Genomic DNA, 72,089 nt, shown 5'->3' with positions numbered 1-72,089 from the left:
TCTTATATGGGATATATTTGGTTTCTAGAAAATTGCTAATATCATAACAAAAATTAAGTAATGAATGTTAGGCAACAGCATCTTTTTTTCTATGCACACATGTTTAAATTCATGTAATTTCCTTTCAGAAACCAGTGGATATAACCAAACGAAAGATTTGAATAAAAGTAGGAAAAATTGGAATAGATATAACGTAAGAATACAGTAAGCACAGGTAAAGAGGCAAATATGTATTTACTTGATGGAATATTTATAAAGGGTATCAGGGTGTATGTCAATATCAATATGAAAAGAATTTCAGTGATCATGGGCAGGGGTTTATGGGGCATCTTACATAGGCCAACGCTGTTCCATGTCCCTTTAGACATTGTGTAGGTATCATTTGTTATCCAGCTCAGATTTTCTTTTTGAGGAATATTTTTTATCTGCTATATCTCTTTTCCTTTATTTTCTCTGGAGCACAGTATTTCTGTAAGGGAAGTAGCTAAGCTATGTCTGTGGTGAGCAAGGCAGTAGCCCTTAGTACCAAGTGGTTAGAGGAGCACTTGCAATGAGACTATGTCATACTTCTGTAAATGGGACTACATACTGAATTTTAAAAACAATATAAAAATGCAAAGCAGCATTAGCAATTTCTTATGTTGACTTCATTTTGACATATTGTAAAAATTTTATAACAAACTTATCATGAAGAAAATTTTACATAACTAATATGTTATTACAGCTAAATTTTGACAGCTGTAAATCTCTCATTTGCAGCTGGTATTATAATCTCCAAGACAGTACTGTGTTAAGTGAATGTGGGGGGGGGCTTGTCTTTGTACCATAAGAAATACATTTTGCTAAATAAAAGGGGTCAGTCTCAGAAAGGGCTTGGGCCTTGTGGCCAAAGTAGACAATGGAAAAGGTGTTGTAAAATTTTCGATTTTTTAAACAATGACAAAATTTCACATATTTGTTGAGGCATGTAGAAGGAAGTTTCTGTCCTGCCTGGAACTACAGCCATTCAGTCCTAAGGAATCACAAAGAGGCTTATATTAATTATAAACTGTTCTGCCTCTTGCCCAGGATTATTATTAACAAGTTTTTACAACTTAAATTAACACATAATTCTATGTTTAGCCAAGTGGTTTGGTACCTTTTATCAGTGCAGCATTCTCATCTTGCTTCCTCTGTGTCTGGCTGACAACTCCATCTCTGCATTTCTCTTCCCAGAATTCTCCTAGTCTTGTTGCCCCACCTATACTTTCTGCCTGGCTACTGGCCAAGCAGCATTTTTATTAAAACACTATGAGTGAAAATTCTTTATAGTGTAAAAGAGCATTATCTGACAGCAGAAGAAGGTCCATGTGTACTGCAGTGGTGAACAGCCTTGGATGAGTTTCCACATCCTCTAACTTGTTTCTACAGTTATTCTTTCCCACAAATGAGGTCTCATGGGACTCTCAAAGTTCTTCTTTTAAGAAAAAACAATCTCATGTCAATTATGTGTGTGTATTATGAATGTAAGTGTTGACATGTGTGCACATGCACATATACACACACACATGTGAAGAGGCCATAGGTTCCTGCTGGGTTCTTTCCTCTGTCATTGCAATCTCACTTTTTAAGATAGAGTCCCTCACTGGACCTGAAACTCCTTGATTCAGTTAGACTGCCTAACCAATGAATTCCAGAGATCCTCCTGTCTCTGTTCCCGGGCACTCAGGATACAGATGTGTGCTGCTATACCTGGATATTGTGTGGCTGCAGGAGAGCTGAACCATGGTCTTCATGCTTGCATGATGAATATTTCACTTCTTGATCCATATACCCATACTTATAAATTTTAACATTACATTTGTGTCTATAATGACATTTCACGTCTCTTTCTCCAGCTGGAGTCTGCTCTATCACCGACTGTGTTCTTTTTCTCTACAGTGTTCTATTAACCAGTGACATTGTGCCTCGCAAGAGACACAGGACAGGATGAGGTCCAGAGAAGAAAATTCTAGGTACTGCCTTGCTAATACAGCTGTCATATCATGACTTTGGGACCTAACTAATACAGTTGGCATGTCATGGCTTGGGACTGTTTGGGAAGAAAGCTGCTCTTTCTCCCCAAGACAGTTAGATCATTCTAAAGTCCTCACAGACCCGATTTGGCTTCTGTAAGCTGTTTGCATAATTTTATGCTGATTGCTCATTCACCTTATTGGAGGTGTGAGTTAAGAATCCCCATTAAGATAGATACTGGTTGGCTTTATTTATATTCTCACTTATTCATATTCTCTGGTCCCTCCCTCTGCCCAAAACTTGCCATCATTGTCATCAAGAGTGTCTCAAGTTTGAGAGACTCACCCATTGATGCTTTTAAGTGTCAGAAAGCATAAAAGAAATGTTTCTTGGTCAGGACATGATCAATCTCTTAATTTTCTTTTTTTCTGCAAAAGAGAAATGCCTTTGTATTCCAATAACTCTTTACCAGAGAATTTAGACTTTGTATATAAAGCAAAACATGCCACAAAATGACAACAAATAGATAATGGTAATGAGTGAAGTTTAAATTAGTGGTTTCCTTCCATCCAGGTGCCCATTCAGTCTTTTTATCTTTATCTGAACTAGCCCACTTCTTCATCTACATCCACTCAGAAAATATGAGACAGACACATCTGCTTTCTTGACAACCTAACCTATACGTGGCATACACAGCAGCCTTTCACCTTCGACTGGCCATAAAATCCCTCAGGAGAGGCTGAGGAAGGCATTCTAGTTGTGTGCCCAGTTATAACTTCTATGAAGAGAACAGATTTTATTTTACAATAGACTGTTACACTAGCGTTTTACACTGAAGAAAAGAAACTAAAAGATAAAACATTTATTACTGTTCATGATTTCTGAGATTTCAGGCTGTGGTCGCTTAGCTCTGTTGCTTCTGGGCCTGCACAGTAAGGCAGGGCATCAGTGTAAGGGGTTTGTGCCTGGGTATAATGGATCTTCTCAGAAGTAGTGTGAAGTAGAGAGGCTGTGGGACTGACCTTGAACAAATATAGATCCTGAAATATGTACCTAGTGACCTACTTCCTCCAACTACATTCCACCTCAAGAAGTGCATTCTATGTCCCAATAATAATATCAAGTTGTTGGACGGTGGTGGTTCACGTGGCATTTGGGAGGCAAGCAGATCTCTGTGAATTTGAGGCCAGTCTAGTCTACAAGAGCTAGTTCTGGTACAGGTTCTAAGCTACAGAGAAACCCTGTTTGGAAAAAAAAACAAAAAATAAAATAATAATATCAAATTATAAATCCATTGATGAACTAGTACTGATTACATCACAGCCTTCATTATTCAGTTATCACTCAACAGCTGGACCAAGCTTTCAACATTTGATGACTTCAAGGATCAGGTCACATCCAAAATATAATAGTGGTCTCTGCCTCAATCTTTAATATTCCTAATCTTTCTGTGTGTCTTTTCTTCCTTTTTACGCAGTATGGAAAAACAGTGGTTATGGTCTAGAGGTGGAACTAGTAACTAACTGTGTGCTGAAGAAGAAGGTGCCTCGTTGTAAAGTGTACCTTATTGGTCCTGTTGTTGACTCTCTCAACATATTGACAACTCAACAGAAGTTGTGACGCTGTGTATCCTGCATCATTTATACATCACGGAGTACATTCTATAACATCCACTTTATATCTGACACTTCATTTATCCTTAAGTTTTTGACATAGTATGACACTGATATAATTTAACTTATTTTAACTTAATTAAAATAGCCAATAGAAAGAAGAGCTGAAATTTAGGTCCAAATCGTCTGGCTCTTATAGATAACAGCCTCCAGTTATAATTGAAGACAGAGAGAAATAGTCACTTCAGTTTTAAAAATTAAATTAATATTTCATAGGAAAAATATTTCTTCGAAATTAGTATTCACAGGATATGTCCTAAAATTATTGCAGAAAAAGAAACATACAAAAGGGGAAGAATTATTTGGAAAATAATAACTTACATATCAAATGTTAAATAAATATGAAGACAGTTAACCATATCATTTCCAATAGACTCAAACATTTATAAAGTTTTGGGAGAAGAGAAACCACTAACTTATTGATTGCAATTGTTAAGGCTGTACTAGTCAGAGTACGTTCAATGACAAAAAAGTTGGAGAGGCTGGGGAAACAGATTCTGGAAGGACCCTGAGGAGCCCTTTCTATTACACTCCTCAATCAGCTAGAGAAGAGCTCAATCTCTTTCACAGGCTAGATGCAGGGAGTCACCGAGTGACTACCACACCTCTGACAAGGCAGCATGGTATCCTGTGATCTCTAAAGCAGCAGAATGGGTGCCCTGGCCCAGAATAATGTCACTCATTGATTTAAAGGAAGGGGTCCTGGATCTCAGCCATGGCTTCTTCTAAATACCTTCACAGAGTCATTAATCAGAAGAAGCAAGCAGAAGATGAGTTCAAAGGTTTCCATACATCAATATTGGCTTTCATGTTTTACCTAAGCTTAGATTTTAGTTCCTGAAATTTTCATTTAACATGTTTTGATCATTTTTAGCTCTTTCTCCCAACTCTTCCAAGATCTACTCACATTTTTTTCTCCACCCAACTTTATGTACTCTTTTGTTGTTGTTTGAAACAATCAAGGCTAATTTGTACTACTCAAATATTCTTGGATGTGTGGCTTTCCATTTGAGCATGGTAGATTTACCAGAAGTCTCTTAGAAGACCACCCTTCCCCATCTCCTAGAAGAAGTTAATTGCCAATAACTCCTTGGCTAGGAGTGGATGCCCTGCCTGGCCAGCTTCCCTCTCTACACTGGGATCTGGCTGGCTTGCACCTGCAGAGCTTACATATGCTGTCATGCCTCTATGTGTTCATGGGATCAGCTGCCCCATTTTGTCCAGACACTGTTTTCATAGAGTCATCCACAGCTTCTTCCTCTTGCACTCTTTCCTCCCTCTCTTCCATCATGGTCTGGTGTAGATGTTCCACTTAGAGCTAAGCATTCTCCAGCCTCTAATTCTCTGCACCTTAGCCAGTTATAGGTCATAGTATTAATCACCATCTAGTTTAAGTAGAAGTTTATCTGATAAGAGTTGGGAACTGCATTAATACATGAGTATAGTGGTCAACCATTAGGAGTCTATTTAACAGTATGCCCATCTAGCAGAAACACTAGCTACTAGCATCTAGTAGGAAACACTAGAAATGTTTTAGAGCTAAGAAATTTGAGCTCAGAAAAGTTATATGTATTTTTTTCTCAATGAAAATATTGGTCAGAATTTAAACCAGCTTATCTTAACCATTGGTTTTCCATACTCCCAATGTTTTTTTGAAGGTTTCATGTACTTAGTATTAATCTGTGTTTTCAGTAACTGCGCATGCATTTTCTTTATGCTCGTGTACCTTGCCAGTCTTTCACATGGGCAGAGTTACTTTCAACTGTTTCAGTGAGGGGGAAACAAAAGGCAAATTGCTGCCCACATCATTGAATAAGCAGTGCTAGAGGGAAACATGAAAACACTGGATCAATGATTACAGTGGACCTCACAAATATTTTGTTTGGATTTCATCCCAGAACACTGCAATAACACAAACGTTTCAGAGAACTGAGTCACAATGCTTTGGTTTCTTAGTGCATACTTTAGTTAAACGTGGAGCTGAAGAGGCAGCTCAGTGCTTAAGATCAGAGCTTGGGTCTCAGCATCTATGCCAGGTGGTTCTCAACAGTCCAGGTGATCTGATGCCCTCTTCTGGACTGCTTAAGTACCAGCACACATTCATGTCATCCATATATAAAAATGTTATGTCTATTAAATGTTCCATAACATTATACCTAACAAATATGCATATCTTAATTACAAATACTTTATTGCTACAAAGTGCTAAGTACCTTAAAAACCCGTTTAACAATGGGGTTCATAGACTTGCCTGACAGAGTTCCCATAAACCTCCAACTTGGTCTGAATGGATACCCTGAATTTAGAGTGTGAAGTAGGCCTGGTGTAGGAGTACTTCAAGAGGGGAAAGTCTTTAAGAAATGACTGAGCTGTTAAGACACATTAATGGTTAGTCTCAAGAGACTTTACTATTTACTCAAACAGAAGGTAAACCTAAGAGGCTGGTTCTCATGCTGTGTCTTTCCCTATGTCTGCTTGTTTTTCACTGTGGTATGACACAGCAGGAGGCCTTACGAGCTGCAGCAAACTCCAGAACTAGATGAACTAGATGGGTTTATTTAATTTATAAGTTATCTAACCCCAGCTGTTCTGTTAGAGGAGAGGTTCTCAACCTTCCTAATGCTGTGACCTTTAACACAGTTCCTCATACTGTGGTGACCTCCAACCATAAAATCATTTTGTTTCTAATTCATAGCTGCAATTTTTCTACTATTATGAAATGTGGTGTAAATATCTAATATGCAGGATATGTGTCTAAAATACACAGGGGGCCACAACCCACAGGTTGAGAACCATTGGGTTGTAGGATGAGAAAATGGGCCAAGACAAATGACCCTGGTTGGATATTTGCCAAACAGAAAAAGAAAGCTTTTTTAACCATGGGTTTGGATCCATAGAGACTTAAAATAAACTGTCCAGTTAGTAGTCACTTCTGAAGCTGCACAAAGAACTACAGTTTTAAGAAAATATGTGTTATGTCATGTAAAGCTCCGTAAAAATGATTTGATTTGGGCAATGTGAATAACTGTATCCTATGTAGGCACAAGTCGGCTGTCTTTAGGGCCACTTAGGTAAAGCCCAGATTCAGAGTAATAAATGTCAAGGACATAAACACATGAAAGCGTTTTATAGTTATAGATATATAGATGTGTAATTTTGGCAAAATTAAGGGTTTAATCTTTCCATGTTTATGTCTTGGAATCGTGACAACCATGCAATTAGGGGAACTGTTTACCAGATATTGTTAATGTACTTGAATTAATTACCTTTGTGGTTTTTTACTCATTTATCTGAGAGATATTTATTAGTGGCTTTATGTGAGTCATTACTAAATCAGTCAAAATAATCCAGTCTAAAGCACATGCAGATCTGATTACTGATTTACATTAAAGAAAAAATGTCCATGAACTCAGGTTTTACAACATACTTGCGTATATGTGCATCAAGAAATGAGAGCTGTATACCAGTGTGTCGGTATAAATTGCTCTTCCCAAAAACACATCATTTTTTCACATTCAATATTCCAAAGACTGCTCCCAGTTAGCAGGCTTTGATCATTTTGGCCTTTGTATTTTTGGTCAGTATTAATATAAACCTCAAGAGTTCAAACTTCAGGCTACGTTAACCTCGTAAGTAGTACAATTGAAGTGAATTTTATAATACATATAACATAGTCTTGCTATGTTGATCAGCCCAGTATTGAATTCTTAATTTTGAGTGATCCTTGGTCTCCAGAGTATCAGAAACTATAGTTACACACTATCCCACCCACTTCATCTGTGAATTTATCTATTAGCTCATTTCTCTTTTGTTTAGATAATTACTGTGGTTAAAATCAATGTGGGTAGGGAAGGTATCATGTCATTCAGTACTTTGCAATCCATCATCAAAGTAGAGACCATGTAAAAATGCTGCTTATTGATTTGATTCCCCTGGCTTTCTCAGATACATTTCATATATAATTCAGGTACACCTTTAGGGGTAACACCACCCACAGTGGGCCAGTCCCTCTTATATCAATCAACAGTAAACAGAATGCCCCCAGAGTCAAACACACATGCAAAAATCCTGGAAGTAGTTCTCTAGGTCTAAGACTAGGTTGAGAAAAATTAAGTACAAACACATTGTGTCCATTTTACTACAATAGGTGACTCATTTAAAAGGTATTTCATGACAATAATGATTATTTATTTTTAAGAAATCAATGTAACGTATTTACAATACTGCTTCATTTTAAGTAATGAGTAATAGCAAGTGATATTCATCTGTTTGGAATCTATCATCACTACTGATGGCAGAATAATCTCTTTTTTACCGTTAGCTTTTATTCATAATTATTATATTTGCAGTCCAGCTAGACTTTGGGGAAAATGAGAAAATATGGAATCTAAAGAGCTGTCATATGTATTGCAAACCACTTGAACTCAGGAGCTCTCCTGAAGTACAGACAAGATCTGATAGTTGAGATACACAAAGTCAAATCATTTAGAATTGTCCACTGTCAGTGAAGGTGATATTTGACTGGTCTTGTCATCGTCAGACCCGGAGAGTTCTAGTGAGTCCACGATACTCATACCATGGCCTTCACAAACAGTCCATGCTTGCCGTCTGACCACTCAGTCTTGGCAAGGGAAAGCACTGTGTGTGGTTTATTAGGGTGTGTGGACAAGATGCCAAGACCCCTGTGTTTCAGGATGAAGTTCACATCATCTAATTTTCTTCTATAGATTAACTTGTTATCAGTGTTACTACAATGTGTGAAGTCAACAAGAACCCTCAGGACCAAATCCTTTTTCTCCAGTATCTAAAGTATAAAACTTTTCTCTGTTTGGAACTTTGTGATAACAATTAACAGCAGGAATCCACAGAGGCCAAAAACATCTGAAAAGTGTCAAACTTTTATTTTTGTGATGTGCTTTTTACTACATGCCTAATTTTGTTAGTCATAAAACAAAGAATAATATAAAGTTATTTTAACGTAGTCTTCTCTATTAGAGAAATGTAGTCTTTTTCTATTAGAGAAAAAGAGTGAGCCCAAGAGGTTGTAGACCTACAAGTTTCCGGTTATGACTAACTGAAGCAAGACATCATCTGACACGCCATGGTTAGTGGCTCTGTCTGTGGGGTGTTATTACTGCAGCCTCAAGGTCTCAACTGTGTGAACACAAGCATCTTTCCAAGCCATAATGAGGTTCAGTGCAAATCTCTTTAGGACCGTGTCCATTGTTCTATGCCTATGAAAATCATAAGATTATCTGCAACACTGCTCCATTTCTGTTTCCAGCTCAGTTGATTCTCTTCTATTTCGCACATGAGCATCTGAGTGATTTCTGCAAAAATAAATATTATGATCCAAACTCTGAGAAGCTAACTTTAACTTTTGTGAAACTTAGAAGAAAAAGCAGAATATGTTAACCATAAGTGTTAAATTCATCAGATACTTTTAAAACTAAAAACTAGCTTAGTATTTTTGTAAGTCTTATATACAACAACAACCCAACAATATTCTTATGAATATGAAGGTTTACATCCAGAGAGTACTACAATGCCTCTATTCACATCATATTAAGTACAAGCTGAGCTGGCCCCACCTCTCACCAGCCACTGTATTCTGGAAAGTGGTCCCCATCCTTGCTGATCTACAGTGCCAGCAATGTTGTAAATGTTGGGTACAGGAGGGCTGGACCTGCCCCTTGATGGCTGCCACACACACCGGAGAGATGGCCCTGTCCCTCGTCAGCAGCCACGTGGAAGAATAGGCAGTGGTGTGGGAACTGGTGAACTGGCCTTTGTAGCACAAGCATGGGAGAGCTGGGCATGCCCCTCCCTGGAGTAGAGTTTGGGGTGGAAGAGGAAGCCTGGTGGAGACCCAGACAGACCTACTCAGTTGGTGCAGGACAATTCTGTATTCTGTCAATTATGTTTTAAATAAACGCTGATTGCCCAGAAACCAGACAGGAAGTAGAGGCAGGGCAATGAGAACAGGAGTATTCTGAGAAGAAGAAAGCTCTTCCTGCAGTCCTGCCCAGATCACAGAAGAAGCAAGATGTGACCTACCCCGCTGAAAAGGTACTGAGCCATGTGGCTAACAGAGATAGGAATATTGGGTTAATATAAGTTATAAGAGCTAATACAAAGCCTGAGCTAATGGGCCAATCAGTTTATATCTAATGTAGACTCCGTGTGATTTTCTCTGGGACTAAATGGCTGGAGAACCAGGTAGACAGAAACCCCCACAAGCAGGTCCTCATGTTATACTAAGCTACCACCCAGGGCCAGATCCAGGACCCTGAGCTGGTCCACCTGAACATCTACCCCATCTGTGAACTGCTGGAGCATGTGAAAGAGCCAGCCCTGAGGAACCATAGCCATAGGATCTCCTTGACTCTGTGCAACAGCAGGATATCTGAAAGAAGACTTGGTGAGGATCCAGTATTGATGATATGGCAGAAACCAGAGGACTTGAACCAAACTAACTACTCTGAACATTTGCAAATACATCTGTTCGGGCAGAAGGTTGTACTGCGGATCACACGGCAGCTTCCAGTGCCACTACAATGGATGAGCATGTGATGGAGAGGGCAGAAAGACAGAAACAAAGTCTTCCAAGTATGGCAGAGCTGCAGACATGACGGTTGTGAGCAGATCATTGTCCAGAGGGTCAGGAAGATGTGTTTGTTTCTTTTTTTGTTTTAAATATAAAATTTGCTATTTTATTTGGGTGGCAGATTACAAGGGTGAAAAGAGGATACGCAAGGGTTGGAAAACGAGTGAGTTTGGAGTGCATGACGTGAAATTCCCAAAGAATCAATAAAAAAAAAATACCATTAGGAAAAAAGAGAGAGAGGATTCAGTGTTCTTGCAGAAGACCCAAATTCATTTCCTATCACCCAGATTGGTGGCTCACAACTGCCTGTAACTCTAACTCTGGGCCATCTAGCCTCTGTGGACACCTTCACACATGCTTAAGTGCATCACTACATAAAAATGTGTATTTGAATGTCAAATAATTCTTTATAAAAGCAAAAAGGTATGGAGAGAGAAGTACACAAAAATGGACAGAATCTAGGTCTATATGCTTCACTTATCACCAGACTTATACCTTATTGGGAAGCCATGGCACAAGGAGGTAGAATTAGCTGAGTAAGTAGACTGAATAATAGAGCATGCTCCAGAAAAATCAGCACACGCCTTATACAGTTATGTAAGAAAAACAGGAATTGTACCAATAGATGGACTGCATTATGACACTGTCTGAATAAGAGAAACTATCAACGAAACAACAACTGCATAATAAATATGTATTAGAATTCATTTTGTAGTCACTGACAAATTCCTTGAATAAATACCAAAATAAGCTGTTTGATAAACAGGCAGAAATTTGTTTGTATTTCATGTCACTTATGGACATATGATTCTGTATAGACAAAATGGAGATTTAAGTAACTTACCAAAACTCAGGTCAGAGTTCATTGGCCACACGATCTACGGCTGAAGTCAGGCCACACTACTGCCCATTCCTGCAAGACTAAACCCAGACCTGCCAACCATTTCTCAGAAGATACTCTGAGAATAGAGAAAAGAAATGTTCTCTAAATGTTAATAGAATAAATCTATACTAATTGTTCTATTCTCATAGCTATAATCAACTTAGCAAGGACTAATGGTTTTATTTTAGATTTTCTTTTTATTTTTAATATAATGTCTTAATTCTGTTTCAGAATGTTTTAGCTATGTTTGGATGAGCTTTTGACTTTTTCCTAACCCACTAACACTTCTGACCCATTGCATTTAGAGAAAGGGTTTTGGAGAATGAAGGGACCCAGGGCCCATCTTCCACTTGATTCACACTCTGACGTCATTGACATAATGGTAAGCAGGTTGTAAGTCTGCCAGAGTTATTTCTTCTGCCTGCAAAGCGGGGGTGGCACAACTACCTCGTGAAGTATTGTGAAGCAACTCCTTCATGAACATATAAATCCTGCTGCATTATGTAAAGAAGTTGCAGTGGGAGGAACACCGGCATCATTCAGCCAGTAACCGCTATCCAAAAATGTAGGCAGGCATTTGAACTTTCTGTCTGAAAAGCTATTTAATAACATTCATACCTGTCATGGACCACTTGGAAGGCAACTATTTTTTTCTCACTTTTTCATTAACCCTGTGAAAAATACTGTCTTAAAAACTCTATGATAGAAATAGTAATTCAAAAGAAAAAGGTAAATGAATGCAAAATGCATTACAATTTCAAGGAACAGGTTATATACATGTGAAGTCTTCATCTGGGATAGTATCCTAGTCCACCCAGTTACATATGAATATGGCATCATGCTCAAAGGTAGTCATCAGAACAATCAGCAAACAGAAAAATTACTGCATCGCTTGGGAATCTATAAAATTCCTGAGGGACTAATATCACACACACACACACACACACACACACACCACACACTGTTTCTCCCTTTACAGTTCCTGGAAAGAAACAAGTAGGAAAATATAGACCAAATAAATTCTGTCTAAACTGACAATAGTCAGCCTGACAATGATGGCTCCAAATAATCCTCTGCTCCAGTCCTGTGCTCAGTCCTGGTTCCAGCATCATAAGAAGTTTTCAACATGTGTCTACATGTTCAACCTCCACATGGACGGTCCCCATCCTACATATGCCCATCTTCTCCACATCTCCACTCTCCACAGGTACTCAACCTTATATGTGCCCATCCTCCACATCATAGGCCCATTTTCTTCACATATATGTTCTCCACACATATTGTTGGAGCCCAAGACTATACAGTAAATGCAGAGCCAACAGATTTATAAAGGCAGGACCACAAGTGTGCAACTTATGGGGCACCCATTTTACAGAGCTGTCGGAACACCTACCTGTCTTTTGGAAAAGTCACTGTTATATCTGTAAAAACCTGTGAAGCCATAATTCTTTCCTGCAAAATGGGATTCGTTCCCAGAACACCTCAACAGGGTAACCTCTGCAGGAGCAATGGAGTGACCTTTCCATCCCCACACACCATGAGGCCTTAGAGCAAATAACATTCACTCTTTGTTCTAGCAGTCAAATTTACAGAGAGTCAATCCCCCAAAGTTACCTGCTAAAGACCACAGAGAAATGTCTATAGAAGACAGGCACTGAGCAGGAAGGCAGCATGCCCCACCTTTGCTAACCAACAAATCTGGGCATCCCCAAAGCTGGTTATCACCAAAGAGATTAGATGAGGAGAATGGGTATATCCAGGATTCAGGGATGTTTAGTAACTTTGTCTAATGGTTTGGAATGTCAGCTACTTGTCCTTGAATGCTGGCTCTCTCCTGGGTCAGGCCCCCTGCACCAGAGTACTGCTTTGTTGGGTTCTACCTACCCCTTTTTCTGAGTTTGATATGCATATTATCATTGTCCTTGCCTATGGAATTTTACAACTATGTCAGTAAAAATCTAGAAACCTCATGGAGATCACCCCTTATTCTTCTCCTTACTCTTCCTCTTCTTGCTATTTCTACTTTATTCCCTTACTCTCTTTCTTCTTTCTTCTTATTCTTCCCCTTATTTTTCATCTTCTCCCTGCCCCTTTATTTTGCTTTTTCCCCTCACACAAAAAATAAAGAACACGAAGAGGTAACGTACTTGAGTTAATTTTTTACCCTCAGATCCTTACCTGCCATAGACATCTAAATATGAGCCCTGAGAGGGTACTTAGGATGGTACTCAAGCCCCCAATAATTTGTATTCCCTCCACATGTATCTATTCTCCATAGGGCCCCATCCTTCACATATCTCTCCTCCTCTGCTTGTGCCAGTTTTCCACACGGGCCCCTCATCTATATATCCCTATCCTTCTCCAGGTGTCTATTCTCCTCTTGTGTCTACCATCTCTTTAATGTCTATGAGTCCAACTTCTGTAGGGAACAAAGGAATTCCTGAGTGAATATGTGGGGTGTGATAGAACTGATCACCCCTCCTCTCTTGGTGTATTTCCTACTTATTCCCAATGTACTTTCACTTATGTATGTGAGGCTATTTGAAATTATATCCTCACATTTCATGGGCCAATCCTTGAAAGAAAAACACTCAATCTGAACATGAATAGGCTATCAGGCATAATTTTTATAGCAGAGTGAAGCCAGAGCTTGCCTTATCCTTATCTCTTGGCCTGTCTGCATTTTTCCCTTTTTCTCCCTCCTTTGTATCTAAGAATAAGTAAAATAAAGTTTGCACACTTATATACACATCTTTGATTGGACAGATGAGAGTCTAAACAAGGTGCATAATGAAATGCCTTCTTGTCTAATCCAGTCACATTATACATATGGCAGGAGTAGTCTAACCTGACAAGATAATAATCCAACTCCTTGATGTTTACTATTGGGACAAGGGCATGAACCTAGGGAATTTCTTTGGTGTTAAGATATTGGGCACCCTCATTAAAGGCTCTCCCAGCTTAAATGGTAATGTATCATAAAACAATAAGATAAAACAAAATCTCATGCCTTTAAGGACAGGATCACCTAAGGAACAAATTTTCTATTTCTAGGCTCATTCTGTTTTGTTCTACTGCTGGTTTTTAGGATGACATACAGGTTGCTATAGTAGCAGAAAACTGACATAAGGATGTATTTTCCAAAATGGGTCAATGAAGAGAAAGTCCTCAATCCCATAAAATTCTCATAAAAAGTATACTCATTTGAATATTGCTTATGCCTTTTGGCAAATATCTGAATACCCCAGACCACCCTAAGGGTTTCCAAGACAAACACACACAAGCTGGTTTAGGTCCCCAAAGGTCTTCCCTTCATTCACAGCCATCCTGTGAAATGTGTGTTAGGTCGTGCTTATTTTACACATGGAAAAATGAGGTAATTAGAAACTCCTGAGGATTACCCAGCTCACTGGATTATCAAAAGAACCACGGCTTTAAGATAGATGTTGGAACTCTGTCTTCTTTTGCATATTTTTAAATCGTTCTATCCACAATAGTGCATTGTGCTATATCATCTATATTACACTCAATTATTTGCTCCAGGAGCATAATTCTTAATGTCATAGGGAGTTCTTACTTTTATGGAAAACTTTTATCTAGTGTGAGTTATACATAAAAGATAAGGACAACAAAGCATTATAAAAACCGTGCAAATGGAAAAAAATATTGGTTGGTAAGGTAGAAGGTAAAGTGTACAGATCCCTAATCCAGATGCCTGAATAGGGGAAATTGCTACAGAGAACTGTTAGATAAGCCTGGACCCCAAAGCGGAAAAGTCAAAACAGGGAAATAATATCTCAAGTCACTGTCTGAAACAAACTTGCATGCAAGGCTTTGTCTCATTATCTGTTTCTACAGAAAAATAAATAAATAAAGCAAGAACACCATGCTTCAAGGCCACAGGTGGCAATCACTCCCTTGTCCAGATATTCTATTAACTTTTAATGTCCATTTAATGAGGGGTACAGCCCCTTTTCATTTTTGTACACCCTGCAATTAGAGGCATGTTGGGCATCCATGGGAGTGTAACAAAAGCTGCATAATCCAAGAGGATTTATTCAGAGCTCGTTCTAATTAGTTAGTGGATGTTCACAAACCATTCCAGAAGAGGTCCAGCCATTCAGAAGGAGAAAGAGTCTAGCAGTTGGGGGCGTGGACACTGGAGTCTGACTGCCTTGGATAGCTGCTCTGCTACTCTGGAGGCCGGTTTAGACTGTTCCAGGGGCTCCTCCTACTAAAGTGTGAATGGTAACAGCAGCACACGTGCCCCAAAGTGGTGCTGGGGAGAGTCCTGAGTCAATGTTTCCAAGATGCTAGACTAGTGCCTGATAAACACCTGTGTGTTTTTGAAAAGTGGAACAAAAAGTTGTTCTCAGAGATGGATTTAGACCAGTAGCAACTGTCACCAAAAGCTATATCCTAAGACCCACAGAGACCTCTCTAAAATAAATACCAGGGACACAGGATGGTGGTTTTGTTCATTTACCAAGTCTTTTTGATGATTCTGAACATAACCAAGATAGATACAAGTTGACTAACCACCAATGTAATTAGTTTATGCAAGAAACTATGGTAGCAGGTACATGTTATATACATTTGTAGCAGCAGGACCTTTGTTTGTCCTGGCCGCCCAGAACTGAAATAATCAAACAGAAACCAAAATAATTAAATAACTGATTGGCCCATTAGCTCTAGCTTCTTAGTGCCTAACTCTTACATATTAATTTAACCAATTTCTATTCATCTGTGTATCGCCACATGGCTGTGGCTTACCAGGTAAAAATCTGTCTGGCTCCAGCGGGGCTATATGGCTTCTCCCTGACTCTACCTCCTTTCTCCCAGCATTTAGCTTAGTTTTCCCCACCTACTAAGTTCTGTCCTGCTATAGGTCCAAAGCAGTTTCTTTATTCATTAATGGTAATCACAGCATACAGAGTGGAATCCTATATCACACATTGAAATTAAAATGTGAATTCGTTTGTTTGTTTGTTTGTTTTTAATCAATCTATCAGGGCTGGAGAAATGGTCAGGACTGCATATTGCTCATGCACAGGTCCTGAGTTCAGTTCCTAGCCCCCATGACCAGAGGTTTGTGACTACCTATAACTCCAGCTCCAGGGGTGGGACATATCATCCTCCAAAGGCAGCTACCCCAGTAAGTGTGCACTTACTGTGTTGGTTAGTTATTGTCCAGCTGGTACAAGCATCATCTGGGAAGAGGAAACCTCAGTTGTGAAAGTGCTTTTATCAGATTGCCTGTTGGCAAGTCTCCAGGGCATTTTCCTGACTAAGGATTAGTATACTAAGGCCTAGCTGATTATGGGTGATACCACCTCTGGAAAGGCAGCCTTGGGTCACATAAGAAAGCCACTGAACAAGCCATGGGAAGCAACCCAGTAAGCAGCATTTCCCCATGTCCTCTGCTTGAGTTTTCTATCTCCATGGTATTTGCCTTGCTTGAGTTTTAGCCATGGCCTCTTTTCATAATAACCTGTGATCAAGACACATAAGCCAAATAAGTCCTTTCCCCTCAAAAGGCCATCGTGTCTCTTTGTAGCAACAGAAACCTAACAAGACCCCCACACACGACCACACGATTGGAAATAAATAAATTAGCCATCATTTTCCATTTCAGTCATCTGCTCTTTCACTTAGTATTTCAGAGACATTTGTTGAGCCTTCATTATTTCTCCTTGGCATTTGTTCCTTATTACTAGTCAATGCATAAGTTAATGTAATTGTTCTCAAGGAATTGCTATGGATTCTGGCTGAAAAGCGATGTAGCAAATAACTTTCATTTTATTGGGTCATAGGGCAGTCTGTGACCAGAGAAGTCAATGAACTTTCTCACAGCCACACAGTCTCTAAAGTGGAAGTATGGAAGCAGAGTGATGGAAATTCTGATCTCACCCCGACCCCTGATCAATTCTGCTTCATGTCACACTGTTGGTTCCTCATTTAAGAAAACAACAAGCACGGGTTTTCTCTGCTCCAATTCCTAATGAGCAAAGTTAGGATTTTAAAATTCTTCTTCATACAGTAATGAGAGCTGTTAGCTTTTTAAGGTAGTCCTTGATGTGAACCAGAATATAGACTACAAACCTAGGTTGGATATGCAAACACAGGTTCATTTTTCAACAGCTAATAATGGCCTGCAATCGAACTACTAGGAGTTAGATAAATAAACAATTTTCTTGTTTTCTGGAAGTTTAAACACAAACTAACTCATTGATTTGTACTATATTTCCCTGTTTCTAAACACACCTAGTGTCTTTGACCTGCATTGTGTTTGTGCAAGTGCAGGATCAGGGCAGTTGGAGCCTTTGCCAGACTGTGGGCATGGCAAGATCGAGTCTGCACCGTGCATCATCCCTCCACACAGTGGGCTCTAGGAACAGAGGAGAGGCTGTGGCCTGGTTCAGGATCCTACAAAAAGGATGTGAATGAGAAGAAATCCCTGCTAACTTGATCCTTTAATGGCCGAGACTTTTCTTTAACAGTAAACATCTTCGCTTTGAGCTGCACTGTGTTTTCTTTTACCAAATTAAACATGGCAGTCAGTCCTCTGGAGGCCACTCTGTTGTTACATCCTTACCATTCACCCATCAGAGCAATAGGTTCCTATCACTATAAAGACCAACATTAATTCCATGACGCACCTGAAGACTGATACGTGAACTAAAACCCAGGAGTAACACTCAGCTGAAACTGTCTCTCATGATTTCCAAAATGAAAGGCTGACAGCATGGGAAAGAAGTGTTTAGGCTTCTCTCCGCAAGATTTTCTAACTGTTTCCAAGAAGACAATGATGTCAGTGTGCAAGAGCTGTACATAGGCATCAAGAAGACAATGACAGCAATGTATATGACCTGCACAGGAGTATCAAGAAGACTAGGAGGTCAGTGTGTAAGAGCAGTTCAAAGGTATCAGGACTTCTTCATTGCACACTCATGGCTGCATATCAAGTTTAAGAAAAATTTTACTTTTTGGCATTTCCAAAAAAAGATAAAAAAAAAAAAAACTTTCTTAAAACTAGCATGAGAGCAAGATCATTAAAACCGAATGACTGGGAAAGCAAGCCAGGCGAGCACAGCTTTTTCGGGAAGTGTCCTTGGCTTGCTATTACCCCAAGTATATATGAATATACAAGTATCCCAAATATATATGAATAGTGTATATGAATAGTCACTTTCAGTTTCTGTACCTCTCAGGGTCCCCTTCCTTGCTCAGTGTCTATCCACGGCCTCAGCCTCGCTTACCGCAGAGAGCAGCCGCCCTGAGACGGTCGACACAGAAATGAGGAGAATTAATGACACAGCAACTCTGCTGGGAAGTTACAGTGACTGTACTGTGAAGGAACGGCATTCTCATGTTATATTGTCTCACACTCCTTAGTTTAAAGGAGTTTCCTGCTTTGTATAGTTACTCTTTCTGCGTGCCTGAAGTGGTACCAAGTAACCTGTTTATGGCGCAAAGCATTGCTCTGTTATTTGAAAAGGGCTGTTTTTATCTATTAAAACGGTCCTTACATTTTTTAATGTAAAATAACGCCACTGCTCTGCTCTTGCAAACTCAACTCCCACGAGCTTCTTTATGGGCCTATGAACTCATAGTCAAGGAGCAAAACCCATTTGGTAGGAGGCACTGACATTTTGGTTATAGGAAGACGAAAATGGCAGTAATTTCCCAGAAGCCAAGCAGATTATAAAAGATATGGACTCTTTGACCCAGGTTGATACTATCACCCTCTAAACCACAGATGCTTGGCAGTACTCTGATAAGGTAGACCCTACCAAGGAGAATAAATCAAGTGTCCATCATTATGAAGCGGCAGGCCCAGGGCATACTTCCTATCCCTGTTGCCTGTTGTCTGCACACGGTCTGCAGACCTCAGGCCAGGTAAAGGAACTAAGTGTGAGAGCTCTGCCACCAGCTCCAGTCAGTGCTTCATGGCCTTCAGTCCCTCGTCCACACCCCTGACTACTCTGACTACAGCTCACGTGCCCTATGTCCCAACTCTGACTTTCTAGATGGACTCCTGACATTAAGCACAATTGCTAAACGTCCCCACTTCATCACCACATCAGGTGTCCTCAAGGAAGCGCTAGAGCACAGGCCACAGATGGATGTATGCATTCCTCTTTAAAAGACGAGATGACCCACAGCAGTGTGTCGAGACATTTGGCGGACAGCTCCAGGCTGTTGCCATCTTTGAGATAGTCTGGGAAAAGCCTTCATTTTGTGCTTGCAGTGTCTTCAGAATGTAGCCTTCTCGGTGCTGTGTGCTCTGTTGGAGCTCTGATGTCAGAGTTGCTGTTACAGATAAGAACAAACTTCAATTATAATACATCACTGGGTCCAAATCCCCACACAGCGCTGCTACGTAGGGTGTAGAAGTAAGCCAGCTGAAGGACATTTCAAGGTTTCATTTCCAATAAAGGGTAAATAATCTGAGTGCCCACTACATGCATCTCTTATGAAGATGAAATTCAACACAGACAATAAAATGTAGCATTTAAGAAACACACTTTGCCCTCCGAAGATGTTGGTGATAATAACTATATTACCAACATATACTGACTGAATTCTTCCGGTTATAAACAGTAAATGTTACAAAACACAGTGGACTTTACCAGCACAACCTTGGTGTGGAAGAATGGAATATTCTCGTTATAGAGCTATTGCTCCACTGTGCATGACACAAGAAATTCAACAGGGATCTCTAGGTGAATGCCAGTATGGTTGCAGAAATTACATTCAAAAGAAATTTAGAACCAAAGGCCCTGGAAATAACGACAGTATTTCAGATCATATGGGAGCTTCCCTTAGAGTGTAACTGCTAAGAAAAGACAGAGCAAATGCCTTCTTGGGGACTAGAGGAGAATGAATATACATGCCATAGGTATGTGGGACCTTACTAGCATATTAGAATCTCATCAGGTCACAGTCAGTAGAAGCCCAGAAAAAGAAACCTGTGGCTGAGACCGGCCTTATAAAAAGGGAATAAGTAGTTACCTGGGAGTAATACTGTAGAATTCAGAAAATTTAAAGTTTCGACAATTTGTAACAATTGTACTACCTACCTACCTAAGGAACCACTAGAAAATTTTGAACAGATGATGATGAGGAAATAAAGATACTGGCTATCAATGCTCTTTATGTTTCTTGTTGCTAATACATCACTGCAGTAGGAAATAGAAGCCCATACACACGACACCACCATAACTCCTCATGGGAAAAATCAGACCCTGTGCTGGCTTCTAAGCAGGTCCACACTCTCTTGCTGCCCCTCCTACTCACCATAGTATGTGCTATGTGTCTGCTCTTTATCCTAGTGAAGATCTCAAAATCTTTATAATGTTGTGTAAGACAGCAGAACAGGTTTTATCACACTACTGCTGTCCCTCATGTTGGGCCTCTCCATAACTTCAGAATGAGAGCAGATCCCCTGAGAGATTAATGTCATGACAACAGACTCCAACGTTTTCATTAGTCTGACCTCCAAGGAGAGAGGGGACTTTGGAGTCCACTGTCTTTTAGGTGACCAGTGACCGCCTGAATGATTCTCACATAGTGAAATCCCAACAGACTCAGTGCAGTGAAGCTCAATGGCCAGGAGGATGATGTGCCTTGTTCCTTCACAGAGAGAGCAGAAATACTCTGTCTGCATTGTCCTCCATACCTGACAAATGTGTAGTCGGTACAATAAACACCAACATAAATGTGTATAAATCCCAAATTTTGCTCATCATTCTTGTGTGTTTTAGAGCCTGAGAGATCATGTGAGCTTGAAATGTGTGATTGGTTAGTTCAACATGGATATGAGCTGGACTTACTCTGAGGGGTTTTGCCTGCTTCTAGGTGATAAAAATCTGGTGGAGGATTTTGCCCTTAGCTCATGGGGTCTATACTAATTCTAAGGCTATATCAGAACTGATTATTGAAAGCCACCTTTGGAGATAAAAAAGAGTAAATAAATATTTTAGTAAGATTAAATCTCCAAAAGTTGTAAAGAAAAATAATTATAAAAAAGAAAACCATGGAAAGAGTGTGTCAATTACAAGAACTAAAACCATCTTGAAATTGGAATTTATGTCACATTTTTCCTCTCTAAGAAGTTGCCCAAATCTACAAAAGAAATAGATTAGATACCAAATTTTGTAAGACTATGAAGATTTAAACTTCATTAAGGTAGAAAAAGTAAATACTTCTGAAAGCAATGTTAAACAATAAACCATGTGATAAACGCAGGCCCAAAAGTATTATGGACAAACTTTCCTTAAAGGATGAAGGATAAGAGACAAGAACATAGCATGAACTTGGTGCTAGGAAGTCTCATTTGTGCCATGCAGGATTCTAAAACCTGGGAATGTTCACTGTGCTACAGTAAATATACACACGTACACACATAAATTTGCACAGGCCATTTGATGTTCTGGTTAGCAATATTCACTAAACAATTTGTTGTTTAACTTCTTAAAAGGAGTTTGAATATGTTTCTTTTGTTTCTATTGTGTGAAATAGTTTGTGGAGTATTTAGAATTATACATTGAAACCTGCTGCTGTCCCTGGGCTTTTTTTTCTTTCTTTCTTTCTTTCTTTCTTTCTTTCTTTCTTTCTTTCTTTCTTTCTTTCTTTTTTTTTTTGGTGGGTGGGAGCTTTTGATGACTGATTCTATTTCCTTAATGGTTATATGTCTATTTAAATTGTTCATCTGTTCTTGATTTAATTTAATTTTGGGATATTCTACCTATCAAGAAAATTGTTTATTTCTTCTAAATTTTTCAACTTTGTGGAGTACAGATTTTGAAGTATGACCTGATTTCCTCTGTGTCTGTTGTTATGTCCCCCTTTCTATTGCTGATTTTGTTAATTTGGATATTCTCTCTCTGCCTTTTGGTTAGTGTGGAAATGGGTGTGTCTATCTTGCTGATTTTCTCAAAGAACCAACTCTTTCTCATTGAGTCTTTGTATTGCTTTCATTGTTTCTATTTTTTATTGATTTCAGCCTTCAATTTGATTGTTTCCTGGTGTCTACTCCTGGGTATGGCTGTTCCTTTTTGTTCTAGAGCTTTCAGGTGTGTTGTTAAGTAACCAGTATGAGATTTCTCCACTTTCTTTATATAGGTACTTAGGGCTATAAACTTTTCATTTAGCATTGCTTTCAAAGTTTTCCATAGGTTTGGGTATGTTGTGCATTCATTTTCATTAAATTCTAGGAAGTCTTTAATTTCTTTTTTATTTCTTCCTTTACCCAGGGATGATTCAGTTGAGCCTTGTTCAATTTCCATGCATTTGTGGGCTTTCTGCAGTTAGCCTTCTTGTTGAATTCTAACGTTAAGTCATGGTGACTGACCCGACTTTTTGTATCTGTTGAGGTTTGTTCTGTTACCGAGTATGTGGTCAGTTTCTGAGATGATTTTATGAGGTGCTGGAAAGAAGGGATATTTATTTGTGTTTTGGTGAATTGTTCTGTAGATGTCTGTTAAGTTCATTTGAGTCATAACTTCTGTCAGTTCCTTTATTTCTCTGTTAGGTTTTTTTCTGGCAATTCTGTCCAGTGGTGAGAGTAAGGTGTTAAAGTCTCCCCACTATTAGTGTGTGGGGTTTGGTGTGTGATTTGAACTTTAGTAGTGTTTCTTTTACAAATGTGTGTGTCCTTGTATTTGGAGCATAGAGGTTCAGAATTGAGACTTTATCTTCACGTTTTATTTCTGTAATGAATACGAAATATCTTTCTTCAACTATTTTGGTTAATTTTAGTTTGAAGTCTATTTGGTTAGATATTAGCATAGCTGCAACCTCTTGTTTCTTAAGTCCATTTGATTAGAAAATCCTTTCCCAACCGTTTCTCTAAGGTAACATCTTTCTTTGAAGTTGATGTGTAATTCTTCTATGCAGCAGAAGGATGGATCCTGTTTTCATATCCATTCTGTTAGTCTATGTTTTTTATAGGTAAATTCAGACCATTAAGAGATATTAATGACATGTGATTTTTAGTACCTGTTATTTTTGGTTGTGTTGTTGGTGGTATTATTGTGTGAGTGTTTTCCTTCTTTGGGTATTGCTGATATGGGATTATCTATTGCTTGTATTTTTGTGAGTATAGCTTCCTTGGGTTGGAGTTTTCCTTTTAGTACTTTCTGTAGAGCTGAATTTGCCTGTAAATAATGTTTAAATCTGATTTTGTCATGGAATATGTTGTTTCCTTCTCCATCTATGGTGATGAAAGCTTTGCTGAGTAGAATAGTCTGTGCTGGCATCTGTGGTCTCTTAGTGTCTTCAGCACATCTCTTCAGGACCTTCTGGATTTCAGAGTTTCCATTGAGAAATTGGGTGTAGTTCTGATAGGTCTGCCTTCATATACTACTTGGCCTTTTTCTTATGCAGCTCTTAATATTATTCCTTTATTCTGTATGTTTAGTGTTTTGTTTATTATACTGTGAAGGGACATATTATTGCTCCAATCTATTTGGTTTCTGTAAGTTTCTTGTACTTTCACAGGCATATCTGTCTTTAGGACGGGAAAGTTTTCTTCTAAGACGTTGGAAATTTTTTTCTGTGCCTTTGAGCTAGAGTTCTCCTCCTTCTTCTGTCCCTGTTATTTTTAGGTTTTGTCTTTCCGTGGTAACCCAGATTTCCTGAATATTTGTATTAATATTTTGTTGGATTTAACATTTTCTTTCATTGATTAATCTATTTCCTCTATAGTATCTTCAACATCTGAGATTCTCTCTTCTATCTCTTGCATTCTGTTCATTACGCTTGCATCAGCAGTTCCTGTTTAGTTACCCAGATTTTCCATTTTCAGAATTTTCTCAGTTTCTTTATTTTCTCTATTTCAGTTTTCAAGTTTTGAACCATTTCCTTCACCTGTTTGTTTTGTTTTTCCCTTGACTTTATTTGCTTTCTTTAAGGGAATGGTTGATTTCTTCCAATTTTCTGCTTGTATTTTCCTCTACTTCTTTAAGGGTATATTTCATTTCCTCTTGAAGGGCATCCAACACCTTTATAAAGTTATTTTTAAGGCTGTATTCTACTTTATCTGCATTAGGTTGTTCAGGTTTTGCTTGTGTAGAAACATTAGTTTCTGATGATGCCATATTGCTCTCTTTATGTTGCTGAATGTGTTCTTACGCTGCCACATGCCCGTCTCTTCCTCCAGTGGATGCAGGTAGGATCTGTGCTTCAGGGTTCCCTTTTTCTCCAATTGGTAGAGGTGGGGCCTGTGACTTATGTAGTCATTCTTTCTCCAGATGCAGGCAGGTCCATGCCTCTGGTGGATGCTAGTACAGCCCTGAAGCTCCTCCAGGTATAAGCAGGTCAAGTCCAGTGAATGTAGATGCCATGAAGGAAGGTTGGAGATCTAGGAAGGATGCTCCTAGGTCTTTGGGACTTCCCTGGGTGGGGGTGTGGCACTGGATGTGTAGGGCTCTCCAGCTGGGGAGAAAGATACTTACTTCTCAGGGAAGTACTCACTACTCTAACTTTGGCTTGATACATAATTAATACAACCATTTATTCAAATTTAAAAGAATTCCTACTGTGTTAATTTTTTGAACCATAGACAATAATCTTTGAACAAAAGGCTAATTAAGAAAATTTGCATACTGTAGATAGGCTCTTAAAGGATGCAGGTACTGTACTACCTAAAACCTAGTTATCAAGAAATGGGATCATAACTAATTTAACTGCACTTGCACTCAATAGAAAAGTTAAATAAAAATGAAAACAATATTCATGGAAAATGATTCTGAGAAGGGTGGGGGAGGTAAGTTTTGCTTTTCACATTACATTATCAGTGAAGTAAATCATCTTTAAGTGAGGCACATATGTTGCACTTAAAATTATTTTATGAAAACAGCATTTTCCAAAACTGTTAACTAACTTTACATTTAAAGGTCATTTGGAAAATCTATGATACAAAATAGGGAAAAGATGTAAATTCATGCACAATCTTTTATCAGCCCTTTCCCCAGAAAGCAAAAGTTTAATCATGATATTTCTCTTTGTTAGTCTCCAAGTTTCTACAATATATTGTTATTCAATTAATTCGAACCAAGAAATACATACCATGACGATTTTGCAATATTTTCATTTTAGAAAAACTATTTAAATACTTGATAAGCAACAGATTTTACTAGTCCAGCAGATTTTCAAGAAGAATACAAGAGAGCATTAATGTTACTTTAATTGTCTATTCAGTGATATGTGATCCTGCTAGCTCCAGTACAAAGAAATTCATACATTTCAAGAGAATGGACCATTTCACTCTGCCCATTCCTTCTTTCCTTTGGTTACAACAATCTAAAAATATTTTGTCTTTCTGAGGAAAAGTGCAATTTTCAGTTGCACGTCTTTGCATTGCAAGTATTTCAGAGCACTTTGGAATTAGTGTACCATCAATTATACAGAGTTACTTTTGCATTTCTGGTTGTTTATTCTCTTGTATTTCCATTTTGTTTATTTGATCAATAGTCTCCATTTGAGTTACACTGAACAACTAAAGTTATAAAAACCAAATGTAAAAGTGTACCCTGGTAATGTCACTGTCCAGGCAAACCCCTACTTCCATAACAGCTCCAACCCCATCTCTTTAAGGTACTGATATCACAAATTTGTTTCTTAAACATTTTTAAGTTAAGATGTTATTATAAAGAACATTTAAGTAAAAATTTCACACACTGAGATAAATGAGACTCAAGTGATGTGGGATTCCCCTCTCTACGTTGTAAATATCATTGGTTAATACAGAAACTGTCTTGAGACTGCACAGAGCAGAATAGAGGTAGGTGGGGAAAACTAAACTGAATGCTGGGAGAAAGGAGGTGGAGTCATGGAGAAGCCATGTAGCCCCACTGGAGACAGACGCCGGAACTTTACCCTGTAAGTCACAGCCTCGTGGCAATACACAGATTAATAAAAATGGGTTAAATTAAGATGTAAGAGTTAGTTAATAAGAAGCTAGAACTAATGGGTCAAGCAGTGATTTAATTAATACAGTTTCTCTGTGGTTATTTCAGGACTGAACAGCCAGGTACACTCAAGTGACCTCCTACTACATCCAAGGTCTACACATCTTAGTATACTTCTACAGCATTAGAATAGCCACCCTGAAGATGTAGGACTTCAGTAGACAGTCAACAATTTGCAACAGCTAATTCATATTTTAAGGGCATCAATCCTAGCCTGACTTATTTTTAAATAATTATATTTCAGATGTCTTTTGGCCATTACTTTAATTGTTGGAAATGGAAACCTGTATTTGCATCAGAATTTTACAAAGTTTTCACGAAGACTTTCACATCTCTCACAAACAATAAATCAGCAGCGTATCTTTGTTGATACAACTGCAACATCGTCTCTAATTTTATACTTTTACATGAGGATAATAAAGATTTTTAGACAGTTTTCTGCCATTTTCCTAACACACATTTTTCTTCTTACCTTATTGGTTTGAAAAGAGGCATGTTTGGCAGCTCTAGTCCATACTATATTGTTGTTTTAACAAAAGGAAGACTAGTCCCCATTAAGCATCTATATTGTCAGAAAGCTATGTCCTTGTAGATGTTCTACTCCACAAAGACTTGGAAACACAGTTACCACATAGCAGATACTCTGTGCATAACATCCAAATTTCCTATATTAAATATAAGGTGTTCTGCCTTACATCAATTAGAAATCCTTATCTGTGTAATAAATACTAGTTGTTAAGTACTGACAATAAACAAATCACTTGGTTGACATGTATTTAAGTGAGTTTGATTGTAGATTGCCCTAATGCCTCCTGGGCCCCTACTTCCTGGAAGTTGAAGCATCTCATGCTTGGCTACATGATCAAAATTTCATGACTGGGTTGTAAAATAAGCATTAAAATGATTCTGCTGCAGTGGTTGTGATCATCAAAGCTTTTATTTGTAGAAACTAGAATTTAAGAGACAATTCTTAGAAGCATCCTTCAAGATCGATGACCAGGGAGAATAGAATAGCATATTTCTTCTTCTTCTTCTTCTTCTTCTTCTTCTTCTTCTTCTTCTTCTTCTTCTTCTTCTTCTTCTTCTTCTTCTTCTTCTTCTCCTCCTCCTCCTCCTCCTCCTCCTCCTCCTCCTCCTTCTTCTTCTCCTTAATAATAAAAATAGCTCAAGGAAGACACACAGTATAAGTACAAACTGCTTTGTCTACTCCATGAGAAGATAACAGAGGTGGAGGGGGACGCTCACCGGGATAACAGGGCAGGGTAAAAAGCGAGAATGCAGAGTGATTTGTGACAGGAGGAGACATCTCCTTCATCCTCCTTCTTAGTCTTGAGTGCTCAGGATGGTAGAGAGTGTAAAATAAGGCTCGGATCCTAGTGCTTTCTTCCCAGAGGCTCTTGGTGAGAAGTAACACAGTAAGATCTACCAGGTAGGCCTAATTATCACAAGCTGATAAGTGGTTTCCTGAAAGGAGAGAACCACCCTTAGTTATACCAACAGCAGAGAAAATAGCCCAGGACATTAGGATATTAGGGAAGACAGATTTTGTGTGTGTGTGTGTGTGTGTGTGTGTGTGTAATATGCTCTATAATATAATTAGGTAATATTCATCCCTAAAATATGGTTTAATGGTGATTTTTTAAATTGTATTGTCAAAATGTTTCTGAGTTAATAGCTCAGGGATCAGTCAGGTTAGAGGTTTTCAGGAGGCCACAGCCTTACTGTCCTGATGCATCCTGTTCTTCTTCCTTGAGCTCATGTGGTAACCCCCATTCTTCCCTTGTGATTCTTGACAGGAACTCCTACTTAGTGGCCTCAAGCTGGCTATTACTTTTGCTTGTGACCTTCTCTCACAAATGAGCATGTAACTAATCCCCCTCACCTTACAAATCTTTACTCAGATTACTCTGGTTAGTTCAGCTGCCAGCCCACCTACCTGGCACTAGTGCACCCCTTACCCTACTCTGCTTCCCTCTTTTCAATGCTACTCATTATTTTCCAGTTACTAAATTAATTTACCTGTTCTTTATGTCTACTGGATATATTATGCTGCCCATACTGAATAAAAACTCCAGATGGATTGGTCACTCCTCTGTTAAAATCACTGATAAACCCCAAGTAGCTGGGGCATCATTTTTCACTTCCTGACAGATCTCAGTAAATGCATGCTGAACAAAGAATGCCAATATTTCATTCTAGCTGAAAATGTTCCCTCCATGCTCTTCCATCCTCAAACAGATCCACCGATCAAAGGACCAAGAGTTCGGTGTTCCAGCTCCCAACTTGATCAGAGACTTCTGCTAGACCAGAGGCCTCTCTACTGCCAGAACTCCAGGTAAGTAAGCTGTCTGCCAATGGACAACCCTCCCCCACTCAGTCACTGCCATCCCACCCTGTCCCCAACCTCCCTCATTGCTGTGTTACAGCTCCCAGTTCAGGCAGGGAAGCCATGCTTGACCAGAGACCATAGTGGCTGCCAGAGTACTAGGCCCCAACTAAGATGGAGACTTACTGATAAATTATAGGCCACACTAGCCAAAAGATCAGAGGGGCAATATAAACCAAGGAACAAAGCTCCCATCTAGAAAAACAAACTCAGAAATCAGCAGCTAGTCTTACAATCACCCCAACCCTAGATAAATTAAAATATATCCAAAAAGAGCCAGGGCAATATGCACCACCAGAGCCCAACCATCCTAGTGCAATAAGCCCTGAAACTTTCAACACCACTAAAACACAAGGATAAACAACCTTAAAACCAACTTTCTAATCATGGTAGAGATCCTGAAAGAAGAAATGAATAAATCCCTTAATGAAGTCAAGGAAAAGACAAATAAAAAATGGAGGAAATTAATAAATTCCTGAAAGAAAGACAAGAAAAATATAAGTTGAAGGAAATGATGAAGTCAAGGAAAAGACTAACAACAAATGGAGGAAATGAATAAATCCCTTAAAGAAAGACAAGAAAAAGCAAACTATTGAAAGAAATGAATAAAACTTGTCAGGACTTGAAAATGAAAATATCAGCAAAGAAAAAATAAACCCCAAAACTAAGGGAATTCTGGAAATAAAGAAATCTAGGTAAGTGAACAGAAACTACAAACACAAGCATCAACAACAGAATTCAAAAGATGGAAGAGTGGATCTCAGGTGTTGACAATATGAAAGAAGAAATAAATACATCAGTCAAAGACAATGGTATATCTAAAATAATCTCTAACACAAAATATTCAGGAAATCTGGGACACTATACAAAGACCAAACCTAAAAATAATAGGAACAGGAGAAGAATTACAGCTCAAAGACCCAGAAAAAAATTTTCAACAAAATCATAGAGGAAAAAATTTCCTAACCTGAAGGAGATGCCTATAAAGGTACAAGAAGCTTATAGAACACTAAATATATTGTACCATAATATTAAAGCTGCAAGGGAAAAAAGTCAAGTAATATAGAAATGCAGACCTATTAGAATTACACCTGACTTCTCAATGAGGACTGTAAAATCCAGAAGAGCCTAGACAGATGTGCTGCAGACTCTAGAAAGCCACAGGTGCCAACCAATACTACTATAGCAAGCAAATCTTTTAATTGCCATAAATGGAGAAAACAAAATATTTCATAAGTTCAAATTTAAACAACATCTAACCACAAATACAGCCATATAGAAGGTAATAGAAGTAAAACTCCAACCTAAGGAGGTTAACTACACCTGTTAAAGAACAAGGGAAATCACCTCATACCAGGAAAATCAAAAGTAGGGAAGCATTCATACACAAACATACATACACACACACACACACACACACACACACACTACCACTGCCACCACCACCAACAAGATAACAGGAATCTTCGTACATTGATTTGTACCTCTCAATATAAGATGGATGTGAAAACAGATTCATCTTCTGTTGCATATAAGAAAATACTTCAACATCAAAGAACCTCATTATTTCAGAGTAAAGGGTGGGAAAGATATTTTCCAAGCAAATGTACCTAAGAAACAAGTTGATATAGCCATTATAATTTCTAATAAAATAGACTTAAAGCCAAAATAATCCAAAAGGGACAAGGAAAAAAAAACTTTATACTCATGAAGAAAAAAAAGGTGACCTGTTAATTCTTAACAATTATGGCCCAAAACACAAGAGCACCCACATTTATTAAATGAACATTACTAAAGCTTAAATAACATTTGACTCTTGCACACTGATAGTGGGAGGCTTCAATACCCTACTCTCATCAATGGATAGGTTATTCATCCAAAAAATAAACAGAGGAATACTGGAACTAACAAACATTATAAATCAAATGTACCTTAAAGATATCTAAGGTGATTTCACCCAAACACAAAAGAATATACCTTCTGCTATGGAACATTCTCCAAAATTGGTCACATATTTGGTCACAAAACAAGTCTTAACAGATACAATAAAATTAAAATGCACCCCGGGCAGCCTATCCAACCACTAGGAATTAAAGCTAGATTTCAAAGACTTCAGAAACAACAAAAAGGATACAAACCCATGATAACTGAATTACTGTCAGTTGAATGCCTACTGGGTCAAGAGAGAAATAATGAAATTAAGGAATTTCTAGAAATCAATTCAACTCAAATTTATGGGACACAATGAAAGAGGTGCTAAGTTCATGCAATTAGGGCTTTCAAGAAAAGTTTGGAGAGATATCATACTACAAATTCAAAATTCACCTGAAATCTCCTGAACAAAAGGAACCTGGCACACTAAAGGGGAGTATATGACAGGAAATAATCAAACTGAGGATGGAAATCAATACAATAGAAATAGAAAAATACAAATAATCAATGATACAAAGAGTAGGTTCTTTGAGAAAATCAACAGCATAGACAAACCCTTATCTAAATCAATTAAAAGATGGACAGAAAAATATCCAAATTATCAAAATGAAAATTGAAAAAGGCAGGCATAACAACAGAAACTGAGGAAATCCAAAGAATCTTTAGGTCATACTTTAGAAACATGTTCTCCACAAAATCGGAAAATCTAAAAGAAATGGATAATTTTCTCATAGACAACATTTATCAAATTTAAATGAAAATCAGATAAACAATTTAAATAGACCTACAACTCCTAGTGAAATAGAAGCAGTCATTAAAATTCTCCCGACGAAAAAAAAAAGCAAGGGTCAGATGGTTTTTGTGCAGAATTCTACCAGACTTTCAAAGAAGAACTAAAGCCAATACTCCTCAAATTATTGAACAAAATAAAACAGAAGGAAAATTGCCAAACATTTTATGAGACCACAGTCAGCCTATTACCCAAACCACACAAATATTCAAAGAAAGAGAACTAACAAACCAATTTTCCTTATGAACACAGATGCAAAAATACAAAATAAACTTGCACAATGAATCCAAGAACACTTCAAAAGATCATCCACCATGGCCAAGTAGGCTTTATATTAGAGATGCAGGGATGGTTAAACATTTGAAAACCAAATCTACCTTTTAAATTAACTGAAAAAAAAACATGATCACCTTATTAGATGCTAAAAAAAACCTTCAACAAAATCCATCACTCTTAGAGAGAGTAGGGATTCAAGGAATATACCTAATGTAATAAGGACAATATCCAGCAAGCCTACAGACAAATTAAATGGAAAGACTCTCAAAGCATTTCACTCATATCAGGAACAAGACATTGCTGTCTACTCTGTCCGTATCTATTCAATATAGTACTGCAGTTCTAGCTGAAGAATAAGACAACTAAAGGAGATCAAAGGGATAGTCAAATTATTATTTGCAGATGATATGTTAGTATACAAAAGAAATCCTCAAAGTTCTACCAAGGAATTCCTATCGCTGATAAACACCTTCAGTGAAATGGCTGCATACATGATTTAAAAAAATCAGTAGTCCTTCTATGTACAAATGACAAGTGGGCTGAGAAATAAATCAGGGAAACAACACCCTTCATAATAGCCACAAATAAAATAATATATCTTGGGGTAACTCTAACCAAGCAAGCAAAAGACTTGTACAATAAAATTTTTACATCTTTGAAGAAAGAAATTTAAGAAGTTATCAGAAGATAGAAATATCTCCCATGATTATGGATTGGTAAAATCAACAGATGAATGGAAAATGAAAATATGGTACATTTACACAATGAAGTATTATTCAGCTGATAAAAAATGACAACATAAAATTTGCAGGCAAATATACGGAACTAGAAAAATTCATCCTGAATATGGTAACCCAGACCCAGAAAGATGTACACAGTATGTATGAACTTATAAGTGGGTATTAGTTGTTAAGTAAATGACAATCATGCTACAATCCATATATTCAAAAAGGCTAAGTAACAAACTATTCTCTAAAGGCAGATATATGGATCTCCCTGGAAAGGGAATTAGAATAGATTTTGAGGGTGGACTGGGGGGCAAGTGGAATGGGAATAGGAGGGAACAGGTGGAGGTGACAGATGGAGGAAAAGAGAAAGATAACTGGATTGGAGAGCATTTTGGGGAACAATGTAGAAATTTAGTGCAATAGAAACTCCCAGGATTCTATGAGGTTGTTCCTAGCGTGGACTTCTAGTAATGGAGGATACAGAACCTCAACTGGACATCTTCTATAACCAGACAACTTCCATTTGTTGGACTAGGATACCAACCCAATCACAAAACCTTCAATCTAAAATTTAATTTCTACAAGATATTCTGGTGCAATGGAGGCAAAGAACTTGTGGGAGTGGCCAACCGATGACTCATATAATTTGAGGCCCTCACCAGGACAGGGAGCCCATGCCCAACTTTGCCTGGATGCTCCAGAATCAGAGGCTAGATAGTCCAGAGATCTAAAATAGAAAAATAAAATAAAATAAAATGAATGAAAGGATTCTTAATGATATTATCCTATACTCCTAAATTAGTGCCTAGTCCAATCATCATTAGACAGGCTTCTTCCAGCCCTGATGAGAGCAGATGCAGAGACTAACAGCCACACATTGTAAGTATGATGGCCCATATTATAAATCTCCTTCCCTTGGGAGCTCTGGAACTCCAGGGAACTGGAGGAGAATTGTACAAGCCAGAAGAGTAACATCTGGAGAACACAGCACATAGATTCAGTTAAGTAGAGCTTATGGAGACTTAAGTGGCAATCATGGACTGCATGTATCTGTTCTGGGACCTCTGCATATTTGCTATTGTTATCTTGGTGTTCTTAGGGAACTTCTACCAGCGGGAGTGGGGTATCTCTGACTCTTTTGCCTGCTCTTGGGACCCTCTTCTTCCTACTGGGTTGCCTTGCCCAACCTTGATGTGAGTGTTTGTTACGCTATGCTCAGTTGATATCCCTCGATGGCTTGCTCTTTTCTGAAGGGAAACTGAGGAGGAGTGATCTGGTGGAGAGGAAAGGTGGGAGAGGAACTGGACGGAGTGACAGAATGGAAACTGGTCAGGATGTATTACATGAGAGAAAAAGAAATAAAAAGACATTAAAACAAACATTTAAAAAAGAACCAGGAGTTCTTTCCTTTGGGTGTGACAATCCAAAGGGCTGGTTTTACAGCAGCCATCCATTCCTCACGTCCTCTCCCACAACCTGAGTTTTCACTTCAGAAAGCTTTTGCTAGGAGTTCATCCACCTAGCCTCAGACTGCCCTGTGTTTATCTTTACGAGAGTGCGTCACTGCATCTTTCCTACAGACTGAGCCCTCACTGGAAATTAGCACAATGGTCCAGGGCTCTTCGGCTCAGTCTGTCTTCAGCTCTGTCCTACTTTTAATCTCATCCCTTTTGAACCTTTCACATCCTCTCCTCTCAGCCCACTCATTTGATCCTACAAGGCCATTTGTCCCCTCCCTCTTTGGTTTGCAGGAAGGGACCTGAAATTTGCAGGCCTGAACTGCCAGGTCCACAGGTGCCACCTTATCTCATTGCCTCCAGGAACTCTACAATCAGTCGGCATTCTTGAACACTGTTGACTAAATTGTGTTCAAGACTAGCAGAGCGCACCTTTTAACCTCAGAACCATAATTATAGGAAAGCAAATGTATTCAAAATCTAATTAACCAAGCAGAAAATGCCAATGCCCCATCCATTACTGTAGAAAAAAAAAATGTTCACCTTACAACTCCACACCTATTTTTAAAAATTCCTGTAGACAGTGAAGACAGTGATTTTTTTCCCCTGAAAATCTGAATTTTAACCATTTAGATACTCAAATCTATGCCACATTCCATCTCTCTTCAGTAATCCCACTTGTGACTGTTTTTCTTCTCCAATCCCATTCTCCAACAGTGTTTGGAAGCTTCTTCGTCCCATTGGCCCTACATTCCAGTTCCTTCATGCTTATTTTAATTTTGAAACTATTTCTTACCAATCTCTTGAGGCATAAAAGTAATGTTTTTGTTTTCAAGAGAAGGCAAAATGTCTGATACCTGCTCTATGAAAGATTTTCCTTCTTTTTTTCATTTAAAAATGATGTGCAATACCAATGATGATGTTGTTGATAATAATAATAATAATAATAATAATAATAATAATAATACCAGAAACTGAAATAGTGCCAGGCATATGCTCTACCCTGTAGAATTTGTTATGAAGATGATAAATGATGCAAATCAGGTCATATGTGTGTGTAATTGTAAGCATCAATCTTTTGATATCTATGCATGCATCGAGAGAAGCAAGAAAAGGCAGAGCTAGTTTGCAGTCTTCACCCAAACATGATTATCTGCATGCTATCTACACTGAAATTTTTTCAAACATAAATGAGTTGGATGAAAAAAAAAGCCAGACTTTGGAGGTGTAATTTGTTTTTGAGACAGGATAATTGTGCTCTCTCGCCTAGTAAATCTCCGTCTTAGCTGAGTTGCCGGCAAGTACTGACAGGACAAACTGAATAGTTGGATTCAGGCAGTGTAAATGATAAGAAAGACATCTGAGCAAGAAACTATTACATTCAAAGCTTTGAGAAAACTAACATGGCAGTATGCTGGCTGAAACATACAATCAAACTGTGAGCTTCCACAAAACACAATTTCTTGGTTGTTACTTGACTATTTTTCATACTGATAGATGTTTTGCCCTTGGGGTGCACTGCTTTGCACATAAAGAATGACTCTGCTTTGTTCCCATTAGTTTGAAAGACAAGACAGTGACTCTGTGCTGAACAGAGTCCAGTGCACACACTGTTTTCAGAACAAACCCGCTTTCAAAAGGCATATTCTGATGATAAAGTAGCAGAGATGATATTTTTTGGTGTTTGAATTTGTGATCCCTGCAGTACAAGGGGAGAGACTTCCAACGTGTCCCCTGAATAACAACTAGACATCGGAAAGCAATGACATTCTAATCGCTGCTTCAAATGTCAGCGCAGGGATGCTGTGGGGAGCAGCCCCGGCATATAAGCTAACGGCTTTCCTGTAAAACCATGAGGGAGCAATTAATGGGAAGCTGTTACTAACCTTCATGCATTCCGTTGCTCAAGTGTCTAGAGAGAAGGCTAATTATAGTTCTAACCTTTCCCAATGGGCCATGAATGACTCTCCAAATATAAGATGTTGTGCAAAAAAACTGTGATGAAGACTTAGAACCAACCTGTAACTGAGTTCCCTAAGAAAGTGCACCCAGAGTGGAACTATAAATCACATAGGTATACTGATTTTCACCAACTTTTAATTAAGATAAAACTATTAAATTTGGTGAAAAGATATATCATATAAAATATATAGTAGGATGTACACAACGCCATACAAACATTACAGGAGTCCTAGTGTCCGAATATTGCATAATACATTCCCTTAAAGCAGTGCTAATGCAGAGAAAGTAGGGTGGAGGGGAGAGCTAGAATAAACCTGAAATATGAACCCTCACTGTTTAGCAATATGTATAAAGGAAGGAGTTGCAATGGCTTTGCATTTCACAAATGGAACAGCATAGAAATGTTTTTAGCAGAATCATTAAACTGGAATATCATACGTTAAGGCACGCCAGATAAGTCCACTTGTTGCCACCTCAAGGTAAAATATGTCTTGGAGTATAGGAACTTGCATAAATGTAAAATGAAGAGATCCTGTTCATTTCAAAGTATCCTTGGAGTCTTTGCATGAGGCAACTAACTATATCAGGGAAGCTGACAGAGTTATTGCCTTCAAAAGATATAGACTGTGTACAGAGATTTTAATGGTGCATGATGATATAGTATATTTCATACTTGCATAATAAATCAAAGGACTGTGAAGGAAGCCTACCATTCAGAGGAGATCTCCAGTGAGCAGAGGCCACAGGGGAACCACATTCTGGACACTCAGTGAAAAAACATCCATTCTCAATGAAGCCCTTAGTTATTATTTTTTTTAATATGAGAAGGAAGAATCACTAATTTCATATTTCATTCAAAGAAAGGACGGTAGGCCTTCCCACAGCCTAGCAAACACTATGTAATCAATAGTTCATTATTGATGCACCTTTCTTCTTTTCTCTCCCTCGCCTGTATTTCCTTTCAACTTTAAATTTTTCACAGCCTCAGTTGCCTCATCTTGAAACCTTCTAGAAATTTAGAAACCACACAGCCTTAGGGCCCTTGCACAGCTTCTGCATGCTCCCTTATCCACTCTTTAGGTCTGGCATCGTCTCATTGTCTGCTTCTTGACCAGTCTATTTAATATGCTACCAGTGGCCACTACCCTCTGCTCTGTCCTCTCTTGTCATGGCTCCAGCAGCTTCCAATAAGTGCGTACTATATTTTAATTATGTCTCATTATCTATTTGCTGTGATACATGCTTCCTACAGATTGTGATTCTTGCTTTGTTTGCTGATATATCTAACATCGCTGGAAATATTGATGGAATTGGTTGTTTGGAATAAAAGTTACCAATACACATTTTTTAAATTGTAGCTCTTCCTTACTACTGATCATAATTATGTTTCCCAGTTTATAAAACAGAATGAATATTGTGGAATCAGAAAAAAATTAAATCTATGTTTAAAAATAATCCATCCTAAATGGATTTTGCTGCTAATATTGGGAACAATTTAGATCATTTTTAAAACTATAGGGTAAGTATAACTAGAATAGAAAATGAGTAAATATTTACAAACACTTTCATTTTTAACTTTACTCAACCCATTTGAACTTTATTTCTCTTATAGCTAGAAGAATATGAAAACAGAGACCATTTTTCCCATTTTTTCAGTTGCTTATAAGTGTTTTAAAAAATTATACACTTTTACTTAAAAAATAACTAAATGTTGTTCTTTCCTTTTTCTCCTTCCAAAGTCTCCCAAGTCCCCTCCCTCCAACTTCTTTCCTGTTCCCCTACTTAAATTGATATTTTCATCTTCCCCAATTATTATTGCTAAATACACACACACATGCGTGCACACACACACACACACACATCTTGAAGTTATAGCAGCTGGAGGTACAATGCTTTCCCCTTCCACCCAACAAACAACAAACAGACAAAGAAAAATACAGACTATCTAATAAAACCTTCGGTATAGACATGGCAAGCGTCCTTCCAGTTGTTGGTCAAAGGAGTCTAAACCCCTCCCCAAACAACAACAAACTAATGCTACTGTTCTTCTGCTTTCCAGAAAACGAAGGTGAGACCCTGTTGCTGAAGATGTCATTGACTTTGGTGACAGGATTTAGAGGTACAGATCTGGGTCTGACCTGGAAACGCAGTCACCAAAGACCTGCTCTGGTAGTTAGAGGAGAATCCAGAGCCACAGAAGCTCCTAATGGGGGAGGAAAACAACCAGTAGTCTTGTCCAGCTGTTAGCACCAGCGAAATGCAGCAGTGAACGTGTGATAAGTATTCTGATAGATGCAATAGTGGCACTTACATTCTGGGAGAAATCAACAGTCACCTTAAGGCACACCCAGTAGGAAGGAATCCATGCCTGGTGTGCTAAGTTTAGCCCACCACCCATCACTAGTGACGTCAAGGAACCTAGAAGAGAACCCGCCTGGGCAAACTCCTTAAACAGGTATGTTTCCTAACTGCATTCTAAATACTTACCCTTATACCCACAGAGGAGTAGCCGTCAGCGATCATCAAAGAAGCTTTTGTAGCAGATAGAGAGGATTACAGAAAGTCACAACTCAAAACTCAGAGATCATCTGATTGGGGAATGTCTGTCCCCGGTGAATGCATGCCCACACTTAAGGCTCGGGGAATATTGGAGAAGAAGGCAAAAAAAGATTCTAAGACACAAAAGCCCCAAAAGCTACTGTCTCTTTTGAGAGAAGAAGAAGGCAAGGTGTGGGAACACAAAGGAGAGGGGAAGAGAAATTGGAATTGGAAGGAGTGGAGGTCAACAAAGGAGTACAGGTTTTTATGATTAAGATACCTTGCTTGAAATTCTCTGAATATTCACTAAAATGCTATGAAGTATTTCAAGTGTTTAGGGGAACAATGGAAATGATCATATGGAGTGTGTCTGTGAATTCTCCATTTATTTAGATGTTTAATTTCTTTCAGCAATGTCTTGCAGCTTCCCATGCACAGACTTGAGACTCAGTTGTGCCCAATGCATCCCCTAAGTACTTCGCATTAGTGATGCTATTTTAAATGGCACCTTATTAATTTTCAGTTTTCAACATTTGGATGATGTTATATAGAATCACACTTAATTTTTTAAATACATATTATGCTTATGTACTGTAGATTTAATTCCTTTCTCAATTCTGGTAGCATTTTTAAGATGTTTTGAATTATGTAAAGTAGGTGTTATTTCTTCTTAAATGTATGACATAAGTCACAATGGAACTATTTGGGCAGGAAGTTTCGTTGACAAATGGCTTTGACCACAAATTCAGTTTCATTCATTGCATATTGCTCAGTTTTTCCTTTTCTTCCCGAGTGAGGTTTAATGGTGTGTGTTTTTCAACAACTTTTTCTTCTATACATACATTGTCAAATTTACAGCCATATCTTCCATAACAGGCTATTGACCGTCATTATCATTTAAATATCTATAAAATCTGTAGTGATGTCCTCTTGTTAAAACCTGATATTGGCTATTTGAATCTTCTTTAATCTGTGTCTTATTTTATATAGAAGCATTGGGGCAGTATGCTTTCATTTGCACTTTTTCTTCTTGAATTTGTACATTTTAGCTCCATGTGCATTTAAATTCCACTATTTTTAGCGTAGTTGATCAATCACTTCACCTGAATTTTAAAGAAAGAAAAGTTTTTCGTACTTACATTCCAGATGTTCTTTATTTCTTTTCATGGTTCTAAATTTTTGTCTCTCTTAAATAACTTACTTAAATATATCACAGAATTCAGTTCCTGATATTGATTTGACTCCGCTGTTTTTGTTTGTTTGTTTTGTTTTTGTTTATGTTTGTGTTCTTTTTGGAAAGTCATTTTTGCTGGCTATAGGATGTGGGTAGAGGTGCTTCAGGAGCTTTGCTGTTTCTTCCAATGCCATGTTTTTACTCACGCAAAGACTGCTATGAAACTTTGCTTCATTTGTTTCTGTGTTTCTTTGATGAAGGGAGGGATCATATTTCTGCTGCCTACCTTCTGTACTCTGAGGTTTTGTTTTCAGGACTGTTCTGCCTTAGGTTGCCTCAGATTGCCACAATCAAGCCCTCAAACAGAGTGACTTAAATAAAAACAAGGTTGAGTTTCTCATTCAGGAAGCTGCGTGTGAGCTCAAGGTATCAGCAGAGCAGGCTTCTTTTGAAGGCTGCCTGTTATTACCAACTTGGACCACTATTCCTGCCTTATGTGTGGTCACTGCCTTATGTGTGGTCACTGCCTCTGTATCGTCTCTCCATGTCCCTTTTATTTCTATGATCTGATGTCCTCTGCTCATAAAGGTACCAGACATTGTAGGTTAGTGTATACACTAATGGCATCATTTTAATCTGAACATCTGGATAAAGAATTTATTCCCAAAGTCAGTTGCAGTAAGTAATGCTAGAGGTTAGGACATCAGCATATCACAGAAACCTTAAAGAATACTTTATATAGACACGCCTATGTGGGTTTTGTTCTGAGCCTTTTAGCTTGTGAAGAATTGTTTTTTAATATTAGCAAATTATTGACTATTAATGTCTTCCAGAATTTATTCTGTTTTTATTTCTCTCTTTTCTGCTTTTTTTTTTAAATCCATGACTTCAGCTGCCTTACATTTTAGAAGTTATTAGCCCTAACTGTCTGTCTCTCTGTCTATCTATCTATCTGGAATACCTACCCACTAGTGCTATTTTTTCCACTCTATTTAATACTTTTTGATAAGCTTAAGGTGGTCTCTCTTGGAGCATTACAGTGGTCCTTGACGTTCCCTTTCTGTGTTTTCTGATGTTAAGCTCGCACAAACACTTACCTCTAACAGTGCCTCTGACACATCTACTACACGTGTACATCAAATCTGTCTGAAAAAAAACCCCAGTTCTTTATGCATACATTTCCTATTGAATACTTTAAAATGCTAATTATTCATTTTAAAGAGTCTGGCTGACGGGGTAGTGGTGGCGCACGCCTTTAAACCCAGCACTCGGGAGGCAGAGGCAAGCAGATCTCTGTGAGTTTGAGGCCAGCCTGGTCTACAAGAGCTTGTTCCAGGACAGGCTCCAAAGCTACAGAGAAACCTTGTCTTGGAAAAAAAAAGTTTCTGTTTGAATATTCAAGTGCCTAGTCTGTTTCTGTTGACTGCTTTGTTTCTTGACAAGGTGTCATTTTCCCTTCTAGCTTTTTTTGTATGCCTTGCAACTTATGATTGAAAGCTACAGTAAAGGACACCAGAGTCTGAAGCAAATAGAGTCAATGTTCATAATGTGCTTCTTCCGTCAGGCTGTAGATGTGCATGTGGCCATTAGGGTTAGGAGACAGGATTTGAATGAAAGTGCCAGTACAAGTGCCAGCTTTGGGTACTGCTGTTCTTATAGCTACATGTAATTCATCCCAAACCTCAGGTCTTCTACTCATGACCGTTTCTTCTATCCCTTCCCTTTCTTCCTTCCAACCCCTTCCACATAGTCTCTACTAGATCTCTTTCAACTCCATGACTTCTTTTTCTCTAATTGTTAGCATGGCTGCCAAAACAGGAACTGAACAAAAAAAAAAAAAAAAAAAATGACAGCAACGGACATGCTAACACTGAAGCCAGAAAGCTCATGAGCCTTCAGTCCTAGATAAAGAACTCAAGGCAACTAAGAAATGCTGGGAGGGGGAGAAAAAGTATCCTTCAGGAAAGAGCAGTCCCCAGCTGATTCACCAATACCAATGAGGCATCCCTGAAGTCATATATAATAGCTTATATATTAAGCTTGTGCTGTGTATTTGAGCTTCAGGATTAGACCTTTCTTGGTATTCCTAACCCTCCTTCTTCACACAAGGTTGTTTCTATTTAACAGGCATCATCCTCTTGAGTAGCCGGCTGTCTTGCTTCCCTGCAAGTGATGCTAAAAGAATGGTTTTCTTCTGTGCAAACTCTGAATTCAATTTCTCCAGTTTGATTGCATGTCTTGTTTTCTTAGCCCAGCAACAGCATTTGTCCCTCATAAAGAAGATTCCAGAATTCAGTTGGATTTTATAAGGACTGATCCCAGTGGTCTTAATAAGCATATTACTAAAGAGAGTTCCCTGGACTTTCTTCCCTGCTTGAATCCTTGCTTCTCATTGAACTATAATTTCTGTGAGGGCAGAGAACACTTCATATACTATTGCTGCACTTAATCCAATGTTCAACATATCTCATATTCAGTGCACATTTTAAAGGTATATGAACATAATGATACTTGATCATCATACTAGACATGGCACCATATTGCATATTTTAACTATGCAAACAAATATTGCATGGTTACATTTTATTTAGATCTAGCTCATTACATTTAAATATTTACATTAACAAATTATAGATGAGCAGATAGCATAATATTAAACAAAGCTTCAAATCTCTGATGGAATAGACTAAAAGTTCATCTCTCAAAATTAAAATATAGAAATATGTAAGTCACTGTGAGTAAATTCCTACAATTTCTTAAAACTGGAAATATTTATGTAAAGAAATGTGCAGATGAATGTAATTTTCTGGGGAAAATATCCATTGATATGAATGAAAGACAGTTTGTAGCACTCTATTTTACAAGAATCTCATCTTTGGGGATTTTCCAACTACGTTTTGCAGAATCAAGTAGCTCAGCTATTTTGAGTGAGCATATGTGTTTCTGAGTGGTTATTCAAGCTGAATTGCCTGAGTCTTCTAGGGGTTAGTTCATAGAAAATGTTATAAAGAACAACAAAGAAATGAGAAGTAAAAGAGCAGGACTCACAAAATTGTTCACTTTTTATTCTTCTGTGAGAAAATAAATAGCATCAAATGTATTTATTTAAGCTAGAGAGCAGTCTTAGAATACATGAGCCATTCACCTGTCTAAACTATGCTCAGAGATATATGGAATCTTGGAGGGTTTTTTGGTTGGTATATTATAAATAGAAACTTAAAATAATCCCAATGAACTCATCCAATGAGGCTCTTTATTAATATGGGGCTCAGTGTCCTCATGAATCTATGTCTGTAGTTTAGACTTTGGTCCCTTTAAAAGTTTCTTAATGCTATGGGACAACGGTCTTTTATCCTGTTACTTGTTTTATTTTAATAAAAACACTGATTGCTGGCAGCCAGGCAAGAAATATCAGCAGGGCGACCAGGCAGGAAGTAGAGGCAGGGTGATAAGAACAGGAGAATTCTGGGAAGAGGAAAGAGGCAGTCTGCAGTTGTCATCCAGACACAGAGGAAGGAAGATGTTACTGCCTCACTGAAAAAGGTACCAAGCCACATGGCTAACACAGACAAAAATCATGGGCTAATATAAGTTATAAGAGTTAATAAGAAGCCTGAGCTAATAGGCCAATCAGTTTATAATTAATATAGACCTTCGTGTGATTATTTGGGACTTAATGGCTGCTGGCCTAGGAGGGACAGAAAACCCTGGCAACATGTCAATAAATAGAGCATTTTAAATCTACTATCAGAATACCTTAGAACTTAATTTTCCTAGTGATGTCATGAATCAAGCATTTGCAAAGTCATCCCAAAGGACAACTTCTTCATCCAAAGCATCCTGGAAAAGCCTGATCTCGATGACTGTAGCTAGGACCATAAGGTACATCCTCATCTATGACCTAGTTCAAATCATATATTGAAATCACACGATCCAAATAGAGTAGTTATATAATAGAACATAATATGATTTTACAAAAACAGAGATGGCTATCCAACCACGCAAAGCAGCAAGAATGGATGTCAAACTTTTAAAGCAGAATTAGAACATGATTCCAAAGTTTTGTTACTGCACACACCCAAGAGAACTGCAAGCAGAGAGGGGAATATACATCTGTATACACAGGCTCACACCAGCTAAAGGGCAAAGCAATCCAAATGTCCATTACCCAACAAAAAGATAACAGGTGATATATGCATAAGATCTTAGAAAGAACGAGCAAGAAATGGAGAACAAAAGTGTGTAGAGTCCCCTAAGTTATTAAAATTTTGCTCTACTGTGAGAAGCAGAATAATATCAAATATATTTATAGGTTAGAAAGAGAATTATGATGCATAAGTCATTCACCTGCCTGAAGTTTGCTCAGGGCCATATGGAGAATGTAGTCTAGTTTTGGTTGACATAAGATAGAATATTAAAATTGCCTTGATAATTGTGAAAGGAAGGAAATTCTTATATCTGCTATGGCACAGAGGAGGAACATGAGCTAAGTCAAATAAACCAGTCACAATAAGGTGAAAACTGCATGGCCCTGCATATAAGAAGACCCTAGAGTGTCAAATTAATGAAAGAAAATAGAATGGTGAATGTCTTGTTCAGCTGAAGAGAAAGAAAGAGAATCATTTCTCATCATGTATAAGGATATATTTTAGCAAAATTATAATGTGCCCTCTATGGGTGGTAGTAATGACACCCCATCAATGTGAACACACATAATATCAGCTAATGAGTTGCTTAAATGGTCTTAAAACTTAAAAACATTAAGAATAAAAATTATCTATACTGTCTTGATGTGAACTCTACAGGTTTATCTCAATATAAAGATAAAGATGGTATACATTTATGTACACAACTCCATCTCTAATTTTAGCATACTTTATGCAATTGATAAATATTTAATTTAAAAACTGAATGGGTTCCCATATGATCTTCCTGAGAGTTACAACATTTGCTCTCCCTGCAACTTAAATTTAGGAGGTTAAATCGTGTGGACAGTATTCTATACCCACTCTTTCCCTACCATCCCCCTCTTCAGAGACAGCAATAGAACTGTATGGTTCCATATTGTTGCTTCTCCACTTCAGACCATTGCTCACAGATCAGGACAGACAAGCAGCCATTGTGAGCTTAATGGTAACCTTAACTTATATCTAAAACGATACTGGTAACATCAATGCCTCTCAAGTGAGCCATCCACAAATGGTGTTGTTCTTTAGGGTGTACACATAGTAAGCCCACCAGTTTCAGCTTGTAGGGACTTTCAGGAAGCAAGTTACAATCTAGGAAGTAATGAAGTAAGAATCAGATATTTACAGTATCAGGAAGAAGGAAAGTAAAAGACTGCATAACATACATTTTAAGAAGACCAAAGTTTGGGAAGTGGGCTAGGTGTTTTTCTGCGTGTTATTTTATTTAATCCCCTAAGAGTCCAGAGAGCTAGCGCTAAGAGTTTTGCAAAGGAGAAGATCAAATTTCAGATAAATGTAAATAAAGGTTGTTGGGGTTCAGGGATAGAACAAATGGTAACATGCTGTCCATGAAAGCATGAATCCTAAATTCAGTACCAAGAACCCCCTTAAGTAGCTGGATAGCAGTGGTGTGCTTATAATATCAGTGCTTGTGAGGCTGCAACTGCTGGGTCCCCGAGCCCCACTGGCAACCAGTCTAGCCAATTGGTAACCCTTTCGTCTCAGTGAGAGACTGCTTTTAGGGAAAACAAATGAAGAAAGCAAAACCAAACCAACAAAAGGTGGACAGATGTTGAGCAAAGTTCTCTAAGGCTAACTGCTACCTTCTACATGCATATGCGCACATGTGCTTTCCCCCAAAACACACACACACACACACACACAAAGGGTGTGTTTGAGAGGACAGATACTATTAATGTCTGTACCCAGTCTGTTCATATTCATAGGCCAGAAGCTAGAGCCTCTTCCCAAGTACAAGCCCAAAGCTCCTTTCTGGGACTCTGATTGCTAGGGCATAGCCTGTCTTTAAACATTTTTAAACTGCCCTTAGAAATCGGTCCAATTGCACAGATTCTTTTCTTATTGAGGTTTCAGCTCTTTCTCCGCTGCCTAACTTTAGTTTCTCTCTTCTTTTCTTAGGTCTCCATACTCAACTCTCTGTACTTTCTTTTACAGATGTAACAGCTTCTTCACCTTTACAGAAATCTGTCCAAGTCTCCCCACACAGATGAAGCAGCAAGCAGTTTTACCACCCAGTGAGGTGGAACTTTTGATTTCTGATAGGCTGTGGGAGAGGCCCCTGGAGCCAGAGGGAGATGAGCCATGCGTCTCTGTGTTCACTGCCTTGGAAGCATTCATTTTCTTCAGGGAAATTGCTACAAAGCACACTTCCAGACCCTTCTTAAGTGCTCAAGCCGAACCTCTCTCTTCCAGCCAGTCTCTCTGAGGACCGAAGGAACAAATTTAGGCCATGACAAGCAGAAAACTGACTTTGAAGTATTCCTCCCCGATGGGTCCTCCATGTCCTTATTTGTCTGTTTTGAAGTGTAAAATAAAAGGGAATGGATGGCAGTGTAGCCATCACCTGAGACTCAGAGAAAGAGCGTTTTTCACAAAGGAGACTCGGTCGTCAAGCAAGGTAGAAAGATGCGAACCTTTGAACTCTCAGACATAGTCTTGTTCTCCATCCCACCATCAGTTGTCGGTGATGAGCTTGATCCTGTCTCGGGTGTTCTTTTGAGTAGGAGAACGGCATGTTTAACTTTCCAACAATGTTTGTAAGAGCTTGGAAGAGATATGAGAAGATTAATTAGAAAACACTACTTTCCTACATTATAATGTCACACTGAGCTTAGATTTTTATGAAATTCTGCATAGTGTTTAAGTATATAAATGGGATCAACACAAATTATAAACGACTTTTAAATATAAATGGACCGTTTCACCCACAACCAAAATGCATGAGTGTTATTTGTCTTAGTCAAACAAGGTGGTCAATATTTTTATTGGCATAAGGATCTAATAAAAGCCTTTTAAATATAGTTGTGTAATTTCAATGTCATACAATGTAATACATTTTTGTTGAAAACATTAGCCTTTTCTTTTATATTTCAACCCATTATGAAATATTAGATGTGTGTGTATGTGTGTGTGTGTGTGTGTGTGTGTGTGACTTAACAAAACATTATTCATGAGGGCATAGCTTAATTTTTTCTCTACCTTCACTAATTTGGCTGCTCTAGAAACTTCACATAACCAGGGCCATGCAGCTTTCACCTTATTGTGACTGATTCATTTGACTTAGCACACAGCCCTCATCTGTGCCATAGCAGATATAAGAATTTTCTTCCTTTTACAATTATGAAGGTAATTTTAATCTTCTGTCTTATAAGATATCAACCAAAACTAAACTATGTTCTCCATATGTCCCTGAGCAAACTTCAGGCAGGTGAATGACTTATGCATCATGAATGTCCTTTCTAACCTATGAATATATTTGATATTATTCTGCTTCTCACAGTAGAAGAAAATGTTAATAACTTGGGGGAGTCCCCACCCTTCCACTCTCCAGTCCTTACTGGTTCTTTCTAAGATCGTATGCATATATCACCTGTTAACTTTTCATTAGGTAATGGGCATTTGGGCTGCTTTGCCCTTTAGCTCGTGTGAGCCTGTGTATACAGATGTATATTCCCCTGTCTACTTGCTGTCCTTTTGGGTGTGTGCATTAACAATACTGTAAATGTGGTCATAATTCTTCCTTAAAGGTTTGATATCCGTTCTTTCTGTGCTATTTCTGTTCTGTGATCCGGTAACCATCTCGATGGGTACAAAATACATCCCATGACACCATGCTTTGATTTGCATTTTCTGACCGTGAGTGAAGTTTAGTGTTGGTTATGTGCTAACTGACCACTTCGGCACCTGTTATGGAACAATATATATTCACGTCTTTTTGACTTGCATTCATTTTTTGATCAATTACGATTTTTTCATTGCCAACTGAGACCTGTCTTGAACTTTTAATCTCCAGAACTGAAAAGCAGGAAACAGGTGTTGTTTTAAGTCACTAAGCTTTTTAAATGATTTAACACTAGCAAAATGAAATTAATAGGTTTGCTACTTATCAAACTCATCCAAGACCTAAAAAAAAAATACAATTACTGCATGCAAAAGGTTTTGGATGGAGCTGGCTTACTGTTCCAGGGATCTAAAGCCTGTGAAAAGAAGATGCATGTACTGGACATTGTACATTTACTGGGAAGAAGTAAGAAGTCAGTTAGACTTTTTCTGAATTAAAAAAAAAATCCTCCTACTCCTATCTCCCCTGGATACTACCATTTAAGTATATGATTTAGTATTTTGTTGTTTAAATAACAATTTTAATATATTAAAAATATCCTTGTTTTCCTTTTGCAGAACCAAAACCAAAAAGCAAACACTGGAAGATTATTTAAACAGTTTAACTTTCAGGTACTCCTGGACACCACTCGCCAGCAGTACAGACCTGGGTAGACAGCACCCGGGTACAACTGAGCCAAAGTACAGCCAAGGCTCTTCCCCTACACCTCAGAACAAAGGTATGTTTTATTTCTTTGAGAGATGGCATGAGTTGTTTGTTTTTAATTTATTCTTAAAGGGAACCTGTTTGGGAACAAGAATTTCTTTATCTAAATAGAAAAAGAAAAGGTAAATGGTGCCTCTTCATCATGATTTGGGGAAAATAGAGTCGGAGCACTCTCTTTCTGACCACTGGTGGAATTTGGTCGATCCTAGCTTACCAAAGTCTAACCACAGACATTCAACAAGTTAGGGGGGTTTTCTCTGTGGTACATTATTGGTGGTGATAATAGAAGAGAGGGGTTTTAGAACAAAAGAAGAACTAACAAAATCAGGGGAAATGCCCTCCCAGCGGACATGCGCCTGGGGGTGCTCCACAAATGCCTCTGAAAGCTCTGATTTTCTCACGGGAATCTCGGGGTGCCGAGCAAATGCAGTCAAAGCAGAACAGACAGCAATGATTAGATTCTGATGAGCAAAGGGCCACAGCAGGACCAACATCTCAGGGAAAGTCATTGCAAAAAGAGGAAATCTCAAGTTCACAGAGGATGCAAAATGGATGCAGAGACTCCGAGTTCCTTAAATGATTGGTTTCTCCCAACTCACCTAACGTACAGCGGGAGAACCGTCCAGCACACAGAAAATTGATCACAACTGGAGAATTCTAATATGTGCACACTTCCAGTAGTAAGATTCAGGGTCACCCAGAGCCATTATTCAAAGTCAGCATAGACCACTTAATTTTCTGCTTCAGTACCTCTCTGCTTCTCCTGCTCCAAGCCCAGCCATCTTCTCTTTCTTGCTGGCCCCTGCCACTGTGCTCTCTGAGAGGAGTTCTGGGACCAGTGTCTCCAGGATGCAACACCTATTCCTTTTCGTGACGTTCTGGTTGTGTCAAAGCTAACAACTCAACTATCATTTTAAAATCTTTATGAAAAAATGTTGTAGAGTGGGCGTGTTTGCGCTTAGCACTTCCTTGCCAAATAGAAATCAGACGCGGGCAGAGCAGTTATTGCTGCGAATGATTTGTGCTGACTTCCATGTCAGTTGGTTTTTCTCTTTTGCCCCTTACTGGAAGTTCCAAAATCCATTTTAAGTTAATTCTAAAAGTGAGGTCTGAAACAAATTGTAGAGTGACAGGTGAAAAATGTCAGTGGCGAAATGCTTTCGGGGCTGCAGCAAGCCAGTGAGTTAATCCACTCGGACAAAGACGGCACAGATGTCTGAGGCTTGCAGTTTGCCCCTCCACGCTGGGGCCTTGCTGCTTCCCTGCTGATTGTACCCTTCTGCAGTCAGTATTGCGATGCTCTCTGATCAGCATTGCCCCCATCCTCTTATCTCCGTTTCCAGCTTGGCAAATGTCGTATTCGCTCTTTCATTTCTTTTGTTTTTCTACGGAAGCAGTTTGTGCGTTAGCATTTGTGTCTAAGTTTAAACTACACACACAGGTACGCGTAGAAACTGACCTAATAACACAGCCAGATGTCCCGACTATTGGCTCAGCAGCCATCCCTCGCTCAGTTCACCCTGGCAGGGAAACTAAAGGACCTTACAAATATTTAACAACTGGAAATGAAAAAGAAGGGGTGGCCATGCTTTAGTGTTACTGTTCTTTTAATAGCAGCGTGGTCAAGTGTCAAAAATCTTCCACTCACCGCTGCAAATTCGCACGATCCGTTTCAAGGACAATGGGGCACCTGACAGGGAGGCGGCTGTGCGCTCCTCAATGCAAAGACACGTTGGAATTCTAAACTTTTGGGGCTTTTCAGCTGCAAACAAGTGATTCATTTCAACACACAAATCATGAAAGAACATGACTTTGAAGTAAGCCACTAATCCTATGATATACCTATCATTCTGTATCAAATAAATCTCAGCCACAGACAAGCATTCAAGTACAGGTGTCAATTAATAAAGGATGAATTGAGATTCTGAGCCCCACTGTCAAGATTACATTAAAAATGATGAAGCCAATAGTATTAAATTAAGGCAGCTTAGGTTACTTGGATGTGTTTAAATGACAAATTCAAGATCATTCCTTAACCTGATACTTTTTATATCATAATAATCTAATACTGAAATGCATATTTGAGTCAAAACAATTATTTGTTATGACATGTTCACAGCTTATTTTTCTAAGTAAAATCCATCATTAACAGAATGTCTAGTATACACTAAATATTTAACATAATCCTCGTGAGAATCTGATGAGTTGGTCCCGTCTTAGTTACTTTTCTATTGTTAAGAAGACACACCTTACCAAGGCACCTTAGAAGAGAAAGGGTTTATTAGGACTTATAGATTCAGAGAGTGAGTCCATATCATCATGGCAGCTAGCATGGAAGCAGACAGCAGGCAGCAGGCATAGCACTGGAGCAGTGACTGAGAAATTACAATTCTTATCTGTTGATAGAAGGTAGTTGGTGGTGGGGGACTGAGAATGGCATGGGATTTTGAATTTTGAAACTTCAAAGTCCACTGCCATTGACATGCCTCTCCTAATAAGACCTCACTCGTAGTCCTCCCTAAAGAGTCCTAAAGAGTCCACCAGCAAGGGACCAAACATTTAAATATCTGAGTCTACAGAAACCATTCTCATGGAAACCACCACATTCCCCATTCCCATTTTGCAAACATGTAACTGGCATAGAGAGTCAAGATGACTGAAACTTAGTCGCAAATGTGCTAGGTATCAAGGTTTGGGTTCCAACTACATTTTGTGGGACCAAGAGCTGGTACTCTGCTATAGGACAGTATGCTATTGTTATGTGGTAAACGGTCTCCCACCTGTACTAATGTCGTTACTACCTGTAATTCATTTGAAGTTGGAGCCTTTATGGAGCCAGTCAAAGTTAGGATGAGATCATTAGCATTGGCCTAAAGCTATATGATCAATGTCACTCTAGATTGAGAAACTCAGGGAAAGTTTTAATTTAAAGACCAAGGGCAGAGACTGACATGATGTTTCTATGAGCCATAGAACCGCAAAAATTGCAGGAAATCCCCAGGTTTAAAAAAAAAAAAAAAAGTATGGAAGACATTGCTCTTCCTAGCCTGTAGGAAGAGTCCCTAGCCCTTTCGATGCCTTGAAATAACCATCCAGCCTCAGACATGTTTATGTTGTCTAAAGCACCCATTTCATGGTACTTTGTTTTGGTGTCCCTGAGACAAATGCATAAAGGCAAATATGCTATATAAATGTAAATGCATACAAACGTTGCTACAATTTGAGAGAGTCAAGCCATACAACAGGATTCACGTGGGAGGTTTATTGAAAGAGGAGAGAGAAGGGACAGAGAAGATGGCAGGCAACAGAGAAGGAGAGAGGAAAGGGGAAGAAAGAGGGGGGCAGAGACTGGTCCCTAGAGACAAGAGTGGCAGAAGAGAAAGAGACGGTTGAGAGAGAGAAAGAGAGAAGGGGTGGGCAAGGCACACTTTTTAAAAGGGAACATAGCAAATGTGCACAGGAGGTGCTCTTAGTGGCTGCAGCTGAGGATGCATCCTGTCAGGACCCCAAGGGCAGGCCAGTACAGACGCCTGAATACTAACACATGTGGCATGTAATAATATATATATAACACTTAAGATATTTACCATAAAATAAATTACAATGCATTGTACTCTTTCATTAATATTTTAGCTACAAAACCATTTATTTTTTAAATAAATTTGTAAGACAGCGTTAGAATTTAATGTCAGTTTAGAAGTCACTCTAAAACAAGAAATTGAGAAATGGTTAATAAACATGAAAACCCAAGAAAAAAGTCTCAGAAGCAGTAAAGATCAATTAGTAACAATAGATCTAGTTGCTCCAGTGAAGAAGCTACTCACCTATAGAATGCATAGCTTTGCAAGTACAGTAGAGACAGATTTCCTGATGAAGGATCAATACTGTGTAGTTAAGTAAATGAATCTCTGTTCTCTCAATCTGTGGTTTCCCAAGTTTGACCAAGGTCTTAATCCAGCCTAGGCCAGCGATAACAGTAGAATGAAAGGGTGCACACAGAGGGCTTATTGAGTGGAACCCGGAAGTTATGCATTGCTTCTAGTCACACTTTAGGTGTCGGGCCACATGTGTGAACGGAAGTTGGGAAGAGAACAAAGATGTCAGGGACATGCAAATATTTCTGATACACAAGAGTGTACTCATGGCTGTTAAAAACAATCTGAATTCATTGACTTGGTCTATTCCATCTCACGTCCCCCTGCAGTCGCCAGCTTTGCCCTCCAAGGCCATACATTGTTCTTGTGTTCATGTTGTCATGGCTACCAACTAACCAGCTTGTACAATATCAACCCAGGTTCTGGGGACAGGACTTAATTTACTTTCAAATCTGATTAAAGCAACCACTGGCTTGTTCTTCCTTCGTTCCCTATTTTCTCCGTTTGTCCGTTCCTTCCTAAGAATTTTGTTTATTTATTCATTCATTCATGCATTCATGTGTTCATTTATTTATTTACTTATTGGTTTTTCAAGACAGGGTTCCTTTTTCTAGTCCCGACTCGTAGAACTTGCTCTGTAGACCAGGGTGGCCTTGAACTCCCAGAGATCCACGTGTTTCTGCTTCTTGAGTTTGGATTAAAGTGGTGTGCTACCACCACCTGGCTCTGAGAATTTCTTATGTATGTCTTGTATTTACATTACTCTCTTTCTGCTCCCTCTAACTCTTCCGGTGCCCACCTTGTTCCCTTTCAAATTTATGGCCTCTTTCTAGTGTATTTATACACATATACATGTATGTATGCATAAGTAGAGAAACCCAGTCTGCTACATCCATTTTATGTCTCACACACACACACACACACACACACACCAATTATCATCAGAGAGGCTTCATCCAGTAATCGATGGAAACACATGCAGAGACCCACAGCCAAACATTAGCTGGAGCTCGGGGAATCCTTCTGAAGAGAGGAAGGAAGGATTGTAGAGGCCAAAGAAGTCAAGGTCATCACAAAAAGAACCCACTGAAACAACAAACATGGACTCATAGGAGCTCACAGAATCTGAACCAACAACCAGGGAGCCTGCATGGTACTGCCCTAGGCCGTCTACATATGTGTGATAGCTATGTAGCTTGGTCTACTTGTGGGACTCCTAACAGTGGAATCAGGGGTGGCTGTCCCTAATGCTTTGGCTGACTCTAGGGAACCTATTCCTTATACTGGATTGCCTTTCCCAGCCTGAATACAAGGGGAGGAGTTTAGTCTTCCTGTACCTTGATACGCTATGATTTGTTGATACCCATGGAAGGCCTGCCCCACTCTGAACAAAAGCAGACGAGTAGATAGTGGGAGGGGTAAAGATTGAGAGGAGAGGAGGGAGGGGAAACTGTGGTTGGGATGTAATAAATGCATTTAATTAAAAATATCATATTCTGGTAGTAATGGCTTTCTGCTTCAAACCCCACATTGGCTTCCCAGCTCATATAAGAAAAGTCATCAAAACCCCTCACGTGTGGCATCCATAGTACTTTCTAATGACTTCTTATGTTCCCTGCTCTTTGGGTAGCTCTACTGACTTATTCAGATCTCTGAACAGGGGTATCCTAAGGCTGTCTAAGCAATGGGAAGTAACTGCTGGTCCCTTGTCCTGGTCTTTTCCTTGGATAGTTACATGGCTTGCACCTTAACTTCTGTCAGTTTCCTACCCAAACAGCATCTGTTCGATTAGGCATCATTACAGCTCTGTAATAAACGTAACACCCCCACCATTCCTCACGTTTCTTTTTCCCATTTCCCTGATGCACTTATTATATTTTTAACCTCTTGAAACAGTGTATATTTTTATGAACCCTCAGGAAAAGGAAAAAAACAGGAATTATATCTTTTATTTCAATTTCTAGTTTCCGTCAAAGTTGAGGAACAAAATGACAACAGATGTATTCATCAGCAAACTTTGATGAAAGCTGTATTGAGAAATTCACAATTCACAGCATTTCCCTTTAGATCACACTTCTGGGTGGTATAGGTGAGGCTGAAAATTGTGAGACAAACAAATACTAAACAGAGATTCACGAAGATACAGAATCCAAAAATCAACACAAATGTACAGTATGGAAATTTAGACTAAAATTCAATTGATTGTGACAAGAAAAGCCTGCTATATTTCTGATAATTATATTGGCAGAATAAAATAATTGTAAGTGAAGTTTATTGTTCAACATTTGGGATCAATAAATAATAATCAATGAAAACCTAAATTTACAATACAGCTAAAGTGTGCATTATTGAAATTGCAATGTACTTTATGTTTTCCTTCCCAGAGTTTAAATGAGAACTCACATGAATCAAAATGACTTTGACTGGAAAAAATATTTCAACACAAAAACACAGGTAGTGTAATATAATTGTAATATACTAGCAAAATATTATGCAGACGTGCAAAGACAAGTCCTTCTTTAAAGACATATTATTAAATTTAATTTTGTATTTGTTTTTGAAATGAGTTATCTTCTTTCACCTTTATGTGGGTCCTAGAGATTGAGCTCAGGTTGTCAGTCTCGCGCGACTTATGAGCTTACCTACCCCTCATATGTAAGTATGTAAAAGAGAAAGAGAGAGTGTGTGTGCTTACATAAACACCATCGTACTCATATGCAGGTCAGAAGACAACTCTGAAGAGCTGGTTCACTCCTCTCACCATGTGAAACTTAGAATCAAATGTGTGCCTTCAAGCCCTTTTTGAACAAAGGTTTGAATTAGATGTATAATCAGTATTTTTATACTGAGTTTCCAAAAAACACAATAAACAAATAAATACATTTTTAAAAAACTTAAGGTGTTCAATTTACACTCAGATTTGTCCTGAGCTATTTCTTCTTTTAATTCTATTTATTAAAAGACTCATAAAAAAACTGATTCCTCATACTGAATTGCCTTGCCCAGTCTTAAGATAAGGGGAGGTGCTTAGTCTTACTGTAACTTGATATGGCATTCTGTGTTGATCCCATGGGAGGCCTGCCCCTTTGTGAACAGCAACAGAGGAGGAGTGGATTGAGGGGGGAGGTGCCAAAAGAGGTGGAGATTGGCAAGAGAGAAGAGAGGGAACCTTCAGTCTGCATGTAAAATAAATAATTTAATTTAAAAAAAAACTGATTTTGAGTGTGATTATAGAGTTAGATAAAGACACATTCATTGAGTGTTTTCTATTTGTAAAGGGCTGTATACAGCTATGTATTTACAGCAGTGAAAGACTTTCAGGAGACACTAGGGTCACTTAAGCAAGCTCTGCAACAGCATCAGGAAGCTCAATGTGCAAGTATCAGTCTTTTAGACAGGTAGAGAAACACACACTGAGGCCTAAAGAGACAGAGAAGGGTTTGGGGACAAGCTTATAGGAATCTTCATTCAAAAGAGTCTTCTGTAATTTCTCCAGTAAGTAGCAATATAGAATGTATCCATTCATGTGTTCAGAAGTCTATGGTCATATACCATTTATCTATAAAGCCTGTTCTAGATCCATAGGTTCTGTGATATCTATATAAATGATCAAACTCAATTACAAGATGTAAAGGAGAAGAAAAATCCAGATACAAGCTGTGTCTATAAAAAGAATGGAGAATTTCAAAAGAGAGCTACAGTGTGTTCCTGAAAAGCTATGGGCCATGTAAAGATTAAATTTAAGAATGGAGCAGTAAAGTTTTAGATTCTCCTCCAAGATCCATGAGTTTCCTAGCTCTGAGCAGGTGGCTACCTGTCTACCACTACAGACATGATGTCCTTCTTGCTATCTTTTTTAAGACCTTGCTTTTATATTTGCTCATTATTTGCATTTTTCTCAGTTTTAATTTCATTTTTCTCTGATTTTTGTTTCTTGCCATTGTCTTGGTGTACATTTATCTTGTTCTTGTTACTCACAAATTTTAAATTGCATCATTCAGCCAACTGTCGGTGTTCTTTATGATCTGTTTTAATATTAGCACTTAGAGCTCCACATTTCCTTTGTAGGACCGTTTTCAACGTCTCCCTAAAGGTATGTATCTGTATGTTCTGTTTTCATTCTCATTTTATTCCAGAAAAATTTTTTCCTTCTTTTTTGATCAATCATCATTCAACAATGAAGCGTTTCACCTTCATGAGTTTGTGTATTTACTAGTTAGTGCTTGTGGTCAATTTTTAATTTTTATTTCATTGCATTCGGATTGCTACACAGAGTTGCTTCAATTGTTTGAATTTGTAAATACATGTTTTATTCCCTTGGATGTGGTTTACTTTAGAGACACTTGTGTATACTGCTGAGAATAATGACTATTCATTGGTGTTTGGGTAGAATATTCTGTTAAAACTATTTGATGTATGATATTATTTAGTTTTGTTGTTTCTCTCTAGATTTTTGTCCAGATGGCCTGTCTATTGGAGTTAAAATCACCCACTATTAATGGGTTGATATTGATCCATGTCTTTAAATCCCAAAGTACCCTTTTTATGAAATTGGGCACACCAGAATTTGGTGCATATATGTTTAGAATCATAATGTTTTCTTGGTTAACTATTTCATTGATTAGAATTAAGTGTTCTCATTTATCTCTTCATTATTTTGAATTTGAAGGTTATTTTTCAGATATTAGGAGAGCTATATCTGATTGCTTCCTAGTCCAATGTGATTGGGATAATTTTTTTCATCGTTTTATCTTGAGACAGTGCCTTTCTGTAAAGCTAAGGTATGTTCCTTGTAGACAGCAGATAAATTAGCTTTGTTTCTTTATCTAGTTGACCACTCTGTGTCTTTTGAATGGAAAATTGAGGCCATTACTATTTAAAGTTATTCTTGAAATATGTGTGCTTTTTGCAGACACTGTTTTGTTTTTAGGTGTTATGCTCTCAGTGGTACTTTGTGTTTTAGTAAATACAGCTTTGCATTTCTTTCTAAAGTGGCTTGACAATGCTTAGTCTAATCTTCAACTCCGAACTGCTTTCTTCCTTCGGGTTGGTTTGCTGAATATAATTTTTTAAGGTTGTTTAAATCATGTAAAGTTTTTCTTTCTCGGTCAGCTACAGCAAATACTTTTGCTAGGTATATTAGTCTAGATTGTCCATCGTGGCCTTTTATCACTTGGAACAAATTATTTCAGGCTCTTCTGGTTTTCAAAGTTGTTACTAAGAAATTAACTGTTATTGTGGTAGGTTTCCCTTTATATGTGAGTTGCATTTTGTTTTCTTGTATCTTTAACACACTTTTTTTGTTCTGTATACTTAGTGTTTTAATTATGGTATGCCCTGGGGATTTTCTTTTTTCTTCTTTCTTTCTTCCTTCCTTTCTTTCTTCCTTCCTTTCTTTCTTCCTTCCTTTCTTTCTTTCTTTCTTTCTTTCATTCTTTCTTTCTTTCTTTCTTCCCTTCTTCCTTCTTTCCTTCTTTCTTTCTTTCTTTCTTTCTTTTATTCTTTTATTCTTTCTTTCTTTCTTTCTTTCTTCCCTTCTTCCTTCTTTCCTTCCTTTCTTTCTTTTTTTGTCTTATCTATCTGGAGTTCTGTTTATTTCTTTTATCTACACAAAGTTATCTTTTCTTATTTTGGGAAAACGTCAAGACCTGGTCTATGCCATTGACCTTTGATTCTTCTCCCTCATTTATTCTTATATTTGAAAGTATGATCACTTCATGGTATTCTACAATGTGTGTATTTCCCTTTCTTATATGTTGTTTTTTAATTTTCATAATGCTTTCTATTTCATCCAGATTTTCTATTTTAAAGTCCCAGTTTTATATCTTTTGCTTTATTCATTCTACTTAAAAATCTTGACTTTGGGTATTCTGGTTGTTTTATTGGTTTTTAAAATTCTATCTCCAATTCAGATTGAATCCTCTTCAATGTTTCTCTCTCCTTATTGAATTCTGTTCTCAAATCCTGGATTCTTTTAACTATTTTCATCTACCTTGTGTTTGTGTTTTCTTGGGAAGCACTCAAGTATTTGATTGTTTCTTAATTGTTTTCTTTTCTCTTTCAATTCTTTCTCTTTAGGTTATAGAGCAATTTCTTTAAATTGTTTCTTTAAATTTCATGAATTCTTTGTTGACATTTATGATTGATCTAGAAGTTTGGAGAGGGTTCAGGGAAAGGAAGATCAGAAGGAATCACCTGACTAGACCCTGGAGAAGAGTTTGTAAATTTGGTTTTAAAGAGGGAGTATTGGGAAAAGGATGGAAGCCAGGGATAAAGAGAAAACACAGAGGAATTTGAGAGGGTAAATACAACCAGAGTGCATTATATACTTGTGTAAAATGTCACAGTGAAGTTTATGAAGTGGTGTGTGAATAGTGTGTGGAGTAACGAAAGTGGTGTGAATAGAGGACATAAGTTTTTCTTGTTCCACATTTAGAATATGTAATATATAGATAGAATACTTTAGTGTGGAGGAAAACAACCACGTTATCTTTGAAACATGCTTAATATCCTTAGAGACTCAAGTAGTTTACACACTAGCTGTAATACAGTTATAGCAATGAACTAAGCTTCAGAAAGCAAAGATTCACACAAACTCTACTAAATTGCGATGTCTTAAGGTTTCTCTTTTTCATAGATTTCAGGAACATTTCTACAAGGCCACATAATCTAGAAGTGGTTGATTAGAAGTTACACAGACCTCCTGACAGGTAGGCAGACAGACAGGGTAAAGAACCAGAGTTGAATAATAATGATAGTAAGCTTCTGGCTTCTTCTTTATATTCCTGACACGAGATAAAGGCTTAGCATGCTCTTTCTCCTTCTAGCAGGACTCTTCTTCTGGCTGACAGGTGTTGATGCTCCCCTATCTTTGTTTAACCTGATCAGTCCAAAGTGAGGGAAAATGGACTCCAAAGCAGTTAGCTTCCACCCCCACACCCAACCCAACCTCCCCTACCTCCAGCCCTCCAGAAAAATAAATAGTTTCTGTTTCTGAATCTTCTCCCCCACTTTGTGGGGAATCTTTTTCTCTGTATATATACCACCACACTTCCCATGTTTGTGTGTGTGTGTGTGTGTGTGGTGTATGTGTTTGTCTGTGTATCTTCACTTTTGATAGCTTGTGATCTGTTGTTGCTAGTTTCTGTGTCTGAAATTTTTTTCTTGCTATTTCTTTAGTTGTCATTGAATACAAACCTGATCAAGGTAGCAGATTAAAACAGGAATACCGTTCTTAGATTCTATTGGTGTCTTTAGCTTAAAAATTCCACCTTCTTTCTGAGGATATAGTAGTAGTTAGACTTCAAGGTTGTAATGGTGGTTAATAAGATTGGTATCTGTAAATGTCTCCTACAAAAGATAGTTGGTGGCATATATTCACTTAGTATCTGCTATATTTCTTTCCAATTTGTATCCAAATGGTTACTATGAACTAGTAAGTCATGCAGTAACTATGCAGACCCAGGGTCACCATAAAAGGGCATTCATACTTAAAAAAGAGGAGGAAATCCTTCAAAAGTGACTTAGACAAACTTTTTGCATTACCAGATATCCTATGACATCACAGGGCAGAATATTAATGCCTAGTAGTACTACGAAATGTATCTATTCTTATACTTGTTAATAACTACCTTAAGATATAGTAAATAAACAGTTCCTATGGAAATCAATGTGGTGATTCCTCAGGAAGACAGGAATTAATCTTCCTCAAGATCCACCTCTTCTACTCTTAGGCATATACCCAAAGGCAGTTTCATCCTACCACAGAGACACTTGCTCAGCTATGTTCATTGCTGCCCTAGTTATAATAGCCAGAGGTTGGAAACAACCTAGATATTTTTTCAACAAAAAATGGATAAAGAAAAAATATGGTACATTTACACAATGGAGTATTACTCATTTTCCGGCTATAAAAAAAATGGCATCATGAAATTTGCCAGCCAATGTAATGAACTAGCAAAGAATCCTGAGGGAGGTGTACCAGACTTAGAAAGACAAATATCGCATGTATTAATTTATATATAGATACTAGCTGTGAAGTCAAAAATAACCAAGATTCAATACAAAGAACCAAATAGGGTAGGTAGAGAGTCAGGGACTGAGGGAACTGATAGAACTTGTTGGGAAAATGAAATAGAAATCAAAGCTAAGGATGGATGGAGTGGGCTGGAATGGGAGAGGGGAAAGGGAGAAGGTTGTGGGAGGGAATATGGGAGAATTAAGATAAGATTAGGGGGCATTTGAGGTGTAGTTTATCAACCTAATACAGTAGAAAATTTCTAAAATATATACACATATGAAGGTGATCTAAATGAAATAGAAAAATAATGGGGGAAATGAGTCCCAAATGGCTATCTATTGTCACCAAGTGAAACTTTCAGTACTGGGATTGGATTATGTCTAATTGGGTTGTTGGCTAAAGGGGTCCCACAGGAATGCTCAAATAATTCAGGCTGTTGCCCAGACTATAGGTTGCTCTACATAAACTGAGGACAAGACCCCATTGCTGAAGACACATTCTAGCATCTTTGGTACTAGAAGCTACTCTGTATGCTATCAATAGAGAAACATAAACACCAACCCAGTTACAAACACATGGATCTAAAATGGGGTTCTGCTTGCACGATATTTTAGTGTGGTAGTAGTTAAAAAGAATTTATGGGAGTAACTAAACAATTGCTGATCTGATTTAAGGCCGTCTACATATTATGGAACCCATAGCCAACACTGGTTGGGTGATGAAGAATCTGAACCTAGACACCTAAGGGATGAGGCAAAATGAAATAATACAAGTCTTAAAAAAAACACAAAATAAAATTTATAGTGATAAAATGACACCTAAAGATATTCTGTTATACTCATAGATCCGAGCCTTGCACAGGCATCATTAGAGAAGCTTTTTCCTGAAGCAGATGGGAACACAGCGAGAAATTATGTAGAAAGTGCAAAACCTTGAAAGACTCAGCCCTAAATGGGATGTCTCTGTCAAATCCATCCCCTCAGAGTTCAGAGAATCCAGCATAAGAGGAGACATAAAAAGTATAAGAGCCAGAAGGGATGGAGGGACCAAGAAAGCAAAGCCCTCTAAATACTTGAGTAAAGTTCATATGAACTCATAGGGCCTGAGACAACATGCGCAGGGCCAGCACGGGTCTACACTAGGTCCTCTGCATGTGTATTAATGGTTTCCAGTTTAGTGTTTCCTGAGTATGTGAATAGATGGGTCTCTGATGCTTGTGTCTTCTCTTGGGCTCTTTTTCTTCTGTTAACTTGTCTTGTCCAACCTCAATGTGATAGTTTTGTTTTATCTTGCTATATTTTATATATTTTTTAAATGAATGAATAAGTGAAAACTTAGCTGAAGGTTAACAACTGAACTGTCACTTATATTTGCTGGGAGAGGAAAAATCAGTGTTCTCCAAGAGACACTATGTATATTAATTGCTTTAGGAGAGGTCTCATGTTTAGGAGTAGTTGACTGACATATAATGTACTCCTCAGGGGTGTGTGCTTTAATTTAGTTACGGTTTGGTGTTTTGTTTTGTTTTCTTTTTAGTTGGGTTTTTTGGAAAGAAGTTGCTGTATTTGGTTTTGGTTTTTGAGAAAGAATTTAAAGTTGGATGGGTAGAGAGGGGGAGAGGATATAGGATTTGGGGGAAAGGAACAATATGATAAAAAATATATTGAAATTTAAAGATGTTTTAAATAATTAAAGATAAAATAAGATATTATTAACTGCAAACAAAGAATTATAATTAATTTATTATGAAATTTAACATAATACAGACAGTGGATTAAGCTTGGTTCAGTTTAGATTTTAGTTGCTGTGAAAAAAATACTCTGATGGAAGCAACCTAGGAAAGAAAGGGTTTACTTAGCCCACCAATCCAGGTTACAGTCTATCAGCATCAGGAAGAGGCTCCAGGCTGCAGGGGCTCGAAGGAGCCAGTCACATCATACCCACAGTCAACAAGCAGAGAGGAATGAGTTAATGCATGCAAGCTCAAGTTTAGTTTACTCTTTTGTTTCTTTCAGCTCAGCCCATAGAATGATGTCATTTACATTCAGGGTGGGCGTTCCTACCTTTATTAACCCAGTTAAGAAATGCCCTTAAAGATATGTTCATGGGCCGACTGAATGTACAGAGATTCCATTTCTAGGAGATTCTATATTGCATCAAGTTCAAAGTCAAAACTATACATTGTAAAGCCTATCCTAAAATATAAATTGTACCATAGTCAACATAAAAATAGTAGTGGGATTTAAAATATTAAATCTAGTGTTGATTTTTATTGTTAATTAAACTTGCCCTTCTATGATTTCCCCCATGCTCACAATGTGTACTGATCATTTTCTCATGTTCCCTCTCCTTACAACTCCTGTGTCTACACACTCATTGCCACAGTCACTTTCTCTTGTGTTTGTTTCTATTGGTTTTGTTCTGTGAACTACTGTGTTTAACCACAACTATCCCCATAATTTTGGATTTTTGTGCTATCTGTTGAAACCTGGTGGGCTCAGCAGTGGTTACGCAACTAGAGACAACAATTTTCCTGTCCTGGAATCTGGCAGTAGCCTATAGCTCAACCATTCAGCCTTCCGTGTTTGAACGTCAGCAAGGCCAGACTCGTGTTGTGTATTCTCAATACAAGACACAGTTGTTGTCAGTTAATGGTTGCCAGTGCATTAGTTGTTGAGGCTAGAAAATAGCATTTCTTAGCCCTTCCCCTATCTTCCAGTCCTTACATACTTCCAAGCCCCTTTCCCACAGTTTTCGTTTTTAGATAAAGAATATTCAATCTAGACTACCTATTTCAAGTTTTTAATGTGCTAGACTAGTGCAGATATTGTCACTTCATATCCACTAAAACATTAATTTCTAAATGAGTCCTGTAGTCAGACTGCAGGACTCTAGGTTAAATGCCTCCAAAGACACAAGACTGTCTTATTAAGACAGGTGCTAACCCATCTCCAACACTGTTGAGTTTCCTAACTTAGATGCCACTTCATAGTTGCATAGGGTTTGTCTGAGCAGAGGACAACAGAAGTTTGACCATAGCCCCACATCTTGGTTCACTCAGCATCTTTCATGATTCTCTAAAGACCTTTGCAGTCCAGATCTATGCTCAGCTTTGTATTGAGTAACAGTCCACATCTTGGCTATTTCCTTAAACGTAAGGCATACAGCTTGATCTATAAATGGAAACAGCCCTCGTCCAAGAAAAGATTGAGTCACAAAACCTGAGAAGCAGCACAGAACACAGAAGAGAAGCACTAACAAGAATGCATATGGGGAGAGGTAAGGAATCTTACAGAAAACTTCAAGGTTGGAATTCCATCATAGTTCCTGCAAAGCAAATAGCCAATCTTCTGCTTGTGGTTTAGTCAAACTAGAAAAAAAAATGCTTAAGGTTTAGAAATAATGGCATAAGTGAGTGTGTAAGACAAAGAACATGGGAAGACTTTAAGAAATTTGGAATCCCTGAGCCTGTCTAAGGAGAGTGAAAAACAGCTCAACATCATGGAGTTACAATTAAATAGTGCCTAACATAAACAGCATCAGATAGGGCTGCACCATACACAATCAACATTTTTGTAACTGCTGGAACTGTAGAATGTCAGAGAAATAGAACTAACTGTCCCATGCAGCAAAGCAAAAATTGTGAATTTAAGGAAGGTGGAGAGGAGTGGACCTTCCCAAAAATTTGCATCAGTATTTTTAGGGGTATGGGTAAAAAGGACAGATGATTCTGTGGTATGATGGAAAACAGAAACGCAGTGTAGGTGGGATTTGGAAGATAGCCCAGGCAGTATAGAGCCAGCCTTGCAAGCAAAATTACATGAATTAGATTCCTAGAACCCATGTAAAGAAAAGCTGGGTGTGGTAGAATGCACTTACAATCCCAGGCAGAGACGAAGTACTAGACAGATCCCTGGCCAGTGAGCCTAACCTATTGGTGAGTTTCAGGAAAGTAAGAGACCCTGGGAACAGCATCTGGGAAATGACACCCTGAAAGCACACACATATACTCCACTACACACACATACACACATGAACACAGACACATGCATATATACACAGCCACCCACAGACATGTGAGAAAGGGGAATAGAGGTCTAAATTGATGAAAACCCAGGATGAGAGAACAGAAGACTCAATTACATTTTAATATCTCCATAGTCTTCCAAGATACTGTGGTATAAGATGGTATTCTCAGCATACGTTAGTTATGGGTTTGAGTTTCTCTATCTGCATATCACACATGCAGATCCCTTGACCAAACTAGAGGCTCATACAGTTGACCCTCGTGGTTACATAGCAGATGAATTTTTGAAAGACACTTGCTATGTGCAGAATAAATGGATATGAACTGAGATAGACCACTGATTCTTAAACTTAGCTGATTCTCAGAATTACCAGAAAAGAAGAAAACATATTAAAATCTGACAGAGGAGCTGAACCGTGGAGTTTCTGAGAAAACAGTTGTTGAGTAAGCCTTAAAGCTTAAACATTTATCAAGGTGTCAAGTGCTGCAGACTCAGTGGATCTCCTTGGAAATAGTCTTAAATTCCTGAGGCTCCAGATCACATCAGGCAGCACCATAGCCTCTGGAAGAAAAAACACACGAAAAATAGAAGAGAGTTTCAGCTACCTTGGCCCACTCTCAGGGTTACAACAGTGTCTTCACAGGACGAGTTTTCCCTAGCAAGGAATCAGATAACAACCAGAGGAAAACTCCTAATGGTAAAGAAACATATGAGTTAATGAATTAAGGCTCTCGTCAATGTTTGTTCCCGTGTAGACATGTCTGTACCTTATAAAGCCAAGTACAACAAAAGCTAGATATCACGGGAAAAGAAAGAAATTCTCAATTATTTCTACAACTCTTTTGTAAAATGGTAGATTGGAAAATACATTTATATTTATGCCTGTTCATTTCTTGGAGTTTAAACTGATCCTAGAGGTTTAAGCAGCAAGCCAGCAGCACTAATGTACTACATCAACAGGTGACTTTAATTTCTTGCTATAAACTGTTGAGAGAAACCTGGGTTAACTCAGTCCCACTGAGCATCTGCAATGAACTTTCCAGGATGAAGGCCACTGTCAGCCCAGACCATCGAAGGCTAAACTGAGCCTAATGTGTCTCAGGTTAATGTCAGCATATTAGCCACAGACTGTAGAAATGTTAAGATAATATAGGGAGAAATTATTGTATTTCTAGTATTTTCTTCACCTGAAGAATGATAAAAATATTCTTAAGCCCATCTTCTGGAAGATACCTGCAGTCATAGCATGCTAAAATATTTGGGGACTAATCTCCTTTGGAGAAAGTTGAATGAGAGCTTTAAGAAGAGTCAGGCAATGCCTGCCTACCAGTTGTAACAGTCAACAAAAGAGAAAACATTGCAGAACAAAACTGAAGAAAACATTCAGAGTCCATCCTGAGGTTTGGGGAAACTTTTCCATTCAATGAGAGGAAGCACCAAAAACAGATGTCAGGAAGCTTGGCTCAAGACAGGCAAGCAGAAAATATGCCCTGTGCATTGAGTAATAGATTTAAAGAGCAGAAAAAGAGGAGTTAGGAGGCAACCATTGTGCACAGCAGCAGGAAAGGGTTGAGAGGTGCCATGAAAACCCTTCCCTCTGGGTATTTATTGTGGGGGGCAGCCATGAAAAGCGAAGTCTGGGCAGGTCACCCAAAGGAAGTTCTTCACTTCCAACCATTATCACCTGCCAGAGTAGAACTTTGCCCTCAATAAATTTAATAAGAGGCCTGAGTCTCAGTAGTTTACCCTAAAGTAATACCTGGTAGCAGGGAAAAAAAACACACACACACACACACAAGCTGAGTTTACCAGACCATGGGCCAGGAGCAGACCATTCAAAGCCAATGCCTAACATTCCAACGACTGGAGATAGGATCACTTGGCAGCGCACCTCACCAGGACACCTATAGACAAATGTCAGCCACTCAGGGATCCTGAACCTCAGAGACCCTCACCCCCAACTTCACTACTATAAAAACCCAATTCTAATTGAGCTCGGGGCTCTCCAGTTATTCCAATACGTTGGACATGTGGAGAGATGGAGTTTGCAACTTTGATTAAAATAAAGGCTCTTTGCTTTTACATATGGGACTGGATTTCCTTGTTGGCTTGGGCAGAGACCTCACGGATTTGGGCATAACATTTATTCTACCTAAATACAATATGATGCTGTTTTAGTTCTTTACATTTGTGTTTGTGTGTGTGTGTGTGTGTGTGCGTGTGTGTGTTTATGATTAGAGAGTAGAATTCAAGCCTTGGTATGCATGTAAAAGCCACAAGACAGCTTTAGGAGTAAATTCTTTCCTGCTACCATTCAGATCCCACGGATGCTATCAGCACATGTACATACACACAGACACACACACACACACACATACACACATGGCCACCAGACATGTAGTTCAGTTAAATAGAATAAAGGACCCAAAGATAAATGCATATAGCTACCTCCATTTTTGACAGAGATCCCAAAATATAAATTGTAGGAAAAAAAAAAAAAAAAAAACAACAAATGGTGCTGGGAAATCTGCATTTCCCCTTGAAGAAGAATGAAACTAGAACCTATATGAAAGTCGACTTTAAAGGGATCAAATACTGTGATGTAAGACCTGAAACTCTGATAAGTCAAAGAGTAGAGAAAATGCCACCCCTGGGCAGATAGTTCTTGGATATTATAAGAAAGCAGGCTAAGCAAGTCATGAAGAGCAAGCCAGTAAACAGTGTACCTCCATGGTTTCTGCTTCAGTTCCTGCTCAAGATTCCCTCAGTGGTGGACTGTGACCTGAAAGTATAAGTTGAAATAAATGCTTTCATCCTTAGGTTGATTTTGGTCATGATTTTTTAACCTAACAATAGAAACCTGAGACACTGCCTACATATAATCTCTTTCTGTCATATCCCTTTACCCCAAAAGAAGAAGTGATACCATCCTGCTGTTGGATAATGATCTTGTACTCTGTCAGTTTTACTGGTTTAAGAAAATGATGATAGGCCAGTAGCCAGGCAGGAAATATAGTTGGAGCAACCAGGCAGGAAGTAGAGATGGGGTGACAAGAACAGGAGAATTCTGGGAAGAAGAAAAGGACAGTCTGCAGTCATCACCCAGATAGAGAGGAAGCAAGGAAGCAAGATAAGAATGCCTTGCTGATAAAAGGTACCAAGATACATGACTAACATAGACAAGAATAATGGGCTAATTTAAGATGTGAGAAATAATTAATAAGAATTAATTAATTAATTAGAATCTAATAGGAACTTAATAAGAACTAATAAGACAATCAGTTTATAATTAATGTAGACCTCTGTGTATTCCTTTGGGACTGTGGGACAAGGCAGGACAGACACCTCTATCAACAAATGGTGCCAAGGTGAACAGCTAAATCCACCTGAAACCTGAGAGAGTTTGGGAAGTAATTCTAGACACAAAAGAACAGAGTTAAGCATGACATCTTGGTAGCAGCATTTTCTCAGGTGGGCTCTGTTGGCTAGAGGCAAGTGCTCTCATTTAAGAGAGGCTTCCTGACTCAGCTTTAGCTGCAAACACCTTGCAGCTGTTTTAAGAGAACCTGCCAGCAAATTCTTAAATGGTGTTGATGAATAGACAACAGCATGCTTCTTGGTGGCTGTACAGAACTTGAAACATCATAGAGTTCTGGCAATAAACAAGGCTCCTGCCACTATCTCTCAGAAAGATAAGGAATGGAATAGATCTAGGCATCAAAGCCACAGCTTTTATCCTAGCCATATCACTTAGCAAATTAAAGATTCATGTGGTCACAAAAAGAGATATACAGTAAATATAGATTCAAAGATGAAGAAAACCTCTAAACAGTTTACAGTGTGTTTATGTAGGCTTGGGAGAGAAAAAAAAGGATAAAGTCCTTTAAAAAGAGAGAGAATGAGAAGTTGAATATTATAGCACATACCATTAATCCCAGCACTTAGGAGGCAGAGGCAGGTGGATCTATGTGAGTAGCCTGGTCTGTGGAGTGAGTTCCAGGGCGGCAAAGATACACAGAAAAGCCCTGTTTTACAAAAACCAAAAATTAAAAAGAAAAGAAAAAATCGAGTTTATAAAGCCACATAAACATGGAAAATATACAGAGTCTGGATACTGTATGTTATTGTGTTGTCTTTGAATTATTTGAATGTTGAGGAAGGAGCAACAGCTGCTAAAAGACATTTGATTATAAATGCTGCTGGATTAATCCAACATACATATTTTGAAAATGCCTTGGCTTCAAAATTTAAGTCAAAAGATATGTTACTTTGGAGAAGAGGTTTTGTTTTTGTTTCCATAAGAAATGAGAGGTTGTGGGTTCATCGTGGGTTAAGAAAAAGCAGGTTTGATCAAGGGAGACCCCCTGAAAAAATCTCTGAAAGGAGTGGAGAATTCAAATGATCCAACATTTTAGAGGCCCTCTGTTGGAGTTTCCTCTGAGTTCTATATCCAGAATAGTTTCAAGACTTCTAGCTGAGATGATCAAGCTTCAAAGAATATGCCAGTCAGGACTTGACCATTATTCTAAATTTTCGTTAGGTCCCCATAAGATTATCAGCACCCTCAATCAGCAGGAAGTCACCTGGAAAACTATACCTGCCCCCCTAAAAAAAAAAACAGATTATGGATGTTTTTCTTTGTTTAGAGTGTTGGTTAAAAATTGTTATGGATTATGGTCAGGAAAAAAGCTAAACAAAGGAGATTAGATTTAGAATTCTTGTTTTGAAAAAAAGGGGGAAAGTGCTGTGGCACAATGATCTTGTACCCTGTAAAGATTTATCAGTTGTATTGTTTTAATAAAACATTGATTGGCCAGTATCCAGGCAGTAAGTATAGTTTGGGTGACCAGGCAGAAAGTAGAGGTGAGGCAATGAGAACAGGAGAATTCTGGGAAGACGAAATCTATCTGCAGTTGTTACCCAGATAGAGAGGAAGCAAGATGAGAATGCCTCACTGATGAAAGATACCAAGACACATGGCTAACATAGACAAGAATAATGGGGTAATTTAAGATGTAAGAATTAATTAATAAGAACTCTGAGCTAATAGGCCAACCAGTTTAAAATTAATGTAGACCTCTGTGTATTTCTTTGGGACTTAATGGCTATGGGACCAGGCAGGACAGAAACCTCTGTTAACACCATCCAGTAGCTGAGAATAAAGATCATCAGATAATGTCGAGAAACTGAGTTCAAATCCTGGTCGTGCTTCTTATATGCTATTTGTTACAGATCAAGATCTTGATTTGTTGAAGTTTGTCTCTTATCGATAGAGAGAATAAATACTCAAAATTGTAAAGACTTAATGAAATAATGACTCTAAAGCATCTATACAGACTCTGGCATTTCATCAGTAGTCAATACATGGTACTTAGAATTCTTTCTCTAGGCCTCTCAAACATGCTTGTGTCTGATATAGTCCTGTCACAACTCCAGAGCAAAACCCTATCTTTAGGCAGTGATTCACTGTTAACCTTGACCCAGGCCTTTCAGCCTCCATCCTTGATCAAGTAACTAAGGATGTCATCTTTAGTTGGATTTTTCTGACCTCACTTAAGTTACAGCTAAAAGGACTCATCTAGGCTACAACAAACTTATTATAGTTATATAAAAAAACACAAAAGAATCAAAAAGGAATTGGCAAGCTCATCTTGGACACACAAGGAAGGACGATTAGACGAACTGGCATTAAAATAGAGCTTTCCTGAAACCACTTTGTAAAACTTTATGCTAAATATGAGGGCAATGCATTTTGTAAAGTGATATGTGTCTATAGAGATAGGGGGAGGCAGCATCTTTGTGAGGAACAAACATTTTCTAATCTTTTCCCAGAAACCCTTGAGGTAGGATATGTATTGGAGTCTGAGTTTCAGAGCCTAGGAAAGAAATCCCGTTCACACACTGTATATTAAACATACTCACTGGGCTCTAGGTAGCACCTTGTAATCAAACAGAGTAAGATCTCCATTGCTCACATGCAAATATTGGAGACACACAGTAGGAGCATTGCATCTGTTCAGATTGGGAGTTTCCGCCAAATGATGCATAGAAAAACATTCAGCTTTTTTCCTTTTGAGAATGCAGGACTGTGGATCAGATGCAGAAAGAAGTCTTGCAGTCTATAAGGTGACTTGGGAGTGTATCACTAAAAGTCTGAATTGTAAGTCGGCTTTCATTGTATGCTGATAGAACATCCTTTCAAATAACTGTACACTCAGTTTTTGTTTTAACACACCCTTAAAAATACAGTTATTTCAACAATATATTGTTAGATGGTTTGTTTCTCTCAGCTTTAATGTTGCTGTTTTGATCTGTCACCAAAGTCACTACTCTTATTTTTCTGGAACATGTCACAGAACTATGTAAAACTCTAAATTAACTTTTTGTCCCTCTATTTTTCAGTGCAGATATGTGGGTTCCTTTGTAGCATACATGTCTTATCACTATCTGATGACTACTCAAAGCAGGGTCATCCCCAGCTGAAGCCTCTCCTGGTGTGCTCTGCTGTTACCTGTGCATGAGTAGAGAGCCACTCACGAGTTCCGTGTTCCCCTTTGCAGCCCAGCAATGCAGGCTCTTACTCCACTCAGAACTGACAGCCACTGCTGACTGGCATGCGTATGGACCCTGTTCTTTTACCTTGCCTAAACCATTTACTAATGTTTATTTTTTTCTATGAGGCTATCAATTATTTAAAGCTTGACGTGAAATCAAGTCTTACCTAAGTGTCCACATCCTTTGGAGAAACACAAATGTGGTGGTAATTGGACAGATGTTCTTGGGAGAATCCTGTGTCTCTGCTCTTCACACAGCGTACCCCATTCACACAGATAGGTATGTGGCGTGTACCTACCAGACTAGGTCCTCTCTCCCTCTTCTCTCATCACACAAAGTGCACATTTTAGGGAGCTGCTTGATTATAAACTTAAGAAATAAAAATGACTAACTCTTCATTATGAAGTTTGGAAAAATAGCTCATACAATGTAGATAAAAATATAACAGATTTTTCATTCCAAAAAAAAAAAAATAAGGAGTGAGAACTTCAGGAGACGAAATATTTTTCTCCTATCATAAATATGTTCAGGCTTCAGTGTAGTCGTTTTTCATTTTGAGGTTAAAAATAACTCAAGGGCACATTTGGTAAAGTTTTAAGTTTGTGTTGGCTAGTACATAAAGCGGCTTTTTCAAGACGGACAGCTGAAAGGAAGACACAGAGTGGGAATAAACTCACATCCTGCTAAAGTGACAAGGTTTAATTTCCCCAAAGCAGGGCAAAGTGACCCCAGACTGTTCTGCTCTCTGTCGATGGAGTTTCTGTCATAGATTTCATAATAACAAAAGAACCACATATTTTATAGGCTGTGAAATTATTTTGCTTTACTTCTACAAGGCAACTGGGAGAGGAGTTTACAGGTGGAGGGGATATCATAAACGAATACCAGACTGGAAATATCACAATTAATTCAATAATTGTCTTTTATGAAGTGCTTGTTGAAATGGCTGCTAGATTCAATGACCCCCAGTAGTGCAGTAGTGTAAGCAATGTCATCTCTAAGTAGGGGAAGGATGGAAATCGTCTAACACTTTACAGATGTTTTTACTGAGTTTCTCTAATCCAAAAGTTCCGGCGAAACGAGGCCACCCTGGAATTGTTCAGAGACAGACTCTGCAGAGTCACAGCTTCCTAGTGAGTAAGAAATCCTCATTAATCCTTTTGGAAGGTATTGTAATGACACTAATCATGTCAGACTCATTGGGTATTAATATAAACACGGTATGTGACTCCACGGGAGTCCAGAAGAAAAGTTCTCAAATACCTTGTAAGCATTCTCCTATACAACAAAAACCGGGTCACAGCTTAAGTACCCAGCTTTTGTGAAGAGATGTGCTAATTTGAAAAAGACTGATTGAACGCAATCCCTGTACACAGATGTGGGTGTATGGTGAGCGCAAGACAGAATCGGCATTTTTCTCTCTCTGTCAGAGCTGATGTATTGAAGCAAACAAAATAAAATCACTGCTTATCAGTCAAGTCACTTATTGCTCCACCCTCATTTCTAAAACACTATCACCACAGTGACAAATGGACAGTCAGAGTCCTGCAAGAAAACTCCCAGAGACCTTTCTCCTGATGAGTAAACCTACCTTGCCTCCTAGTCCTGGGAGTGAAGGGCATGGCCTCTTCCAGGACTGCGTTCATCCTATCTCCTGGCTTCCTTCACAACTGGCAAGCATTGTTTCATTTCCCCTGGGC

The sequence above is a fragment of the Chionomys nivalis genome, chromosome 16 (genome assembly GCF_950005125.1).
Source record: "Chionomys nivalis chromosome 16, mChiNiv1.1, whole genome shotgun sequence".
Taxonomy (NCBI): Eukaryota; Metazoa; Chordata; class Mammalia; order Rodentia; family Cricetidae; genus Chionomys; species Chionomys nivalis.
This window is presented reverse-complemented; position numbering follows the sequence as displayed.